The sequence below is a fragment of the Lycium barbarum genome, chromosome 2 (genome assembly GCF_019175385.1).
Source record: "Lycium barbarum isolate Lr01 chromosome 2, ASM1917538v2, whole genome shotgun sequence".
Lineage (NCBI taxonomy): Eukaryota > Viridiplantae > Streptophyta > Magnoliopsida > Solanales > Solanaceae > Lycium > Lycium barbarum.
The window spans coordinates 125,643,176-125,715,264 of record NC_083338.1 but is presented as its reverse complement, the minus strand read 5'-3'; the positions used below and the strand labels follow the sequence as shown (position 1 = coordinate 125,715,264).

At 34.8% G+C, this 72,089-nt stretch overlaps 1 protein-coding gene and 1 long non-coding RNA gene across 11 annotated transcripts; both read right to left on the bottom strand.

Annotated features, from left to right (window-relative positions):
- Nucleotides 1-14,316: 14,316 nt before the first annotated feature.
- On the bottom strand, nt 14,317-16,039 carry LOC132621966 (uncharacterized). Its single transcript, XR_009575779.1, has 2 exons — nt 15,812-16,039; nt 14,317-15,723 (listed from the first exon to the last, which is right to left on the bottom strand). It is a non-coding gene; the product is annotated as an uncharacterized LOC132621966 (long non-coding RNA).
- Nucleotides 16,040-36,277: 20,238 nt separating this feature from the next.
- Nucleotides 36,278-55,743, bottom strand: LOC132627106 (protein PSK SIMULATOR 1-like). Of its 10 annotated transcripts, none has more exons than XM_060342223.1 (13): nt 55,450-55,742; nt 54,040-54,542; nt 53,091-53,416; nt 52,901-52,993; nt 52,714-52,804; nt 49,958-50,051; nt 46,116-46,213; nt 45,644-45,713; nt 40,556-40,650; nt 39,144-39,260; nt 38,940-39,016; nt 37,540-37,584; nt 36,278-37,454 (listed from the first exon to the last, which is right to left on the bottom strand). In XM_060342223.1, exons 2-13 carry the CDS (start codon nt 54,364-54,366, stop codon nt 36,947-36,949), a joined length of 1,941 nt encoding a protein of 646 aa, XP_060198206.1. In that variant the 5' UTR covers nt 54,367-54,542; nt 55,450-55,742; the 3' UTR covers nt 36,278-36,946. The 10 variants fall into 10 exon arrangements, with proteins under 10 accessions (XP_060198206.1, XP_060198203.1, XP_060198202.1 ...); XM_060342220.1 differs by having other exon boundaries at nt 54,040-54,508; XM_060342219.1 differs by having other exon boundaries at nt 54,040-54,457.
- Between the last annotated feature and the right edge of the window lie 16,346 nt (nt 55,744-72,089).

Below are 72,089 nucleotides of genomic sequence, written 5' to 3'. Positions count from 1 at the left end.
GGATGAAACTATTCATAAGAAGTCTATCCGGTGAGGCTCTTATTTGGTATACGCAACAAGACGCCCGTAAGTGGCGTGGTTGTAGTTTTATGGCACAAGACTTCATGGACCGATTCAGTTTCAACACCGATATCACACCAGATAGAGTCTACCTGACTAAGTTAACTAAAAAGTCAACTGAGTCGTTCTATGAGTACACACTGCGTTGGAGGTCAGAAGCAGCCAGGGTTCAACCCCTGATGAATGATAGGGAAATAACTGCCACTTTCATTGAATGCCAAGCTGGCATATTTTATGAGAAAATGATAGGCTTGATGGGACAAAAATTCACAGAAGTTGTCAGAATGGGAGAAGCCTTGGAAGAAGGAATTAAATCGGGAAAAATTCAGGATCTTACGGCTTTGCAAGCGGTAAACAAGGCGATTCAATCTGGTTCTATCAGCGGGGTTAAAAAGAAGAAAGAAGACGTCGCTGCAGTCATGAACATCCAAGGGCATAAGCCGAACCAAGCCATTACATACCAAGCTCCACTATCTCCTTACCCTGTCTACAATACCCAAGCAAATTACTACCAACCCCGAGCACCTCACTATCGAAACCCACGACCATATCAATCCGTGTAGGCTCCCACTTACCAAAATCGACCACATACCACACATAAAGCTCGTCCAAACCCTTACATCAAAAATACCCAAAATTACACTCGGTTCGCTGAACCCTTGGCTCAATTATTTGAAAGACTGAAAGCGGCAGGCGTGGTACAACCTATTGAAGGGAAAATTCCCAATCCTATTCCATAATGGTTTGATGGTTCCAAGCGCTGTGCATACCATTCTGGAGTTGCTGGGCATGACACTAAGGATTGCTACGGGCTCAAAAACAAAATCGAAGCCTTGATTAAAGAAGGAGCGATCCAACTCACTGGAGCTCGGCCCAATGTGGACAACAACCCTCTACCTACTCACGACAATGCCAACATAAACATGATAACTGTTGAGGAAGATAGGGATTTGAAAAAAAACATTATGCCCATTGAAAAAATGGAAAAGGGCATGTCATCAACTTTTGCTGCTCCCATGGGAACAATCCAAAAACAAGCACCAATGAAGATTGCTGCTACAACTACTCACAACACCGAGACACCGACCATCTGGGGTGCCGAACCAGGAGAAACTTTGAAGGATTGGACTTGTACTACGTTCTTGGTTCGACAGGAGTCCTGGTAGTTTGAACATGCAGAAAACTTTTGAAATAGCACGATTTTAAAATTGAGGCTTGAATCATGCCCAAAACTTTTGTTGCTTTGCCTCATCTTTTGAAAGCTTAAATTGCAAAAACTATGAATACATTTCTTATTTTCCTCAATCATCTATTAGTGTTATTTTCTACTTTACTTATCAAATCTGCCAACTCTACGATTGTGACATAAAATGAACGAATGAATAACATACATCTCGAGAGAATAACAAAGAATTTAGAGGATAAGACAAGATTCCATTTGAAAGAAAACAAAATAGCCGATAGGTGATGACATAAACCTGAAAGCTAGCAATTCAAAAAGAAATCAAAGTATGACATTAGGTTGGACAACCTAGTTTGCAACCTTTCCTTTAATACACATACGAACTACGCTGACCTGATTCCCGTGGCGGGATACGTAGGCAGCCCACATAGGGTTCGGTTGCACTATAACAGAAAAAATCCAAAATCCTTATGTAAGGACAACTACACATAGCTTGATTCCCTCGGCGGGATTCGCAGACTATCAACATACGGACAGTCGTATTTAGTTAGAAATCCAACAAACCTTTAGCCATTTACATAATAGAACTACGCTGACCTGATTCCCTTGGTGGGATACGTAGGCAATCCACATCGGCTTCGGTTCCTTTATTAAATTCTCAAACCATTTTTATGAACCTCACGAACTACGTTCTGACCTGATTCCCTTGGACGGATACGAAGGCAACCTATATAAGGTTCGGTCACACCATAACATAGGTTTAGTACACCCTTCTGAATCAAAACTAGGGCATATTTTGAAAGATTAGAGTTAGATATCGACAATATTAAGGCTACTAGACAGGAAGTATTATAGACGAATAACGTTCCAATTGTTTTAGAAGTGTCACAATCTGAAGTTGGCAGAAATATTTTACAACTTACATACATATATTTACATATATATCTTTCCTTATATACATACACTTACATATATATTTTTCAAATGAAACACTTTCTTTCAATTATTTCACTACTATTCATCTACCGAGGCTTGGACGGAGATCACAAGATCCAAACAAACAAGACGAATGGAGCGTCAACAACGTCAAGCTTCGAGTCAACACGAATCAACTTCCCCCTCCCAAACTAAGAATTTTTCTTTGAGTGCAGGAACAAAAGACCGCGAGACTAACAGTCAAGTCCATCAATCATGGCCGAAAAGCATCGTTTGGCTCATTATGGCCTCGCCTCAAAAGCCAAACAGCTTTATTTCCAACTTTATCTTTAATTTTATTTTTATCACAATAACTTTATGACTTTATTAATAAATATACCTGTTTTGTAGGTTGTCGAGATTGAAGACGAATTAAATCAGGATTACATGTCATTAGTTTAGCCTATCACGATACCGTCAACATCATCAGCCAAACGGCTATGCTATCACTTTATTCCATACTTTATCAATTATTTTATCATTTACTTTACCTACTTTAATCACTTTACCCTGAATTTTACAGGAATCAACGTTAAGTCTCCGAAGACAACCGGAGGCATCATTTGGCTATTTAGCCTCTTCCACATTAGCCCAACGGCTACACCATCACCTTATTTTACCAATTACTTTATCATTTACTTTACCAACTTTAACGACTTTATCCTGAACTTTGCAGGGATTATCATTAAGTCTCCGAAGACAACCGGGGGCATCATTCGGCTATACAGCCTCAAATGCATAAGCCAGACGACTACACTATGACTTTACTCTCTACTTTATCATTCACTTTACCAACTTTAACGACTTTACCTTGAACTTTACAGGAATTATCATTAAGTCTCCGAAGACAACCGGAGACATCATCCACTTTACGACTTTACCCTGGACTTTACGAGAATCTTCATCAAGTCCCCGAAGACAACCAGAGATATCATATGGCTATACAGCCTCATTTTCATAAGCCAGACAGCTGCACTCTTACTTCACTTTCTACTTCATCAATTGCCTTATCATTCACTTTAATAACTATACCTTAATTTCACAGATATCATCAAGTCCCCGAAATAACCGAAGACACTGTTGTTGACACCCAATTTTGTCCCGCCTCTCCCCGAAATACCTATTTATACTTCTGATATTTTGAGAAATTAAAAAAAAAACATGTGCCTAAATTTTACTATAATTATTAGTCTTTTATTAACACCCACGTTTTATTATTCCGCTGCAGTTATTATTATCGTTATTATTATTATTATTATTATTATTATTATTATTATTATTATTGTTATTATTATTCTTAAATTATCATTTTTTATTTTTGTCATTAATTATTATTTCTTGTTATTTCCTTTATCATTATTATTGTTATTATTATTATTATTATTAACTACTAATCATTATTATCAGTGTTATTTTGTTATCAATTATTAATCATCATTCATCGTTATTTTATTATTAATTATTATCATTGTTTTATCAATAATTGTTATTTATTATTATTATTATCATCATTATTATTTCTTATTATTATTATCATTATTATCTTATTATTACCACTATTATTGTTACTATTATTAATTTATTAACATTTTGTCACTATCAATAGCGTTATTTATTATTTATTTTTATTAATTATTATCATCTTTATTATTATTTATTATTAATTATTATCAATTTTTAATTATCAATATTTGTTATTTACTATTATTATTATTATATCTATTATTATTTTTTATCACCATTATCATCAACATTATCATTTTTACCATTATCATTGTTATTAGCAGTATTACTACCGCTATTTATTTGCTACTATTATTTAGTATTATTGAAACTTGCATTTCTCGACGTTTCTACCAACTTCCGCACACACATCGCATTTATTTCGCACATTTAAATGGTAGCGTTTGTTATTAAATATTATAGCACGGTCATTTGCGACATCATATAATTTTTACCCGGATCTTTTTTTATAATTACATATTTCCGTATTAGGTGATATTCTGGCACCCTTAGTACATCGTCAATCAAAATGTATCTCTTATTCAAATTTAGAAGCCAAACTATTTCTTGCACTCAGTCCGTATTTTGACTTACCGGACCCCAAATCAAAGTCCGATTAATTCCTAATATTTTTGGACTAGACCATATTTTTTATCTCAATTTTTAGATCAGTCCATGTTTAATTTAATAGCTCATTCTTTCAAATACCCAGTCTAAAATTTGACCCGATCCACAAATGGACCGGGTCCAATTCATTTCAGCAAAATAAGGGAAACCCTAGGGTTTCCCTTCATTTCTTTTCCCTCATTCTTCCGCCGCTCTCACCTTTCCTCTCCCCTTCTCCTTCGTCTCCTCTCTTCTCCCTTTCCCGCCTCTCGCCGCCGCTCCCACTCTCCCTTGTTCCCTCCTTCTTCTCCGTTTCCCACTCACCCTTGTCCCCCACTTTCCTCTCTCTCCCGCTCCTCCTTCCCCTTTTTTTCAGTACAAAACGACGAAAACAAAAACCTATAAAGGACGGTAAACAACAACAAGGAGGGGGGAAAAAAGGAGAGAGAAGAAGTTTCAAACATCGAACCTCCAAAACTAAGAAGTTTTCAGCCATAGAATTTCTATCGAGTCCATCTTTTTTTTTTTTATCTTAATTTCTCTGTTTCCGTTTTCGTTCTGTTTAAGTGAGTCGAAACCTTAGAAACGAAGGTTCGACTTCATTATAGACGAAAATCGCACTTAAAAGGGATCCTGGTATCTTGAGAATTCGAGCGTAGATCGAAGATTCAAAATCCCAATTCGCTGCATCCGAAGCAGGTGATTCTTCTTCCCCTTTCTTGTCTTCATTTTATTTTTCGATTTAGTGGTTCGGTGCTAGTCCAAATATTGCTTTTTATTGGATTTGCGTACATAGTCTGAATATCCGCGCATGTGTTAGAATGTTTGGTTTCCTGTTTTTGTTAAGTTTATTAGGCACCATTTGTGTTAATTAGTCCCCTGTTTGGTTCAGTTTATTTTCTGGCAGTTACTTTCTTGTTTGGGTTTAGTTTCATACGCTTTATGATTGGTTGCATTTGTTGTTCAGTGGACTTAAGAGATTTAGTCTGTTTAGCATAACCTGGTCCATTTTAAGTAGGTCTTTGGGCATTATATGAATATGATTCGTCTAGTTTAAATGCGTGTCCTGTGTCAACATGCTATTATGGTAAGAGTAGTTAGTCGATTATTACGTAATAAGGCCTAGGCATGATCGAATTCAGTTGGTTAGGCATAATAGTGTAATCAACCTGTCTTTAGCTTGTTGCTTATTTGAGTAAAATGGACTAAAGGACATAAGACATAAACCTGTTATTGAGGAGTGCTGAAATTTGAAACTATAATGCTTTATAATCTTGAACCTGTTGAGATATAATTTGGGATGTTGGCCATAACACACTATCACATTTTTCTTCCTTAATCTAATCAGGCATAGTGACCTAATTTGTCTAACCAACTATGTTTATGGGATTAGCTTTTAACTTGCTTACCTTGGGAGGGTATTTATATGTAGTTTGACTGAGTTGCTATATTATGGGATGGCAACTTGTACTAAGCACTGTAAATCTGTTTGAAATTGTCTTTGTTAGTTGAATTTATACTTTACAAGGCTTTGTTCACCATTCAGTGTGTCTAACCAATGGAAAAAGGTCTTACAAACTTGGCTAAGTGTGAAATGACATCAAAATGGGCTTGAAGCTGCTAACACTAGTTGTCCAGATTGTCCTGATTCTCACTATTAATCTTGATAAGTCTAGAAGTAGGCTGAACTGCCCTGGATTTGTTCACTATCTTTAGAAAAAGCTTTGCCTTTTCTTTTCCCCTCTTCTATGTGGAGTCTGGCTTATATGTTGTCTAGATGTATTTGAACCTGGCATCCCATCCCTGTGTCTGTAAATCTGTCCATTCGCAAATATGAGTATTTTTGCCAAATACCACTGTTATGGGTGAATCAGTGTTGACGTCAGTTGGTATAATCAAGCATGTTTATATTTTTATTCAGTCTTTTGGTTAATTTAAAATTGCTTTGCATAAGGTTTGGGCAGTTGAGTTGAAATAATGACATGGTCAAGATATTGTTTGTTGTTTTAAGCCCAGTTTCTCTACTTCCTTTTTCATCTGGGCATGTCATTTAAGTTGTATTGCGTTAGATATAGTTCCTAGTTAGTTTGAGCAAAACAGTGACCTTAAATGGTTTGAATGTAGTGTTGTAAAAATCTGAATCTGTTGAAACTTTCTTTAACTCGAGTTAAATATGTCAAATCAATGTTATTCTCCTCTCCCTGTAATTCAGTTGAGAAGTCGAGTGTTAGATTCTATTATTCGCACTTATTCTTGGAGTATTTTTTTTAGGCGTGGTTCCTTTTTTTGTGCAGTTATCTGATTTTTTTTGTGGTTTATGATATATCAATGATAGTTTAAGGTCTGGCTTGTGCCTAAGTGTTGTTTGAACTGCTTTATACTTGTTTTGACTTTTTAGTAACTTACTTGAGACTAGACGTCTGAGTCTTATGAGTTAAGGGCTTGCCCTGTTTTAGGTCAGAAAAATGTAGTTTAGTTTGAGTATTGTTTAATTATATGCTTATAAATGCTGCCCATGTTGAAAGAATAGTAGCCTGATTTTGAGCATGTTTTTGGACTGCTGTATGCTTTTATGCTCTGTTTGTTCAATTCTGTTTATCATACCCATTTTTTAGATTGGTTCAGTTATATGCATAGTATCTAGGCTTTTCTTTCTTTTCTTTTGTTTAATCTAGTGATCATGTTTAGAATGATTGTGTCCTGCGTGCATCCTATATTTGCTCTTGTTTTAGAATGAAGCTAGCGAATCCTTTGCCACTGAATGACATTCATACTGGCAAAAGCATCTTTAAATCAGATGGCTACCTATATGTGAAATATGTATTTACTCTATTTTTATGGTTAGTAGCATATAGACATATATCCCGTATTCAATTAGAGCCTATATGAGCATATAGGGATTTGGCTTAAAAGGGACATCGAATCGTAAAACATTGTAAGTGTTTATTGCTGCCATGTCTAGGAGTTGTTTGCCTATATACTATAAGTAGGCTGTCGTAGAATCATGAATGTGCGAAGTATGTTTGAATATACACAAGATACACATCACCGACTGGGCTGTCTTGGGTTTATATTTTTTTTTATGTATTTAACCTTATTCATTGATTATATACTAATCCTTTCCTTTTGTTCTTATGCATGACTATTGCGTACGAGTCCGAGGACTCGTTCTCCTCCGCATTCGGTGTTGGGCTAAAAGCCCAACAAAATCCTCCTCTCGAGTCAGCCCCATCCGCAGCCAAGGAAAAAAATAAAAAAATAAAAAGAATTTTGGGCCGAGGCCCATAACAATGGCAGCAAACAGCAGCAATACGAAAATGGGCTGAGCCCATTTAAATCACTTTACTTCTTTATTTTTTATGTGCATTTAATTTGTAATTACCTGATTAACATCTTACTTGTTTATTTGTTTAGATTAGGCGAACCTTAGTAAATTAGTGGGTTAGATTAGTGTAATGGGTAGTTAATTTAAAGAAAACTAACAACTAATTCCATAAGTTTCATTTTCTTTCTTTTTATATTAAAGTTATTTATAGTATCTATAATATTTACTTTTAGAATAACTAATTTTTCAATAGCTTAAATTCATATTTTTGAGTTAAAGGAATCATGTTCTATTCTTATTATCTTGGAAAGTTTAAACGCCACTAACATGCAAATAGGAACTAAGGAATATTTTGTAAACATTTTTAAGGTTTATCCATAATATGAATGTTTTTAGCCGATGTAGTTAATGAAACATAATCTTGTTTATACTTCTAAAATGCAAAGTCAACTAATACCTCCGCGTTCAGTTGTTTCAAATATCTATTAAAGCGTTGGATAAACTTGCATTTTCGTCTACTCATATGTAAATTATCTTTTGCAAGTTTTTATTGTAAAATAGCACTAGTATTTAAAATTATATCAACATTCATAAGTTTATTTGTTTAAATGGCATTTGAAATTTCCTTTTATGCAAATTATCACATTTTTCTACAAATCTTTTTCTAAATAGCATTTTATTTAAAACCTTAGCAATATTTGTAAACTTTGTTTTAAATAGCCTTCTAAAATCTCTTTTATGCAAACCAGTAGTATCATTTTAAATAGCGTTATTATTTGGAGTCTTTTACGAGTCTTATTTTAAACAACATTATTACTCTCATCCAAAATTTTAACAACATTTATAAGTCTCAACGTTTCCTTTATGAAATTACTATTATATTTTTTTTCTTCAAATGGCATTATTATACCTTGTCTTTGAAGTCTTAGTAATATGCACAAGCTATTTCCTAAAATTTAAATACTATACCCAACATTGATTAATTAACCTAAGTTTGGTCGGATAACCGTAAGTTAACGGATTCTAAAGGATGCCTAACCCCTTCCCTTTAGGATAATATAGAACCCTTATCCAGAATCATACTGGTTGAGCAGACCATTAACAGAGGTTTAGTTTTAACTTTACCTTAGTTAATATCTAGGTGTCCTAATTCACCGTTAAACTAATTAGGTGGCGACTCCTTAAAACAAAACAATTTAGGAATCTCCAATATGTTGTACTCCGCTCTAACCCGGGTTAAAATGGGGTGTGACAACTGTTAGGCTGTACAGCTCATCGGCATATCATTTACCATCAAGTCCCCGAAGACAATCGGAGACATCACATGGCTACACGGCCTCATCTGCATAAGCCAAACGGCTGCACACTTACTTTACTCTCTACTTTATTACTTTACTTTATCATCCACTTTACCTACTTTAACGACTTTACCTTAAAATTCAAAGACATCATTTATCATCGAGTCCCAGAAGACAGCGGGAGGCTTTATTATTATTATTATACAACTAGACATATTATTACATCCTCAGCATAAACATCACGCATTCATTCAAGTCCCTGAAGACAATCAGAGACCACATTTGGCCACACTGCCTCATTATAACCCATACGGCTTCATCCTCACTTTCACACTCATATTTATTATCATTTTTTACATTCTTTATAAGTTTTACATTTTCAACTTTATCCCAGACTTTATTATTGATTTTGACATGAATTTCAGTTTTGACAGAGAATACAATTTGCATACAGAGACACAGCACGACGTGGAACTTTATCTTACGCAGTGAACTGGGGGAAAACATGCTGAAGAGGAATATCAATCTCACAAGCTAAGGTCACGGATCTACTCTCGAATTCGACTCCGCCTACGTCCACAAACGCGTGATACGTAGGTTAATTTCTCTTTCATATCCACCGCTAAAACTCTACTCAATCAACTCCTTTCACAACCTTGCAAACCTGTTCTATATCCGGTCTCACCATAATTCAACACTAGGGTAAAAAGCGTAGCGTCTATATCGACCTGCTTCTTTCGAACTACATACAACTTGATTCTCACGAAACCCAAAATATGTAGACAATTCGAAATGGGTTCGGCCATAATTCCTACCATACCATAATACTTTCCAACCATCCTTTCTGCCCTATGATATTTTCCACTAATTCTCCTAATCCCTATTTTCTCAAGTTTTTCCGAGTTCGTATTTTTTAGTCGAAGCAAAATTGGCTACTACGTCAACTTCTTCGCCCGAAAACTCTTACATCGTCTCCGGTCGAAAAGGAGCATCTGTTGACACCCAATTTTGTCCCTTCGTTACTCCTATTTTATTTCTTTGGGCTTATAAATTTATTAACGAGCTAAATATTTTATTTTCGCTACTATGTTTATTTTACTACTATTAATATTGTTAATTTTATTACTAGCAGTACGCTGTTTAGCCATCATTTCATTTTTGAATTCGGACTCGTTAAATTAAGTCTTTATTTTCTACATATTATACAAGTTATATCACTTAGGAGTTAATTAATTACCACAAAAACTCATTTTTTTAGACCAGCCAAATAAATGGCCCAACAAACCAGCCCATTGCCCACTTCCCTTTCACCCGTCCAGCCCACACCGCAACCCATTACCCGACCCGGTCCGCTCATCCTTAACAATTACCTAAACCTAATAAAAACACAGCCGCACACATGCGCCTCCTCTTCTCCTTCTCTCCCTCATCCCTTTCCTTTCTCAGCAAAATCCAAACTTTACTCAGCCATGGCAGAACCTTGCCATACTATTTTCGTACAAGCTTCCTCTCCTCTCCTTGTCGTCTTCTCCACTCACTCTCTTCATCCCTCTCCTCTCTCCACTTCCAGCAAAACCAAACCCTCCTTTAACCTTATACAAGCTTATCTAACCATTTTTATACAAAAATCGACTCTATCGCTCTGTCGTTCTGAACAAAAGAGAATTTCCCCTTTCTACCATTTTGCTTTGGTCTTTCGATGGCAACAGGTTTGTTGCGCCATTTGGGTGAAAAACGGCCACCCACAAATCTCTGCTATGTTATTACAATCCGTGACCCCTTTTTGGATTTTTTTTTGAATTTGAATTTTGAATACCCAAAACCCTAACCTTGGTCCCCTATATATACCATCTTATGCCTCAGCCGAAAAAGAGGAGGGAGAAATGAATCCCTACTCTCTGTTTTTTTCTCACTATCGGGTTCGATTCATCGAAAAAAAAAAATCCTTAGCATTTTTTTAACTGGCAGTTTAAACTTTAAGATTGCTAAAAAACATCTCGTTCTGTCTCGGTGAACTTTAGCCGCGACTAAGATATTCGGTTTACCCAACTTTAGTTTCGAAATCGTTCGTCGTGTTCGAGAATAGATTCGAGGCTTCGCGCCCCATTTCACTGTATGCAAAACAGGTCAGAAATCCCCCTTCTCACTCTGTTTTAAGTTCTGTTCCACGTAAATTGATGTAGTTAGATTCACTTAATTTAGTATGATTTGATTCGACGTGGTGATTAGCTATTTTGCGAAGTGGTTTCAATAGTCCTTTAAGTGTTTTGTACTGTTTATGTAAACGTTTGTTCTCGCATTTATGTTCAACAGTTCTTTGGTTCTTGTGTGTTGAGTGCGTTAGCTGTGTTTGTGATCCATGTTTGGTTCGGATGTTTAGTTTACTGTTGTAATTTAGCTCAGTCGTTATAATTGTTGTTTCAGATTAATGTTTAAATTAAGTATCTATTCAGTCACCAGTATGAGTATGGTCAGGTTGTGACTCCATTACAGCTTAGTTATGGTCGGTAAAATAATTAGGCTCACGGGTTTATTCACGACGTAGTCTTGGTCTAATATTATTTAGAGTTTGTTTGGATGGGCTTATGCCTATAAGCTGTTTGCAGCTTATAAGCTAAAAAAAATAAGTTAGGGTAGTCTAACTTATTTTTTTGGCTTATAAGTTGTTTTCAGCTTATAAGCTGCTTTAGATAAGTTATGTCAAATGGGCCCAATTATTTTTTTGAGCTTATTTTAAGCACAAAATGACTTTAAGTTGGCCAGCCAAACACTCAAAAAAACTGAAAACAGCTTATAAGCAACTTATAAGCCAATCCAAACAGGCTCTTAGCGATACATATGATTGGGTCGGATTCGGGTTTGCTTTCATGTATTTGTTTGTCTTGAAGTATGATTCATGTTGCGCAATCCTGAACCTGTTCATTTCATTTGTGATTTAGTATGTGTCCCTGTTCCATTCAATAGCTTTTCCGTTCATGCTCTACTATTAGGCCCTATCTGTTTTGAAATTAATAAATGAAGTCATACAGATTCCAACAGCCTGCTCTCTGTCCTATTTTTTTTTAGTTTGAATCATTATTGTTGAATAAATCAGTCCGATACTAGCTTGACATTTATGGTCTTATAAACTGCTGAAACCTTCTTTAAATTCATTTTTTCGAGATTTAAAAGACGCGTATCATCCATGTCTACTTTTCTTCGAACCATTTTTCTGATGTATGTTTTCTATACAGCTGCGTATGTTGATTGCGATAAATATCATTGGCTGAAAACACTGCCTTTAGTTTAACCTGACTGCGGCAAGTTTGCAACAAATGTTTACTATATATTTGGCTGGATTGATTCTTTATTTTGGTGCCTATTTTGAGGAGAGATCGCTATTGTTGCTTACTCTACTGTTCCACTGTTCCATTGGGCGTGTTGTCATCATTAAAGAAAGTAGTGTTTCTAGTTCTGTTAGCATGTTGCACTTGCTGGAAATGTCTCCCGGAGGCAATTGCAATTTGACGCAGTTCATTCATGAGCATCACTATTAGAAAATATTGTAATTTGATCTGTTGTTTGCTTCTGCAATTGCTAGTAGTGTCAACTGCATCGCGTACTGTGGTCATGTGTTATATAACATGCTTTATCCCCGTGCTATACAAATGTCGTGCCCTTTTATGTATTGAAGTTGAAAATTAAATACTGTGCGATGCTTTAATTTTCATCTTCATATATTATTCTAAATCAGATTTCTCCTCTAATTATTTTGTCTCTTTCCCGTTTTTTTTGCATGTACACACCGGAGTCGAAGAGTCTTACTTTAAGACTCGACGTCACCCCGCAAAGGCTTGAAATGTGCATCCACATCCTCCTTCGCGCCTCTCGGTTCCTCGAAATTCATCCGAACAGAACCAAAGATTCGGGAAAGAAATGATAACATTTGGCTACACTCTTCCTTTGGTTATCCATCCATAATTATATATTTGCTGGCCTTCTAGTTATTGCCGTGAATATTGTTTGTTAATTTTTCTTTGTCTTTGTGACTAACTGTTTACTTTCAACCATATGTTTACTGTTTGTTAGAAGAGGTTGATACAATTACTTTAATATCAATGTTGGATAGCGCTTAGTAGGTGAACTCGTCGTTTAAAATAAATCAAGAATTTGAGTTGTTCCTAAGTCTCATATTTTTCTACTTAAAAGAAAGGAGCGAAGCATGACCCGATTCAAAAGAGTTAAAACTAAATGAGTTCAGCTTTTGGCCACTCTTCTATTTTCAAAAAGGAAAACTACTTCATTCTTAATATTTTAAAACTAATCTACTAATTCCCACTCCTCTTAGTTTAAACCAATTACCTTATAGGTTAATACATAATTTTTACTACTTACACTTAGCCTAATTAACTTTAAGTCCGGTCGGTTAACCGTCTTTTAACGAATCTTAAAGGGTGCTTAATACCTTCCCTTTAGATTAATAGAACCCTTACCTAGAATTTTGGTTTCGTAGACTTTACAATAAAATCAACTTTAGATAAATACTTTAAATAACCTTAGGTGCCCTAATTCACCATAATTAATTAGGTGGCGACTCTTAACTTTAAATAACCCCGGAATTATCCGGATGTTATAAACTATTTTGACTTCGGTTAAAATAGGGTATAATAGCGCGTGCATAAAAACAGTGCAATCTTATGTATGTTTATTAGCAATATAATATATATATATTATTACTACCCAAACATAACTACATACACATAGCAACAACAAAATCCAAAGTGTTGGGCCCGTGTGCAGCACGGGCATACGTCGTCTAGTAGATATAAGATAGTTTTAAATTTTTAGCTTAACTATTAATATAGCAATCCTAACAATTTTAGGGGAGAGAACTGTTATGGAACATTGTTCACATAATTAAGTTGTAAAAGGATAAATTTGTAATATATAGATTTCTAATTATTTAAACAAGTTTGGTTACAAAAATTGAAATAAAGGATGTTAGTGTAAATATCTCAAACCACAAGGATATTAAGTGTTATCAAGACAAATTTGGAGGGATGTCTTTGAATTATTCCATAAATTTATTATTAAAAAAATATAATTTTAATGTGGACATGACATGTCAACTAGGAGAAAAGGAGAGTTTGTAATATTTAGTATTTCCTGAGGAAAATGGGAATAGTTGAGTGATATTCTAGTCCTAAAAGAAACAAAAGTGATATTTAGAGGCAATACTCCTGCAAAGAATACTCCATTTGATAATGTATAAAGGATAATACTCCCTTCGGAAAAAGAAAAAAAAAAGTCCACTTAAACATTTACACACCGCTTAAGAAAATACTAACTCCTAGATAAAAATAGGTAACTTGACTAAATTACCCCTAATTAAATAAGCATTGGGATTTGATCATATAACACTTAATAGGGGCAATTATGGAGAAGCAAGGTTAATTCTTTCTTTTCTTTTTTTTTCTTTTTTTCCCCTCCCATTTTAGGAGGATTTATAGTGTTTCCACACTTCCCCTCCAGTGTGACTCGAACCCAGGACCTACCGGTCGTGGGTGAAGGTGCTTAACCACTGAGCCATCCCTCACTTGTCGGTTAATTCTTTCTTGATTTTCTAAGTGGACTCTTTTTTTTATCCGGAGGGAGTAATTAAGGAGAAAAACATACTCCCTCCGTCCAAAAAAGATTGACACTTTTCGCTTTTCGAGAGTCAAACAAGTTATTTTTTTATCTTACTTTTTTCATACGTCCTTTAAATATTTTAAATTTTTAATTATGGTGGCTTATAGTACTTTTTATGTATTTTTCAACTATGAAAATTTTATTTCGAAAAAATAAAAGATTTAATGTTAAGTCACACGATCAAAATAAAAAAGCTTGACTCTTAAAAAGTGAAAAGTGTCCATTTTTTTGAAATAGAGGGAGTAACTTTTAATTATTTAAATCATTCTGCACTTAAGATAATAGATCCTCCAATACACATTTCTCTCCACCCAAAAAAAAAAAAAACATTCTGTACATAAGATGATAGATCCTCTAATACACATCTCTCCACCCAAAAAAAAAAAAAAAAAAATAAGAGGGATTCTACTCTTAACTCCTTGTCCCATCCACCTACGCACCATGGTCCGGTACCAAACCCCACTTTTTTGCGAGAAAACAAAAAAGAGAGAGAAAATCACCACGACTCATTGCTGAACCCTGAATTTACTGGAAATATTGCATAGCAACAGGTATCTGATCTGCTACGTGTTAGAGATAATTCAGCTCCCAAACACAACCAGGACATAATGAAGATATCTGTTGATGCATTAGGCCTCAACTAACTAAAAGAGCTCTATTCAGGTTTGAAAGAGTCCTTTCTGGTTTCATTTATAGGGAAAGGGTCCTTTCTGGTTTCATTTATAGGTGAATGGCTATTGCTCTTACTCAGCCTGTGGTACTTGCTCAACCCTGTTTTTGCAAATTCTTGAGACTTGCTAATCCCTGGAGTTAGTTTTCTCTTGCTTACATCACGAAGCATTTCTCGGTCTTCAACCGTTAACGGGGATGATGGAGAGCTTGGTTTGTGGCTAGACAACTGAATCGTCTTTTGATTAGGGGAATGGATTGGAGATTTTACCGGAGATCTTACTCCACCATTAGCAGCACTTCTTGACTGACTCACAAGATAATGGAGCCACACCACTAATTCAAGAATATATGCTTCTGTTTTCTCCTTATCTGCATGATACAGTGTCTCAATCCGAAGAAGATCAACCTGGCTAGCAGGTTTTATATCGGACCTACAGATGGAAAAAAAAAAATCAATTAGAGAAGCCAAAAGAAGAACCAAACGGTTTAAAAAATAAGTCCACAGTGATTTGAGCTCACCCTGTATTTGCCCATTCTCCAACCCATCCGAATCCATGATGGGCTCTGAAAAGATTTTTGGGAAAGAATAAACACTATTGAGTACGCAGCGAAATGATTGAACCAAAAAAATTAACATATGCATAATCAGTTTTTAGTTTAATGTGTTCTGAATTTAAGGGGGTACACTTAGGCCTCAACAATGTGATTCAGAAATTTCAGCTTTCGTCCCTATTTCACTTCCAGAGCAGCATAAACAAGAAAAGAAATGACACTTTTGTTAAAAAATTCAGTCGACTACTGTTTGGTGTCAGTCGACTAATAGCGGGACAGCTTGCACAAAATTATTAGTCCTTCGATTTGCAAAGTATAAATCACAATAAATAGTAAGGGTGCAGAATATAATAAAATAAATGACACCAGAAATTTTTATACTAGTTTAGAACCAATGTGGTATCCTAATTCAGCCCCCTTAGGTTGTAAGGAGGTTATCTCTTTAAGCTCTTTGTAGTTTGAGTTGAGTACAGCCTTTGTGGTTTTCCTCATTCACCACCAACGTTTACAAGGTTGGTTTTCACTCGCTCACGAATAACGAACAAGGGTTGGTTTTGACACGCTTACCAACAACGTACAAAGTTGATTTTTCACTCTCTCACTAACGACGACTCTTTGGTTTTCACTCGCTCACCAAAGAAACGAACAATGACACAACCTCTCAATACAAAGCCTCACCAACTATACTATATCTCTCCTCTCTTTTTTTGTTTACACAGTAAGTCACTCAGGATTACAATGCTTATAAAAAGTAGAGCAAAGAACTTGAGAAGGTTGAGACGAAAGTATAAGTGACTGCGTACTTTTCTTATTTTAAGAGCTCATATTTATAGCCTTTCAACTTGTTCTGGCTATTGCATAACCCAAGGGAATTCTGAAGATTCTTTCAATCTGCTTTGTAGATTGCTTAGCATGGCAAAGCATTCTGAAACATCCCATGTCAAATCTATGCATGACAATATAAAATTGTGGCAAGACACAAGTTCTTTTAAGAAAAGATATAAAGAGAATGAGTTCTAGCACAGAAACTCAGACATCGATCTTTCAAGGATGTCTTGGATTGGCCGAGTCTGGGTTTGGAAGAAGCTGTCGGAGAACCGAAGCTGGGATAAAATAAGTAAATACAAAATTGGCCGAGTTCTAGCATAATTTTCTCCTGTAATTTTATGTCGTAGCAAAAATAAGTAATTAACAAAGATCTCACTTAAGTTAAGATAAAATTTTAAATCAAAAGAATAAATTCAAATAGACTATCGTTGTTAAATACTCAAAAATATATCAAAATTGTAAATTATAGTCCGAAGTACGTTAGTTAATTAACAAAATTTTACGTGCATACGCTGTCAACATAAAACTTATCTAATATTACTATATTAAAAGAGGAACTATAAAAAAAGATATATATATATATATATATATATTCTGAAAATGTTTGAAAAAATACTGTAGTTAAAGAAAATACAATTTGATCTCCAAACAGTAATAATATTAAACAATTGAAAAAGGTGGAGCACATTTTTACCTTTTTAATATTAAATTATTTTGCAAAATCCCGTTTAATCAAAGATAAAATAGTTAAATTCAACATAAAAACGTTATTGCAATGTAGATTCCATAAAATAGTTTATTAAATTAAGAAAAAGGAAAAATGTTATTCTCTAACACGCACCTTTGGAAAGAAAATGAAAGCTTAACGTAAGAACAATTTAATTTTATTGACTTTTCAATATTTGTTAGCGCGCTTAATTTGAGAAAAACTCTACAAAAATATCTTGTAATATCAAGGTTTTTAATTATTTATATTTATTTATAAGTTAACTTTATTGATTTCATCATAAAACAATATTTTTGATAAAATATTTTTGACATTAATTAAATATTGCAATATTTTTTGGTAAAAAAAAAAAAAAAGTTAGCCCATATAAGCTCATTAAAAAAAAATGCAACCTATGAAAAGGTGAATTTGAATTATCGGAGATTTTAATATCTAAAAATTTAAGTAAAATAGAAATTAGAAAGCCATTATTTGAATTTTTTTTTAAAAACAACTAATATATAAACTAAAAAAATAAATTTTCCTTTAGCTTTCAGATACATTGTTATACTTTAATATTTTAAAAGTGTTAAATTGATGTTACAAAAACAAAGAAGCAATAGCAAAATTTTAAGTGAGGATTCAAGAGTTTTTTAGTCCTCACATTCTAGAACTTTAGTTTTTGCCCTTCATTTACATAATTACCGTATATGTGTTTTGGTAAATATTGAGAGGTTTGACGGCAATTATGCCCCCAAAAAACAAAAAGGTAGTGACAAATGTCCCTAAATCTTTTCCAAAAAATTGTTAAGGGTCCCATATATTACTCTGTTTCAAGTACATATTTTCACTTTCATCTTCATAAGTTCTACATTTTCACTGACCATTTGTTTTACGTTTAACGTTGCAGGCTTACGGCAATGCTCTAAATTTATTTATTTTTTATTTGGTTCTCCTAAAGAAAGATTTAGCCCTTTTCATTGTATAATATTTGCCAGATATAATTGACTTTTTGTGTACCTCTCCATAAGATAATATGTATTAAGATATATATTTTCATTTTCATTATATATAAGCGGCTTGGGGGATGAACAAGGCTCCCAAAGCTTGTACCAACAGTTTCACGAATTGTACCTGCATTAAATTCTTATATCATGAGTTATATAATTTGTTCACTTTATCCAATTATTTTTATATCTCATGTAGACATGTGTCATAGTACTTAATATTTATTCTCTTCTCATGTATAGACGTATGTACTTTAAATCTAATTCTCCGACACATTTATTTCCTCCGTGCACTTTTACTTGTTCAATTTTGACTTTTCATGTTCTAGCTGAATATTTATTCTTTTCTCATGTATAGACATATGCAGTTTAATTTTAATTCTCTTACACAAATTTATTTCCTCCATGCACTTTAATTTGTTCACTTTAGACTTTTCACTTTCTTCGAGAATTAATAAATCTCACGTGCATATATGTCATAGTACTAAATATTTATTCTCTTCTCATGTATACACGCGTGCACTTCTATTTTAATTCTCCGACACATATTTATTTCCTCTGTGCACTTTTCTTGTTAATTTTGACTTTTCACGTTATTTAAGAATTAATAATGAAGTACTCCTCCCGTTTCATATTACTTGGTCACATTACTATACTTGACTTTTCACGTTCTTTAGGAATTAATAAAAATGACGTAGACATGTGTCATAGTACTTAATATTTAATTCCCTTCTCATGTATAGACGTATGCACTTCAAATTTAATTCTCCGACACATTTATTTCCTCCATGCACTTTTACTTGTTCACTTTTAATTTTTCGTGTTCTAGATGAATATTTATTCTTTCATGTATAGACATATGCAGTTCAATTTTAATTCTCCTATGCAAATTTATTTCCTCCGTTCACTTTAATTTGTTCATTTTTGACTTTTCACATTCTTTGAGAATTAATAAATCCCACGTGGATATATGCCATACTGAATATCTATTCTCTTCTCATGTATACATGTGTGCACTTCTATTTTAATTTTCCGACACATATTTATTTCCTCCGCTCTTTTACTTATTCACTTTTGACTTTTCACGTTATTTAAGAATTAATAAATGAAGTACTCCTTCCGTCTCATATTTCTTGGCCGCATTACTATACTTGACTTTTCACGTTCTTTAAGAATTAATAAAAATGAAGTACTCCCTTCGTCCATAATACTTGGCCACATTACTAAGAATATATGTCTATTTTTCTATTCTATATTTATCTTCTTTTCTATTTCTATTATCCCCATTTTCCTTCTTTGTCAATACTTTAAACGTGAAGAGAGGACGAACAATAGCAATGCAAATTTGTACCAAAAGTTATCTTAATGCTCCTACACATAACTTGTTCACTTTTGACTTAGCACGTTCTTTGAAAATTAATAAATAAAATATATATTTTATCATAATATCCATATTTATTGGTATATAGTCTCAATAGCCTCAGAAAATGATTTGAAAATGAATAATTAATGTGAAGGTAAAATAAAAAGAATAATTTTTCTTTCCTTGATATGTTGACGTCGACAAGTAAAAGTAAAGGGAGGGAGTGACATTTATCCCCGTTTTTCTTCATTGTCAATACTTTACTTATTTACTCTCCTTTGCAGTCTTTGATTATTGTTTCTTTACATTTATAAAATGTATTACTTTATATTTTCATTTCAGAATTAAAATTTGGTGATTCATGATATAACATATATCTTTCTAATTTTGATTTCTTTGTAACAATTAATATAAAAATTATAATATATTTTATAATTAATTTAATAAAAATATTTTAATCCAATATATACACCAAAATGGTTCTTATGTTTAGATCTGAACAGTTACTTAATTGAAATGGATATCAACATGTCGGTATACATATAAAATATTAAAGAATTTAAAAGAAAAAATTTAGAATCAAAATATTAATTTTCCCTCATATTCTTACCATTTTTCTGTTACATCAATGAACAACTTTCATTGTCATGATAATGATAAAAAAGTCTGACTCTTTCCATCTCAAAAACTTTTAATTACAACTAAAGTTATGGTACATAAAATACATTTTGTATATATAATAACAATTAGAATGTTTTTAAAAGTTATTTTCAAAATACAAACCTTAAAAACTGGCTAATTAAAGTGAATAGACATGTTCGGCCCTTGCATTGCAAAGGTAGTATTTTTTGCTAGTGTATATATATATATATATATATATATGATAAAGTTAATTATAAAAAGAAAAAGCCTAGAAAGCATAGAACTCAATATCATAGAAACTATCCTCAATATAATAAAAAGAAATATTATCTTAGAAAATCGGCAGCTAGAAAACCTTATTTAGATAGAAATAGACATGTAAGAAAATATAGAACCGAAAGAAATTATAAAAATAAACTAGAATGCTTTACTTGTGGAAGTATAGAACATTTAGCAAATACATGTCCAAAAAGAATAAATAATAAGACCAGCCCTTATGTACACTAGTTCTAGTTCATTTGCGCTGCTCCCATGGATACTAGGTATTGAAATTCCATTGAAAAATATTCTTTATATGCTTCCCATAGAGCTTTAGCTGATTCTCCTAAAAATGTCTCTAAATATTTATACATTATTTCTGCATCTGTGTCATTATAAGTTTATATATATGTGTGTGTGTATCCACATATATGTACGTATATATATTATAAACGTATATATATATAGATATATTCATGTATATTTGCACCACAATGAAAGACTAAATCTATCTCTGTAAACCAAACTACATTAAGAAATATCCTAAAATATATTTAATTTGCATTTCTTTAGGCTATTATTTATTGGTCAATGTTAGTAGGCGTTTGGCCATAGAAACCAAAAAAAATTTCACTTTTTTTGAAATTTTGGAGTTGGAGTTGGAGTTGTGTTTGGCCATAGTTTTTGAAATTGTATTTTTTTGTTGAAATGTACTTGTTTTAGTTGTGAAAAACTTAATATATAAGTTTTTCTTGTTTTTTAAATTCCAAATACAGCTTCAAGTTGTACTTGGAATTTTCATGACCAAACACTAATTTTTGGGGAAAGTGAAAAAAATTCCAAAAAAAATGAATAATTCTTATGGCCAAACGGGTCCCGTGTCATAATCTAATCATTTTTTTTCAAAGGTTAACAATTTGATGAAGTTATCATGTTTTTTACCGGTATTCTCTAAAGCATCATTTTATACAATTTTCTTAATCCAAATTCTAAACTATATACGTAAATTAATTTTCTTCATATGGGTTTCAAAAGTTACTAAAGTGCAAATGCATGTAAAAGTGTAGCAATTCTCAAATATGATTAACCTGCAATTACATTAAGTTAATTATGTACTAAAAACGGGGCAATTTGCACGATTGCTCTTATTCGGAGGTGGTCTTTAATTTTTGTCCCTCAAATTGTTGATCTTCAATTTTTGCCCTTCACCTAAAAATTCATGGGTCTCGGGTTCGACCCTATGAAACGTTAACTTCAGCAGTCAACGTGAAAGGTATAAGAAGAACAAAAAATGTAGGAAGTGTCTATAATGCCCCAATGCCCATGTGAAATGTCTTAATTCAACTCCTGACTCCAAGCCTAGTCTACCCGAAATTTGCAACTATTGATGTAGTCTCCTGTCTATACTACTAGTCTTCTCGCTATCTACTGGAAAAATCCCTTCCTTGTTCTGCTAATTTTGCTCACAATCACCATGCACAAAAAGATTTATCCTAAGATTATCTTGATTCCTATATTATGTAGACTTAACCTGTTAGCTGACTCAGTTTGACTGCAGTTGAATGCGGCGATGCGTCCAAATGCTAATGTTGGTCCAAAACAAGATGACACGTTTTGCATTGTAACTCTAAAACGACGACATCCCATTTACTTCCTCGTGTACTATTCCCATCGTTCACTTTTACTTGTTCATAATACTTAAAATAAATACTATTCACTTTACTTGTCTACTTAAGCATATATTAAGAGAAAGATAACTTTATGTTCTTGTTTTACTCTTAACATTAGTTATTTATTTTCAAATAATTTTTTAAATATATTAAAATTATACATCAATTAATATGAGTATTATTATAAAATATATATTTCATTTATTAATTTTTAAGGCGTACGAAGTTACAAGAAGTGAACCTATGGAGTAAATATTTACTCCTATCCTTATGACTCACCGTTGGCGCCTCGCCTCTTATTCCTCGCGCGGGCAGCCTCTGAATTGAATCCGCTGTGAGTTCTTAAATGCCTTTTTAATGCACAAATAATTTTTTTATTATTATCATTAAAACAACAAGAAATAAATACTATGGGCAGCCTTCAACTGCCCACTGTGGTCTTCTTTTTTTTTAGATAACATTATTTACTTAAAATAATAGGAGTACTAATATTTATTTTCTTAAAAAAAATAACATTTTAGGTGCACTTTTTCATTCTCTTTTATTGGCTAAGAAAATCACCTTTCTTAGTTGAATCCACATTGACAAGAAAAAATGTTTTTATTGACGTTTGTATCAAATTAGGTTTGACTTTCTCATACGAAAACAATACCAATGGATAGATGAGTGATGTAGGGGTGGGCGGTCGGTTCTTCGGTTCGATTTTATCAAACTTCGGTTTAGCTATTTCGGTTTCGATTTTTTGAAAGTGGACACCGAACACCAAACCCAACTAGTTCGGTTCGGTTCTTTCGGTTTTGATTTTTTGAAGTTTGGTTCGGTTTCGGTTTCAGTTTTTTCAATTCGGTTTCGGTTTCGATTTTTTCAATTCGATTTTTTTGATATGATATTAGAAGCGATTCCATTTACACTAATTCATATTCTCAAAAGCAACAAAACATAAAACTAACAAATTAAAATCAAATCAAACAAACAGGATACATAAGAACAGAAAATCATAACCATAATATAGGATTACTAGGTGTTATATACATACAGTAAGAATAATTAAGAAAACACATAAAGGACATACATTAATCCTAAAGATACATCCTAGTCACCTTTCTTTGTTAAGGATATTTGATTTTTTCAACTGAAGTGAAAAATTAGGGATACAAAATCAAAAGAGAGCTTATTACAATTGGGTTTTTTTGGGGTTTAAACTTAATGGGTCTGGATTATTTTAATTTTTCTGGGTAATGTATAAATTTCGGTTCGGTTTCATCAAAGTTCGGTTTCGATTTTTTGAAGGTGAACACCAAACACCGAACCAAACTAGTTCGATTAAGTTCTTTCGGTTTCGATTTCTTGAAGTTCAGTTTGATTCGGTCTGATTTTTTAATACATGGGCAAAAGGGATTTCTTTGTCATCTGCTATCTTTCTTGTTGGCGTTTGACCCCCCATAAAGAAAAAAAGCACATAATTAAAGAACATTTTCTATTCTCTTTTCTGTTGTGGTTTTTCCTGTGTCTCTTGAAGTACAAAACAGCATCATCTTGTCGGCAGTTAGCCTTCCCCTTAATGACATCAGTTTAACAGTACACCTCAGCTAAACACTAAAGCATTTTAAAATCAAATTATGAACAAGTTAATTTTAGTTAAGACAATAACTATCATTTTGAATAAACTTAAACGAAGTTGATCGTGCTTTATAATTCTTGTGAGTTGGCAAAAAAGTCACATCAGTGTGTAAAGTTTCTTACCATCATGTCAATCGAATGTGAAAAAAAAGATGATTGTTGTTGGGAAATAACCTTAAAAAATGAAAAAAAGGAATTCCACGTTGAATTGACGTCATATGCTTGACTTGAAGAGCGTAAATTACATATTCACGCTGTTTTAATTTATGTCAACTCATTTAATTGAGCATCAAATTTAAAAAAATAGAGAATACTTTTAAACTTGCGGAATAAAATGAGTCACGTGTATTTTATATGGTTATAAATCATTTCATTAAAGTAAATTATTTTCAATTATAGAAAGAGGTCAAATTATTTTCAGTTATAAAAAGAGGTCATTCTTTTTTGCACAAATGAGAGACGAAGCATTAAATTGGGGTTTATCGGGACCAATGCTACGAGCTTCCGGAATAGAATGGGATCTTCATTTTATAGATTCACATAAATTGAAACAGAAGGGTATTTGTTTCACCCGGGCACTTGGGTCAAACATGAACAAACTGGTATGATGACGACATATTTCGGTAATCTTTTCTTTAACTAATAACGTGTGGTCCATATATTTGAAAATGGTTTTTATTTATATTTACATGATTTATAATAAAATGTGGTCACACTTTAAGAAAGTTCCCTAATTGAGTGATTTAAGGATTATATATTCTTAATTTTTTCATGAGAATGACTGAGAGCCTGTTTGGATGGGCTTATGCCTATAAGCTGAAAACAGCTTATAAGCTAAAAAAAAAATAAAAAAATTGGGGTAGTCTAACTTATTTTTTTTTTGTTTATAAGTTGTTTTCAGCTTATAAGTTGCTTTAGAGAAGCTAAGTCAAATAGACCCAATTATTTTTTTGAGCTTATTTTAAGCATAAAATGACTTTAAGCTGACCAGTCAAACACTTAAAAAAGCTGAAAACAGCTTATAAGCAACTTATAAGTCAATCCAAACGGGCTCTGAAACTAACCTGATTAACCGTGCCAGTTCAAAAACTGGTCGAATAGTAACTTAATTTGTTTTTCTACACACATTCATGATTCACCAAACAATATAAAAGACTATAACATATTACTTTTTGTTTCTCCTTTTTTTTTTTTAATCTTTAAAAAGGTATTAAATCTTTTTGTTTATTGCACATAAGTATTACGTCGGATTAAAGTAACGCGTGTTATGGTTTGGTGATATCCTTATTGCACATAAGATTTAAGATTGCGGAAATTTTTCTTGGGGGAAATAGACATTGAATTAATTTTTATAGTTTAAACTATAGTAAGCATATTCTGACAATGCTTCGGTCCTATTATAAGGGTAAACCTCTGTTTTTATAAAATAAATATAATTTCCCACGTTAATGTCTTCTAAATATATGTTGAAGGAAATTTCACCTTCTTATACCCCGTTCTTCTTAAAGTCAGTAATAACATTCTTCATACCCTAAATATGTTCTTTTCAATTCCCTGCAGTTTTACATTCTTTATATATTTTTTTCCTTCTCATTCAATTTTATTTTATTTTATTTTAGTTCATGACATGTTCATAACATTTTGTTTTCTTATTAAAATTACATGAATAGAGCATTTTTGTGATAAATTGATTCTTATAATTTTGGTGACTCTACAGTTTGTTTAAAGTAAGGAACTCCTAATATGTCGGAATGCAATGTATTGATTGTTGAAGCGAACTCTTCTCAAGAGATTGCAATATTATACAAATAAAAAATAAAAAAAGTCAATCAATCTTACAAAAGAAAATAACAAAAATGGAAAAAACCCCAAATAGCGGACAAACATCGACTTAATGAAAAATCAACTTAATAGTTTGGTTCGGTTCATGTATTTTAAAAATCGATTTAAGTGGTTTGATTTTCTTTTAAGTAAAAATGGGTCCAAACTTAACCATGAACATCCAGGCAAAGAACGTTTGGAGAAGAGGCACAAAGCGTTGCGGGCGATTTAGGAAGAGCTCATTGTTCATGAAGCACTCCTAGGAGACAAGAAGAAATAAACAAAAAATAGTAAGTCACCTTCAGACTTTCTTATTCCAAAAAAAAACGTAGTTGCTCAAATAAAAATAGTAATTCTAAAACGTTGACCCAGTATTTAGTAGTTGTTCTGATACCTTTATGGTAGAAAAGTTCGAAAGGTATGATAAAGTTCTATATATCTATTAATAACACCTTAGTTCATGGCTATTATCATGGCCAGAAAAAGTGCTTTTGATGAAAGAAATTAGTTTAAGGTTTGGTGGTTAGTTTAGGGTTTGGTGGCGCCTCTTCGACCATATCCATTTACACCGACCAAATGACTAATATATCTCCAAAGGTGACTAGATATTGAGTATGCTTTAAAAAAAAGGCTTTTTTAATCCTTTGAAATAATTGCATTTTCTTTTGGAGTGAAAGTTAAGAGATTCAATTTGAGCTCATCTTGATAACTAAATATATGTACTTCTCAAACCTAATATTATAGGACAAGTCAAATATAATGTAGATTGGAGTAGGCAATAATTTTCTTTCCCGGACCCTGTTAATGCGGGATGTTTTGTGCACAAAGCTACCTTTATTTTTAGTAAGATGAGCTCAAATAGAATCCTAGTCTACACTTTATTAAGGATGCTTCATTAGGATAGAAGGGACAATGATGGAATATCATAGAAAATTATCTTGCGAAAACAGTTTAATAATAAAATAAGGAATGTATATGTAAGTCACAAGGGGGATAATCTTTGTAAGGACAAATTTGGTGGAAATCTCTAAAATTATGAAAATGCAAAAACCAATTATCTGCAGTTCCATAAAATTAGAGTTGCATTTCCATTAAAGCTGGATCAGTCAGTTTATTGTTGTTAGGAATCTTTTCGGTCTTTCTTTTGTAATTGTTGAATGTTGATGTAACTAATTGGTTTTGTCTTCCCCCAATTTCAGGCGACTCGAAGTCAAAGTCAAGCTTTTTATCGTCATTGTATTATTGTTCAATATTCAATACGGTCTCTTTCGGTCTCACAGGGGTGGAATATTAGTATACTAGCAATATATGCCCGTGCGATGCATGGGTCGAACGTGTTTATTCCCTTTAATTAACCAGTTTTTAAAGTTTTTATTTTGTAAATAATTTTTAAAAATTTGTCATTATCATGACAAAGAAAGTTGTTCATCGATGTGAAAGAAAATTAGTAAGAAGGCGAGAGAAAATTAATATTTTGATCCTAGATTTTTTTCTTTTAAATTTTTTAATATCTCATATGTATACCGATAAGTTAATATCCATGTCAATTAATTAATTGTTCAGATCTAAACATAAGAACCATTGTGTTGTATAGATTGGATTTTTTAAAAGCAAAACTAATAAAATATTTTTATTACATTAATATGTTAATAAGGGGTAAATTAGTTACATTATAATTTTTTATATTAACAATTATAGATAAAAAGAATTGTTACAGAGAAATCAAAATTAGAAAGACATATGTTATATCTTATATCACCAAATTAATTCTTAAATAACGTGAAAAGTCAAAAGTAATTGTCCAGGTTAACATATCAAGAGAAATAAATTATTCTTCTCCTTATTTTACCCTTCACATTAATTACTGATTTTCAAATCATTTTCTAAGGCTGCTGAGAGTATAATACACTAATAAATATGGATATTATGATAAAATATATACTTCATTTATTAATTCTTAAAGAACGTGAAAAGTTAAAAGTGAACAAGTAAACGTGGACGGAGGAAATAAATATGCCGGAGAATTGTCCGTCCTCTCTTCACGTTTAAAGTACTGAGAAAGAAAGAAAACGGGGATAAAAATCGCTCCCTTTATTAGAGAGAGATAGGAGTATGATAGTAAAATACATCTTTTATTTATGATTTCTTAACGGACATGTAAAATAGAAAGTGGGCAAGTAATATGGGACGAAGGGAGTATATATTTTACCATAATATTCATATTTATTAGTGTATAATATCAATAGCCTTGCAAAATGATTTGAAAATGAGTAATTAATGTGAAGGGAAAAATTAATAATAAGAAGAAAAATCAACGTGGACAGCAAAAGTGCACGGATGGTGCATACATGTATATATGAGAAGACAATAAATATTCAGTACTATGGCATATACTCACATGGAATTAAAAAGTAGTTGGTTAAAGTGTCCAATTTATTGTCCACGTGGAATTAAAAGTAGTTGGTTGAAGTGTACAATTTATATAGCTCTTGGTACAAGTATTCATTGCATGTACAATTTATAAAGCTTGTGGTACAAGCATTTTATGCTATGTTCGTCCACTCACCACACTTATATATAATAAATAGAATAGAAATAAAGAAAAATATATAATAGAAAAATAGACATATATTTTTAGTAATGTAGCCAAGTAATATGGGACGAAGGGAGTACTCCATTTATTAATTCTTAAAGAATGTGAAAAGTCGAGTATAGTAATGTGACCAAGGAACATGGAACGAAGGGAGTACTTCATTTATTAATTAATTCTTAAAGAATGTAAAAAGTTAAGTATTGTAATGTGGCCAAGTAATATGGGACAAAGGAAGTACTTCATTTATTAATTCTTAAAGAACGTGAAAAGTCAAGTAATTTGCCCAAGTAAAGAAGAGAATAACTATTCAGTACTATAATATATGTCTACGCGAGATTTATTAATTCTTAAAGAACATGAAAAGTCAAAAGTGAACAAGTAAAATTGCACGGAGGAAATAAATAAGTGCATACGTGTATACGTGAGAAGAGAATAAATATTAAGTACTATGACATATGTCCACATGAGATAAAAAAATAGTTGGTTAAAGAGTACAAGGCCAAGTAATATGGGACGGGGGTAGTACGTCATTTATTAATTTTTAAAGAACATAAAAAGTCAAGTATGGTAATGTGGCCAAGTAATATGGGACGAAAGGAGTACTCCATTTATTAATTCTTAAAGAACGTGAAAAGTCAGGTAATATGGGACGGAAGGAATACTTCATTTATTAATTCTTAAAGAACGTGAAAAGTCAGGTAATATGGGACGGAAGGAATACTTCATTTATTAATTCTTAAAGAACGTGAAAAGTCAAAAGTGAATAAGTAAAAGTTCACGGAGGAAATAAATATGTGTCGGAGAACTAAAAATAAAGTGCATACATGTATACATGAGAAGAAAATAAATATTCAGCAAGAACGTGAAAAGTCAAAAGTAAACAAAGAAAAGTGCACTGAGGAAATAAATATGTGTCGGAGAATTAAAATTGAAGTGCATACGTGTATATATGAGAAGAGAATAAATATTCAGTACTATGACATATGTCCCCGTGAGATTTATTAATTCTTAAAGAACGTGAAAAGTCAAAAGTGAACAAGTAAAAGTGTCTGGAGAAAATAAATTTGTGTAGGAGAATTAAAATTGAACTGCATACGTCTATACATGAGAAGAGAATAAATATTCAGTAAGAACTTGAAAAGTCAAAAGTGAACAAACAAAAGTATACGGAGAAAATAATTGTGTCGGAGAATTAAAATTGAAGTGCATATAGAATAGAAAAATAGACATGTATTTTTAGTAATGTAGACAAGTAATATGGGACGAAGGGAGTACTCCATTTATTAATTCTTAAAGAATGTGAAGAGTCGAGTATAGTAATGTGGCCAAGTAATAATGGACGAATGAAGTACTTCATTTATTAATTAATTCTTAAAGAACAAGTATAGTAATGTGACCAAATAATATGGGACGAAGGGAGTACTTCATTTATTAATTCTTAAAAAACGTGAAAAGTCATGTAATTTGCCCAAATAAAGAAGAGAATAAATATTCAGTACTATAACATATGTCTACGTGGGATTATTAATTCTTAAAGAACGTGAAAAGTCAAAAGTGAACAAGTAAAAGTGCACGGAGGAAATAAATAAGTGCATACGTGTATACATGAGAAGAGAATAAATATTAAGCACTATGACATATGTCTATGTGAGATAAAAAAGTAGTTGATTAAAGAGTACAAGTTATATAGCTTTTAGTATAAGCAATCAGCGATTGTACAATTTCTAAAGCTCTTGGTACAAGCATGGGAAGTTGTGTTAGTCCTCCTTCCATGCTTATGTATAATAAAAATATTAAAGTTATGGAATTCCTTTCACCCGATAAATTAAATAAAATAAAAATGACTGAAAAAGATTTGATGATAAATCTAGAAAGATTACACCTACAGAAAAGTGACACCTAAAAAGGACGTTATTCATTTGTCAGAATTACAGTTAAAATCCCAATAAAATAAGAGCATTACTCCTTTTTCCCTTTCATTTTCTTTATTTTGATATGAACTTTATTTTTTTCTTTTTTAAGATGATTTTGTTGGAATGAACCATGTGGTTTCGGCCAGGTCAATTGTCATGATTGCAGTCCACAATTGTCAACTCCACTCAAGGTAAAGGTTTAGGCTAAGAGATCAGTATCTTTTGTCATCCCTCGTGGTGAAGAAATTCTGGTATGATGATCAAATCAATATGTCGATAACAAACAAAACCAAAACCCATCTTGGGAATAGTCAAAATATGTGGATGGAAACCTCTCCAATTTGGACCTTTCAATCGTCTTGTCATTGTCACATTTTGTGGTGATGATATTACAGCGAGATGAGTTTACACGAAGTAATATGGTCAGCGAGAATTTTTATATTTGCTTCTAACTTGTGACCTGTGAGTGCATAGTTATTCTTATTGATATATTGATCATTTTGGAATCAAAATGAGTTGTTTTTTTCGAGTAATATGGGTCATTTTGGATGGTTATATATAATTTTATGTCCATAGGAATAGCGCGGACTGGCTACTTCGGTCATGTGTTTAAGAAATAGTTACGGTTATAAAAATTTATATTGCATATATCCATGACAATGTAGTGAAATTTGAAACTCGATGATAACGATTACAATATTTCTCAAACACGAAAGTTGAAAAGTAGTCATTTACTACTTATATATATATATATATATATATATATATATATATATCCTTGTTAATCATAAATCTAAGTTCGGTTAGACACGCAATTGAGCTTTAGCTCGACAGAGGCATGTTATTTCGTTGGAACGACCATTCGTATTAAGAGCTAAATGGGTCAACTATAGATGATTCGGCTTGTAGTCCAAGGTCCAAAACACAGGCAAAAGGTTCTCGATCGTGACCAATGAGATTTTTATAGCAAATAGAACATTCAACCAAATAACGATTGTATTGCAAATTGAAAAGCAAGAAACGTCGAGGGGCTGGTATGAAAAGCATTATAAATTGAGACATCAATAAAGCTAACCAAAGGGGTAGCACAACATACCACTTTCATAGATTCAGAGCCTAGAGCTGACCAAGACGAACTTGGTTGAAGACTATGAATAACAATAGTTATACTTAAACCAACACAACTTGTTCACATTAGGGAAAATAGGTGACCTCGTTTGCCTCAAGGCAAAATTCAAGTTTAACAAATTTGCTTCATGGACAAAGTTTTGGACTTTTGACCATGAAGGTTGGCCAATAGGGCAAGTGGATTCAAAAGCTTCCCTTGCCCCGGTCCAATCGTCCCTTTTCCATATCAAGATGATGAGATCATAGGGGGTGATAGTGTAGAAAGCATCCAACAACGGCTTTGAAATTTGAGAGGAAAAATCCCTCCCTCTGTCAAAGTCATTCATCATACAACAAGCCCGAATTGAAGCCGAAAACCTATTCAAGGGTTTTATTATTATTATTATTATTATTATTATTATTTAAGTCATCACATAAACTATATATTCCCTTAAAGTGTGTGAGGTTTGGCTTGACCCGTAGCTTTCATAACGGAAACTTAAAATATGAGAGGGGGGCATATACCTAACCTCCTGAAATTTGAGGGTTCAAGACCACCCATTTTCAAGGTGATTGAGTGTAATTTCCTCATGACAAATTCAAACCAAGACTCGAGAAAATGACAGCCACAAAACTATATCTCCTTTTTTTCCAGCTTTTAATTTAAGAAATTATTACTAACACACTTACTACAATAACTTTTAAATTAATTTTTATTCAGAAATAGAGCATATATTATTACTATCATAGCAGAAGAAGAAAATGGGGTTCACAAGTTAACTTTCCAGCATCAAATGAGTCAGTTATCCACTTTGGTTCAACTCATCAGTCTTCCTACTGGCTCGTGTTCTGTGAGGGCCTTGAGCATCACTTATATTTAATTATATAAACGCACTTGTGGAAGTTTTTGATGGAGTGCAGACCTAATAAATAACTGTAAAAAACTATAGTTACAGTCATCAAGCATTCACGAATAATTGGTATGGATACTTGGCTTGGTGACCGAGCCAAATGGATAATTTACAATCATTAGAAAACTACTCCACCTGAAATGTACTACTGACTAGAGAGAATCAATTGACATGTTTTGATTTTAAACAAGAATATAATTAATGATTACTAATTGAACTTGAGGTTCACTAACCCTTTTGGGTCAAAAAGGTCATCATTAATCAAAAGTTCGTGGGAAGTCAGTAGTTTGTTCATTTAGATGATGTAAGAATTTTTACACTATATAGCAGTTCATAAAATTTTAACAAAAAATAACTCTAATCGTTACGCTTTACAACTTTTATATTACTGTATTACATTATACACTTAATATAGATTTATTATATATAGAGTATATACCGGCAGCGGCTACGAATGGCCAGAGTGAATCTTTTTAATCGCCTGTACAAAAATGTTAACAACCCCTAGATATAGAGAAAGTTGTATACAAATCAAATATGAAAATTTTAATGGAGAGAATACTTTTTATTTTTCATAATTAATTATCTTGCATTATGGCTTAGTTATGGGTTATCCACTAAAGAAAGTTTGGCTTCACTATACTGATAAAGGCTCAATTAATTAGGTGATGCTTGGACTGTGATATACATTTCAACAAAAAATTAAGTTATTTAAAGTTGAGAAGTCGGGCGAATAATTATTAATGAAAATTTAAAGAGTAATATAGTGGATGAACTGTTAATATGCATTTTAAAGGTGCAAGATTCGATATTATTAAACCCTTCTCTTTTCTTCTATTCCGGATAACTCGACCCTCAAAAAGAAATTAAAAAGATTGACTACAATATAATATAATTTTATAAAGGACGGATAAATTAAAATTCTAATTCTTTTTTACTTTTATGAAACTTCTCTAAAAATGCACCAGACTCCATCATTCTTCTTTGGAGCTAGAATCATTTGAGCTACATATAGTAATGTTGTTATTGCATGGGAAATTTTGTTTTGAGAGCCATGTGGGTTGAAAGAGTTCTTTAAAAATAAGAGAAGTTAAAATTTCAGTGAAGAACGACTTCTTCTAACAAGTGTATAATGGCTCGATTTCAAAGATGCACAACCCTTCAATATCTGTTCAAATTACACAGATGACTAAATAAACATGTGTAAATGATGCCCAAAAAAACATATCAAATGCATTACAGGATTCTCTTCTATCACATAATCCACAAATTGTAAAGAAAGATAACTAGTTCCATGAACTTGGAATCGGATACTCTTTTTGGCTGTGAAATTAGATTTAGATAGCAAATGCGCCCGCAAATTGTCACTTCTTGAGAAGTTCTTTTACTCCCTGAGTCAACTTTGTACTTCTATCATCTCTTCTTTACAAAAATGATACTCTACTTTTTAAAAAAAATTGTAAATATTATTCTTAAACATCTTGCAATCTGTATCATCTTTTTCCTTTATCTTTTGTTCATTTATTTATATAATTTAAAACCAAAGAGGTAATTAAAGATATCATCATCATCATCATTACAGACTCAAACTTCCTCTTCTTTGTGAAACATTATATTCTTAATTTATTTGATAGCCACACACATGGGCGACAAGGAAACATGATTAACCCTTCTATCTTTTCATTAGAAGAACCCAAGCTTACACTTTTGACGTGCTTACACTAATATGATAACTTAAAATATTTAGCCTTTTATACACCTTTACAAAATTCTTTAAGAGAAATATTCATTGATACTACTTGTGCATGATTGCAGGAGCTTCTTTTGTGTAGTGACGTAAGAAGCCACGTGTAACAAAGCATCCAATACGCCACTTGATATCAGCAAAGCTGTTTTAATGAAGAAAATAAAGGAACTTTTACACAATTAACCATCGCGAGTCACTATTTAATTTTGCTGGCGGATATATAGATGATATACTGATTATACATGGTTATACTTATACGCATGTTACACATATATTATACGCTCGCATAGTATTTTAGTTTAAGCGATTAGGTGAGAGGTTATTTAGGTTAATTCATCAATAAATTAATCAATTTTCTCATTATATGTTTTATAATACCATGTCAATCCAGAGATCTGCTTCAACAATTATTTGTAGTAATAGCACGGTTAGCCAGTTTTCAATTATTTAATTGAAAATTAGTCATTGTCACGGAGTTTTAGATTTCACAGTTGAAATCTCAAGACAATGTCATGAAGTTTTCCCTGTAGAATTACAAACTCCATGACAAAACTATTTTTCAATTACGTGAAAAATTGGCTATTCGTTAATTTTGTCCCAATTAATTTACCATTGATAGGGTGGGGCAAGTATTTAAAATTTAGACAATTAAAAAAGCGGAAAAGGGCCAAAATTACCCCTGAACTTTGGAAAATAGTTCATCTATACCCTTCGTTATACTTTAGGGTCAATTATGCCCTTACCGTTATATTATAGGGTCAATTATACCCTTATGTCTAACAGCTGCCACGTGGCATCATCCCAGCCCTTCAAAATTATTTTCCCCTCAAATAATTTTTTACCCACTAAAATAACCCAACCCGACCCGAATTTTTTTTTCCAGCCAAACTGATACGGACCCAACCCAATACCCCTTGGCTGGAAAGAAAAAAAAATTCGGGTCGCGTTGGGTTATTTTAGTGGGTAAAAAATTATTTGAGGGGAAAATAATTTTGAAGGGCTGGGATGATGCCACGTGGCAACTGTTAGACATAAGGGTATAATTGACCCCATAGTATAACGGTACGGGTATAATTGGCCCTAAAGTATAACGAAGGGTATGAATGAACTATTTCCCAAAATTCAGGGGTAATTTTGGCCCTTTTCCGTTAAAAAAATATTTACAAATTTAATCACTAGCGGCACCACAACTTGCATCATCTTCTTCTTCTTTCTCCCTTCCCCTTTTTTGCTTTAAGTCTTAAAGTTTGATACATATACTAGACTGAAGTTCATGTGCAGCAGTTCGAACGGGCTTGAAGTTCGATTGTTATAGTCGAACTTCAGACCACTGTTACGGAGTTTGACTATGACTACAAATTTTAATTTGTGACCACATTTTAAAGAGCAGCCTTAAGAGTGACTATCTGCACAAATGGCCCAATGACTCCTAATGAGTGATCAAACCTACATTAAAGGCTGTTTCAACACCCATTTCTTTTGTGCGGATTTCCCTTTAAAAGCACTGGTCTTTAATTTTTACCCCTTAAATTGGTGGTCTTTAAATTTTGCCTTTCGCTAACAGTCTCTTGGTTTCGGGTTCAAGCCCTTGCTCAGTCAAAAAATTAAAAAGATATCGCAAGACATAAGTTGGGATTCGCAAGGCAGAGTTTTACATGCTTAAGGCAGAATTTTGAATGCAAACTCTACGTGCAGGCATATAAAACTCTACCTACATGCATACAAAACTCTACCTGCAGGTAGAGTTTGAAACTCTGCCTAAGGGAGAGTTTTCCATTCAAAACTCTGCTTGAGGCCTAACTTCGCTATGCCTTAGGCAGATTTTTGAATGCAAACTTTACTTGCAGGCAGGTAGAGTTTTGCTACAAACTCTACCTTGTGATTTTTTATTTTATTTTATTGACTGAGCCGGGATTCAAATCGCAAACCTCATGGTATTAAGCGAAAGACAAATATTAAAGACCACCAATTTAATGGGCAAAATTAAAGCCCACCCCAAAAGAAGGGAATTCCTGCGCATTGCCCGTTTCAGTATATAAGTAAATTATCTAGAAAAATATATATGTGAAATTATCTCTAAATGAACGTACCCACAAAATGAAAAGTATGGACATTACAAGAAACCATGCCTATATAAATCTATATTTCCTTATACAAACCAACCGCAATTAGAGAATAAAGTAATAACAAGACATAATTTCATGTCTGCAAAGAATGCTCCATTTGACGATGTATAAAGGATAATAATTAAGGATAAAAACATACGCCCTCCATCCAAAAAAATTGACACTTTTCGCTTTTCGAGGGTCAAACGAGTTGTTCTTTGACCGTAATTTTTTCATACGTCTTTTAAATATTTTAAATTATTAATTATGGTGACTTATAGTACTTTTTACGTAGTTTTCAAATATGTTAAATCACACGATCAAAATTAAAAAGTTTGACATGTGAAAAACGAAAAGTGTCAATCTTTTTGGGACAAAGGGAGTAACTTTTCATTATTTAAATCATTCTGTACATAAGATAATAGATCCTCTAATACACATTTCTCCAACAAAAAAAAAGAAAAAGGGATTCTACTCTATCTCCTTGTCCCATCCACCTACCCACCATGGTTGTTCCGGTCCCAAACTCCTTTTTTCCAAGAAAACAAAAAAGAGAGAAAATCACTACGACTCATCGCTGAACCCTGAATTTACTGGAAATATTGCATGGCAACAGATATCTGATCTGGCTACGTGTTAGAGATAATTCAGCTCCCAAACACAACCAGGACATATGAAGATGATCTGTTGATGAATTAGGCCTCAGCTAACAACTAAAAGAGCTCTATTCAGGCTTGAAAATGCAGTAAATAACCATTACCACTATGCACATGATATACTGACTTGGCAATGCAGCTGAATATCGTAACCATTATGCACCTCTAATTGTGTCCACTCTGTCGATAACATCCAAAGCTTTCATCCGGTCAATGTCAAAGTCAAACACTGGAACAGAAGACGGCCTCCTTATAGGGAAAGGGTTCTTTCTGGTTTCACTTATAGGTGAATGGCTACTGCTCTTACTCGGCCTGTGGTACTTGCTCAACCCTGTTTTTGCAAATTCTTGAGACTTGCTAATCCCTGGAGTTAGTTTTCTCTTACTTACATCACGAAGCATTTCTTGGTCTTCAACCGTTAACGGGGATGATGGAGAGCTTGGTTTGTGGTTAGACAACTGAATCGCCTTTTGATTAGGGGAATGGATTGGAGATTTTACCGGAGATCTTACTCCACCATTAGCACCACTTCTTGACTGACTCACAAGATAATGGAGCCACACCACTAATTCAAGAATATATGCTTCTGTTCTCTCCTTATCTGCATGATACAGTGTCTCAATCCGAAGAAGATCAACCTGGCTAGCAGGTTTTATATCGGACCTACAGATGGAAAAAAAATCAATTAGACAAGCCAAAAGAAGAATCAAACGGTTTAAAAAATAAGTCCACAGTGAATTGAGCTCACCCTGTATTTGCCCATTCGCCAACCCATCCGAAGCCATGATGGGCTCTGAAAAGGTTTTTGGGAAAGAGAAAACACTATTGAGTACGCAGCGAAATGATTGAACCAAAAAAATTAACATATGCATAATCAGTTTTTAGTTTAATGTGTTCTGAATTTAAGGGGATACACTTAAGCCTCAACAATGTGAAAATTCAGAAATTTCAGCTTCCGTTCCTATTTCACCAGAGCAACATAAACAAGAAAAGAAATGACACTTTTATTTTTTTTCCCTGAATTAATCCTCTAAGCTGCGTTGTATTTTCTTTCTTTAAAGTAGATGGATATGATAAATATGAACTGTTTTACGGATTAGGATTGACTTTGGTGGGAAGAGATCAAAGGAGAGGAGGATAATAACTAAACCACCACTTCTCTTTACCATACCAGAGTGGGTGGAAAAGGGCGGTAAGACCTTATCCGACCACTCTTTAGAAAGCCAAACTAACCCTGGTACTGATAAAATATAGCACATATTAGGATACAGATGTCAAAGGGTACATCTTTATTTGGCTTCAAATACAAAGTAAACTAAATTTTATCCGTTCCTCTCTTTTCCTTTAAATAGGCCTGATTGGTATGACATGATATGTCTCCTTGGAAATCGTTTTCCAACGCTGAGTTCCCAGAAGATGTTGAGAATGTTTTTGCCTAGGAAGCCATCTTCAGATGAAATAAAGGAAAACAACTGATGTTCATTTTTCAGTTCACTCCTCCACAACACTTATTCCTATTTGTTAACATGACTTGTATCCTTTATCACAAAACACCAAAACCATGCCTACCTTCCACATCCAACCACCACTATTACTCCCTCCGTCCCAATTTCTGTGGCACCGTTTGACTAGGCACAAAAATTTAAGAAAGAAAGGAAGACTTTCGAAATTTGAGTTCTAAAACAAACCTTAGACATTTGTGTGGCTACAAATCATTTCATAAAGGCTAAAACGGAAATTTTAAAGCCAAGTTGTTTTTAATTATAAAAAGGTGACATTCTTTTTGGGACAGCACTAAAAAAGAATGTGTGCTACATAAATCGGGACGGAGGGAGTAAATAATTTCAGCAAATATATTTCTTGTCTAAAATATTTACGTCATCTGAAATAGCACCACAGTTTGCTTTTGTTTTGTTTGTTCCCAACTTCACCCAAGGATGGCTTATATCAGTTTCATGCAGTTTTATTTTGAGTGATCACTTCAGGGAAAATCTGTTAAAAAAAGGAACGACTATCGCCTAACAACATCCCACGTAATTAGAATCCCAAAAGGAATTAGCAACGCAAAGTCCTATTTGGAACTAGAACATAGTAAATATCATGTAACCGTAGCCAATGAAGAAATTTTTCCATGGAAAGTAGTTTTACTTGGTAGTATTGGCTGCCATGGGTACAAGCCACTGCAATTTTTTCTCCATTTCACCTTTGATTTGTGGCACTGTCAACTACACAAGGAAATTACTATAATTTAATAACCTAGAAGGAAGGAACTTGTAAACACGTCACAAGCAAAACATAAAATAGTTGATCCTTGACATTCGACCTAACATGATCATATATAAATATAAGTACCTCTTCCTTGAGTGAGAATGACAGTAATTTGAAACGTAAAGCTGACTTTATGCTTGGTGGCAACCCATGGTATAGAGCATCTCTTGTATTTGGGGGCACTGAACCTGATCGAGCAACCTGATCATATCAAAGATACCTTAGCTAGCAATACCAAGAAAATGTGATCGACAGTTACATTACAAAAGATAATTACGTAACAATAATCTCTACATGTTTGATGATCTAGTAGGCTAATATGGCTATGATTTGAAAATGCAAATCAGCTAAGATTTCTTTGTGTAAATAAGTCTCTTTTTATTAATAAAACATCACCAGCTCTTGCTGTGTGATTCTTTTGCCTAAAAAAAAAAAAAAAAAAAATCAGTTAAGATTTCTGCTAAGATCACAAATACATAATTCTAGTAGTGGACGGACACCTAACACAAATAAAAACAACAAAAGTTGAGAAACACTTCAAACCAAAGGGATGAAGAGGCATTTTACATTCGATACACAAACGACATGTTTGCTTTCTGTAAGCTCAGAGAATTTTGGCATAAACAATATCATGATGAGTGTTACAATATTGACCAGATTTATTGTACATATCGTGTAATATTCCACATTTATATTTTTTTTTTAAATAGAACATTACTTATCATGTTAGGAGTAGAAAATGACAATTTACCATTATACATGGCATAAAACTCAAAGATATGAAACCCCTTTTGTACAGTTGAAGATATGGCCATTGGGCCAAACTCAACCCCAAAAGCTACCCAGGCAAGATCAATTACCAAAAGGCACAATCTCTCTAGTGAAGTCTACAAGAACAGAAAAAAGACATGACGAACAAGGAAGTAGCCTTATCATCAACGGAATAAAAATGAGGCTCAAGCAAGTGAAATACATGCAGTTCTAAATGTTCCCAAAGTGTTACAACAGAATAAAGTTGAAAAGAAACTGGATGACAAACTAAAGGAGTTCGCGTAAAAGTTGAGAGGTAATTTTAAAATGAATCAGTAATGAAAAGGCTCAATTGCACATTAGTATGTCAGCAAAGATTAGAGCTTAACTGATATCAATTTCAGCCTCAAGCAAAGATTTGAAATTCACAAATCCAATGATGTGTTCCAGTCCATATTTCCTCGGAGTCTTTGAGGTTCAATTTAGAGCATATAATTTGGGATCAAAGATGATGATTAAATGATAGCACACAAACATAAAGGATGAGGATTGTTGATATAATTACCAAAAAGATGTTTTAGCTTACTGAAGAAAGAAAAGAATTCTGTCCCATATTCCATAACATTACTACTAATTGAGATCAAAACTGGATTATATGGAAGAATGGAAGTAACGGCAAAATACTTGGAGCAACAGTATTGAAGATAATAGTGTGATTTTTCAAACAACGAGCATGAGATGCTTACAAGTGTATCAATCTGAGTGATGATATTCGCATAATGCAATGCAAGACCAGCAGATCCCAACCTCTGGTGGGTGTTTTTCGTAGGTCTCTCTTCATCTGCAAGGATCAGCAAGACTGGTAATCATGATGCCACAAAACTTTCCAATCTAGTCACTACATCATGTGCAGTCTAGTCAAGATTAAAATTGACTTGATACGTTGTACAAAATCAAAACAAAAGCTTAAACTGAATATGATTCAACGAAAAAAGTTCACAAGTGACTCCCATGAGTTTCTGTCCCCCAAAATGAATCCAAATATACCATTTCAAAAGGGACCAATGAAACAGCTCATGAGTTGTACAATCAGAGTAACTGTAACATCATAGACAATTATTGAGCAAAAAGTATAATCGAGGAACTCTAGTTCTGTTATTTGAATAATTAGTAGCAGATTATTCAAAAATTCATCGAAGATCAAGGAATCTCCCCTGACCACTAGACACGCTTCAACAGCAGGAAACCATTTGTTTTCAACAGACAACTTGATAAGTAACCACTGGTTACAGATACCTTTCCACCAAGCATGCCATATCAAATCTACAACAACAACACACCAAGTGTAATCCCACAAGTGGGATCTGGGGAGGGGAGGGTAGTGTGTACGCAGACCTTATCCCTACCATGGGAGGTAGAAAGGCTGTTTCCGATAGACCCTCTGCTCAAGAAAAAGCATTTTAAAGCAGTTCGGAAAAAAAATAATGGAAGTGAAGAAGCCACGGCAAAATACTAAGGATAGTATGGCAAAGCATCCTGAAACATGCCATGTCAAATCTATGCACAGCATGACAATATAAAATTGTGGCAAGACACAAGTTCTTTTAAGAAAAGATATAAAGAGAATGAGTTCTAGCACAGAAACTCAGAAATCAATCTTTCAAGGATGTCTTGCATTGGCCGAGTCTGTATTTGGAAGGAAGCATCAGAGAACCGAAGCTGGGAAAGAACCTAGGTTCAGAATGTTTCAAACACACACAGAGAAGGAAAAGACTTTCTGAAGACGGTAGGGAAAGTTTGCAAGATGAGTGGGCTCTACGGAAGTGGTTGCTACCTAGGCAACTAAGGCCTGGAGCATGGATGATGGGCTGAAGGTATCACAGCTAAGGGATGCGACGCTTCTGATTTGCATCTGAAATGGAAGCTTTGAGGGTTCTTAAGGAGGGGCAATGGTGGATGAAAGAACAGTTTCTGAGACTGGACAGGTGGTCGGAAGGCGTGGGCTGTGTCGAATGAAGGGTCAGGGATGGGATAGTGGCAATTACTATTCCCGGAGTTCCAATACACTTATGGTATGTGCATCTGTTTGGAAAGGGAGGAGACCTATGTTGAGTGATATGTCAAGAGTCAAGATCTTGGTGAGAAAAGGAGGGAAAATACCAGTTTCTATGGTCCTTGAGGATGGGGATATGTGTTTTCGGATCTGGGTTTTCCTCAAATTCTGCCCAAAACTGGTTGATGGCAGTGGGGAGGGGGTGGAGGAGGGAGAGAGGAGGGGATATGGGGTGGGTGGGAGAAAGCTACCCTGTAGCAAGGGAGATGAAAGGGAGGAATCTCGAGCTACGATGGTGTCTGTAATGAAGTTTTCAGAGGTGTCCAAGGCCACTGGACTAATCTGGCAAGCTTGCCGGCGCTGGGAATGTATGATTTCAAACCTGTGCACACTGTTATTGCTCTAAAAGCTCATGGCGGCACTATGTTGCTCCAAAATCTGCAGGAAATTCCAGCAAGGCGAAAGAAGGGTGGCAGCAGCTCCAAAACCCTTCTCTTTATGAAAAGGATAGCTCTAAATTCATATTCAGACAGCTAAAGTGCCCTTTTTTAACCCCTATTCAGATTATGTGCATGACTATTGGCTTTCGGATAGATAAGAAAATATGGAAGTGGAGGAAAATGCTTTTCCTTTAGCAATCTGTGAAGGGGAAAGAAGACTATCCAAACGGGTAGGGGAGTTCTTGGGAGTGTCCTTTGAAGGAAAAGAGGATAGAGTCCTGCAACTATTAAATGACCTTGACGGGGATGCTAATGAGGCAAGGGAGGTAGAGGGAGGGAGGTGAGGAGTAGGAGAGGGGGAAGCCCACGAAGAAAGCGGTAAAATTTTGGCGTACAAAAGAAGATTTAGAAGTAGAAGAAGGGGTGAGTTTAAGAAGGTTGGTGGGAGGGTGGGTGTGGTGTGAGAGTGTGTGTTGGGGGGAGGGGGGGGGGGGGGGGGGAGGAGCTCCATGGATGTTGACATCCTATCTTGGAACGTGCTGGACGAATGATCCGAATAAAAGGGCTATGAGGGTCATAAAAGTGGCAATGGTGAGAAGTGAGTGGGGCAGGAGATGGGATAAATACGAGGTGCTTCCAGCAATAGGGAGTGCCTGGGGTAATTTACGCGATGAGAGAAAATTGGAGGTGATGGAGCTAAGGAAAGTCGAGTTCACGATAGCAATTTGAATTAGAAACCAGGGGAACGGAGAATAGGGATTTGGGAGGGGAGGGGGGGAGGGGTGCGCGGGATCTAAGACAAGGTTTTGGGAGGAGATGGCCACCTTAATGGCCGAGTGAGAGATCCCGTGGGTGTTACCATGTTAGGGGAGATTCCAATATTATTAGATTCCCAAGTGAGAGGGTGGGATATAGGGTGGTTTTTAGGGCAACGGAGTTGTTCTCGAAATTCATCTATACCTTTTCACTTGTTGATCTTCCAATACTGGGGGGCAAGATTCAAAAAACGAGGCCGGAGGATGTGACATCAAATTCAAGATTGGACAAATATTTGGTTAGTTCATGACTAATGACCTAGGGAGATTACTATATTTTCTGGGTATTGAGGTCACTCATTCTATATCAGGTATTACCATTTCACAACAGAAGTATGATCTTGAGACAGGAATTTCACATTGTAGACCTATCGACACTCCTATGGACCCAAATGTTAAGCTTCTACCAAGACAGGGAGAGCTCCTAATGTTCTGCAAGGTATAGGTGGTCGGTTGGTAAGTTGAACTACCTCACTGTGACTCGACCTGACGTTGCTTTTCCTGTGAGTGTTGTAAGTCAGTTTGGACTCTCCATGCAATCGTCACTGGAAATCCTTAAACATATAAAATCAGCTCCAGAAGAACAACTACTTTTTGAAGATCGAGGCGATGAGCAGATTGTTGGATACACCAACGCTGATTGGGAAGGATCACCTCTTAATAGACCGTCTACGTCTGGTCGGAGGTAATTTGGTGTCTTGGAAGAGCAAAAAAAAAACAGAATCTGGTTGCTAGATTTAGTGCAAAAGCAAAATATCGAGCAATGGTTGTGGCAACTTGCGAATTAATTTGGATCAAACAATTGCTTAGAGAGCTAAAGCTTAGAGAAATCAATCAGATGGAACTTCTGTGTGATAATCAAGATGCGCTTCATATTACATCAAATCCAGTATTCTAAACACATCGAGATCGACTGTCATTTCATCAAAGAAAAGATACTCTCCGAAGACATTGTTAGAAAAATCGTGAAGTCAAATGATCAACTTGCAGATATTTTCACCAAGTCCCTCTCTGGCCCTCATATTAATACATTTGTAACAAGCTTGATACATACGACTAGAGGGAGTAAAAGGGCAGCCCGGTGCACTAAGCTCCCGATATGCGCGGGGTCCGGGGAAGGGCCGGACCACAAAGGTCTATTGTACACAGCCTTACCTACCTTGCATTTCTGCAAGAGACTGTTTCTACGGCTCGAACCCGTGACCTCCTGGTCACATGGCAGCAACTTTACCAGTTACGCCAAGGCTCCCCTTCATACGACTAGAGGGAGTGTTGGGAGAATATTGTAAATAATATTGTGTATCAATTAGGATTATTCAGAATATCTGTTTCCTACTTTAACACTTGTACATTAACTATTTAAACCCAGTAGCTTGAGGGAATAATCAAGCAGTGTTCTCTCTCAATTTCTCTTCTTTCTCACATAGTAAAATTACTATACAAACATAATACATCACATCTCATGGTTGAGAAGTGGAGATGGGAGACGAGGAGGGATGATAGTTCATAGTCAAATCATTAGAATATCGAACCATGAACGAAGAAAGGCATGAAAGAAAAGCATAATGGCTAGTGATTGTGAGGCCCCAATTCTTGACTGGAGGGGACACCAAAGGCCTCTGCCCTTCCATCCCTTGGATAGATAGAGAGGGTACAAACTATTGGTAAGGAATGAAGTGGATTTTCCACATCTTTCTATTTGGATACCGAGGGCATATAGAAAAGTGTACTTCTTTGCGTGGTTGGCTTCTAGAGAAGCAATATTGGCTGCTAAGAATCTAAGGAAGAGGATAATTATACAATCTCAGCAGATGCTCTATGTGTAGATGTTCGAGAAACCGCCTATTATTACATTGTCAAGTAGCTGCATGCTTGTGGTCGGAGATTCAAAATTGGGTCAAAAAACAATGGATCTTGCTGAGAACAGTTAAAAAAGGCTATGTACAACAGGACTTTCATCAGGAGTAGAAGAACCAAAATATGGGATGTAGCTCAACTAGCTCATATATGAGTAGCGTGGCAGGAGAGGAATATGAGAGCTTTTTGAGGGGGTAGAGAATGATCGTGTACTTGTGAGGAGTAGCCTCATGCGTCAAGTTTAATTTTTTGGGACCCATGAGGCCCTTGGTTGTAAAGCTGAATGGGTGATACTTGTAGTATCTTTAATCTTATGTAAAGTGAAGTCAAATCAATGAAGTGAACAGCCCAACCTCTTTGGTTGAAGCTTTGCCAGGAGAACCCTATCTTGACCTAGGTTTCTCTACTTTTCGGTATACCACTTGTATATGGGGATTCCCCAACATTAATAAAATTATTTACTTTATAACAATTTAACATAAAAGACTAATCCAAAAATAGAATCTTTGAAGATATAGAACAAATTGAATACAACCATTAGTAAATAAGATAGTAACAGAAACATCAAAATAAGAGCACCCACACCTCCCTCCAACCAGCTCCCACATGACAGGGAAAAAAAAAAAAAGCACCATAAGAGAAGTTGAATTGAAGGCTAAAATGCATTACCAGCACAGCCAAATGCAGCATGGATCTCCAAATGAAGGAAATGCATAATGTCCACAAGCTTCTCCGTCACCTTCAGTAACGAGTAAAACAGTTCGTATAATATTCAAAGAAATCTGATTAATATATCTAGAACAGTCTAACCATCTCATGCTAAGAATATGTATCATTAACGATCCCACTAAGAAATACTCCCTCCGGATCAAAAAGAGTGTCCACTTAACCATTTGCACAGCTCTTAAGAAAATACTAACTCCTAAACAAAAATAGGTAATTTGACTAAACTGCCCCTAATTAAATAGGTATTGGGATTTGATCACATAGCACTTAATAGGGGCAAATCTAGAAAAATAAGGTTAGTTCTTTCTTGGTTTAATAAGTGGACACTCTTTTTGATCCGGAGGGAGTTGTAATCAAATTACTATTTTTTAAATTCAAGAATTAAAGAGATCTTTAAGCAGCACTGACTTGCTACCTCTTCCAATATCTTGGACCAGAGGGATTTCTTTTTCAAACTTTTGACATGTTTCCTTTGACTTTTCAACTCTGCTCTTAAAATTGCAAGGCTATCTCCTACACAAAGGAAAAGAAAAGGAAGAAGATCAACAAAAACACAAGAACAGAGAGGATAAAAACTCACAGATGCTAGTCTCTATAAAACCTAACATCCTTTTTGGTATGACACTTAGAATTAACCAACCATAATCAAAATATGTTTTTTAATCATTTTCTTAGGTAGTAGAAAAATTGAATCTTGTGAACCACAAACCAAACACTGATTAAGGATTATCCCCTGGTCTTCATAACCAGAAATTATTTATATCACCCAGACAAAACAGTACCTAACTATTAAATGGGTGGTGAGAAAAGGAAAAGATTCTGAAAGGGGGTGAGCTGTAAAAACTACTCACAACTCATGAAGTCTATATAAACCCTAAAACCATGTCAGTTTATTTTTTTATTGTAAAAAGAACTAAAACAAAAGGATCGAAAACTATGGTTCACCAAACCTGGAAGTATACAGAGTGTACAAAACAGGGAGTATGCTAAGCATCTACAACCAAAGACTTAAAAAGAATGAATTGATCAGCTATGTTGCTCGAACATTTTCGAAATGCCGCCGGATGCGTGTCAGATCCTCCAAAGGTAGTGCATTTTTGGAGGTTTCGATACGGGTGCGACGGCATTTTTGGAGAGTCCAAGCAACATATAAATTTCTGCTCCACCGTTGACAGAAAACAGCAAAATAAACCAATTATTGCAACTACTGCAAAGTGCAAATTCATTGCCTAACTACTAGTCCATCCTACACCATTCCCTCAGTGGCCAAGAGAAAAACTTGAAAATGTTTTACAAAGCCTTCTTTTGTGTAGCAACCCGAATAATTTCGTAATATTCAAGTCTGCTTGGAGGTCTAACGAATATAAATTATTTTGATTTGCGTGCCAACGAGACCCGTAGATGAGAATAATGCTTCACTTCAAGGTGAGATTGTTACCATATTGTTTTAACTAAAGTAAATTAACACTAATAATCTACTAGTAACAAGATTCAATCATTCAAGAACTCAAAAAGGGAAATAAGTTGAGTATAAATAAGTGTTTATCAGTGTAGACAGTGATTGCATAACAGTACTAAACAAAACCCTAGGTTGACATTAATGTTGGTTTTTGGGGAAGACAATGAGTAGTGACCTTGTGTATTTAAATACTTGTTGTCGGGTTATAAATGACTCCAATGGACTATTGGATGTCAAGGATAGACTAAACAAGGTGATTAAGCATCTTGAGTAGTATTTTGGGCTTGATAATCAAAGTTTAAGTCCTAAATGGGTTATGGTCAGTTTAAATGAACTAATTTGAAGCAAACTGGACATGGAGCAGATATTGAATCCTTTGCAGAGTTGGGACATTGAAATTGAATTTGGGAAGCGTATTGAGGTATGTAGAGATTTATTACCTCTTTTAGCTTTTTCTTCAAAAAGTGTTCGAAATGGTTTAAATATTTGATTCTAAAAGTGAATCCTAGCTTGTTGGGACGAGGGGATTGGGATTGCAGCACTATTTTTAATTACTAAAAGTTTCAATGCCATTTTGGTTTATGTTTTCTGATACCTGATATATTTATACTTTTAAAAGCTAAATGATTTGAAATAGCACTTGTTTGAATTCTTTGAGTTTATTTCTACTTTGATAAATGATTTGCCATGTTGTGAGAAATGCTTTACGTTTATATATCGCTAAATATGTCGCATAGGCCATTAGTGTCATGATTTGACACGGTAGACCTTTTGAGGCTATTAAGGCCATATGATCTATTTTGAGATAAAAATGTCTCGAGTTACTTGTGACAACCGAGAGTGCTATTCGGAAGGTTCTATTTATTGCCAGGAGACTGCACGCCCCGCTATAGGGACATAGACCAAACCTAATGCCGAAGCGTAAGGGTTAAAGTCCTCCCAAGTGTGGGCAAATTTTCTATCATTAGCACGGCACAACAATAAGATGCCTGAGGAACTAGGGTTATAATACTTGCTGCTAGGGTGTATACCTAGTGTTGTGGAATATATGTCGATGTCGATGTAGTACTCTTTTTTTTTTTTTATAAGGAACTTCGGAGTTCTGATGGGATCCGGTGAGTTAGTATGTCGATGAAGTACCCTTGGTAGATGTATATACTTGATTTTTTATGATTTGAAGCTTATAAACTAATGTTGACTTCTAGTGCTTTATTTTCCTTTTCATTTCAAATGTCGGATTTATGAATTAAAATAAATGTTTTACTGTTTATACCAATATTCATTGCATTACACATATTTTGTTTTAATACTTGTCCTACTTCCTGGGGAAATGATCTATGATACTTACTAGGCATGTGGAGCTTAGGCCTGTCGGCCACCATCCCCTTATTTATTTCAGAAACTGATGTGGCTTAGAACGAGCAGCTTGTTTAGGACAACTTCACTTCCATAGTGACTTTTGGTGAGGATCCACTTTGCTTTCATGGAGATTAGTTAGGATTATTCTTTTGAGTCACCGAGGCCTGTCTCGGTTAACTAACTAATTCCTTGTCATAGAGGTTACATAAATAGTAATTCTTTTGGTTGTATTTATGGTTACAATATGGCATGCACTATATCTATTTTTCATTTCTATATAAATGAAGGGGGTTAAACTCAAAGTTGATGGTTTCATGCATAAATTTCACAATCGTTGTGTTTATCGATTCAACTGCATATAATGGGTCACATCATATAGGATTGGTTCGCTCAGTGCGGGTAGAGTGTCGGGTGCCGGTCACGTGAATTTTGAGGCGTGACATTTTAACTTCTTAACTAAGTGAATTTGAAGTCATTTTCTAAGTAGGGTGTCCCAATTTTCCCCGTACAACACCAAGGCAAGACAAGAATACATATAAAAGTAAGAAAATTTTCCATTATGCCAGTCCTAAAGAATTTGACTAGTCCACAAGAAAATTCGACTAGTTCCCCTGGCCTAATGCAAATATGCAAAAAAAAAATAAAAAAAAAATATATATATATATAAGTAAGAAAATTTTCCATTTATGCCAGTCCTAAAGAATTTTGACTAGTCCACAAGAAAATTCGACTAGTTCCCCTGGCCTAATGCAAATATGCAATATCAGGAAAAAAAAAAGAAAAAAAAAAGCTAAAAAGAACTCTGGCAATAATCAACATTCAAAATTAAAGTATCTCAGTAGCCAAGGCTCGGAGAGTTAGAGATAAGACTTTTTTGCAGGAGTCCTCGGTCATTGGACCTTAAGTCAATAAACCATAATTAAAATTATTCCAACAATATTAAGGCTCCAAATTTGCAAATTGACCAACATACAATTATTTAACTTTTATCTTGGCTGGCAGCTTGTCTTATTTCGAAATTGTATTTTCTCTCTAAAGTGTGAGATTTGCTTTTGATTCTCCTTCAGAGATGCCTATACAGCTATACTTTAAGGAAATTATGGGAGAGATTATCGAAAGGACTTATAAAATGCAAGTCCGGAGTTGCTTCCTGTTTCCTCCTAAGTTTCCCCTTTCTTCCCATGATCTTCAAGATTTCCCCAACTGAACATTCACTAAGCATTTTTGCAATAATAACCTGTCTACTGAAACCCATAAATACAAACGCATTGAGTGCTCTCTCGAGGCAACAGAACATGAAAAGTTTGACATGCTCGTAAAGCATAATAATAATGAACACACTGAGGCAACTTAAGTTCAAACTTCATCTATGGAAAATTTGAGCTTCAAGCTGCTCTAAAGAATCACAAATAACGGGGAATGACTGTTAAATGAAGTACCTCTGTGAGTAGCATTTGAAGTATCCTCTTCTTGAGCTTTACGCCGATAATCTTGTTCAAATCTGTCCAATGCATGGAATTCATGGTACAGTTCCTGCAAAAAGCAGACTACTTCGCCTTACTAGAACCTGAGCCAGATAATTTTTTTGGAAAAAGTGGAATGCAAGTTGATGTCCTCAATTACAGAAAGTGATAATAAGCAAATTTCGTCTTTTTCTTTGTGATAACCACAAAGCTCTTTAGTGTGGTTAGTACTGATATTGGCTCGCCTGCGATTCCAATAATTCCATATTAACCTGCCACAAGTATGGCTCTAAAAAAGGTTCTTTAAATGTTAGACTTGAACTCTAACCAAACATGCAAATGCAAAAACAAGATATTTCAAAGGGATTTTTTCTTCCTCGGCACCCAAAAGTGTGATTCTTATTATAAAGATTTCACTTTAAACAAACAACTTTTTTTTGGAAAACACTTTATGTAAACAACTAAATGGAAAGTTCATTGCTCCAAGGAACCAATTCATCATAAATCTCATTCCAGATTTCTAGTAAAACAAATACGAGATGAGAATATGGTGATGATTTGCTTAGTTATCTAGTTGTTTACAAGGGCCTACATGTTACTCTCTCTGTTTCAATTTATGTGGCATAGTTTGACTAGATGTAGAGTTTAAGCAAGAAAAGATGATCTTGGAACTTGCAGTTTTAAGCATGCCATGTGATTTCTGAGGCTTTAAAAGCATGCCAGTAAGGAAAAAATAGGAAGTTTAAAGTTAAATTTTATCCAGATATAAAAAGGTGTCATTTTTTTTTAACGGACTAATAAGGAAATAGGGCCACATAAAATGGAACAAAGGGAGTAATTAATTGACTATTTTTTTGAGAAGGATAACTAATTGACTATTGTATAAAAGCGAAACTGAAAAGGCTATTTTTTTTAAAAAATCGGTAAACTGAGAGGCCAAATTGTGTGGTAGCATCCATTATTGACCTAACCCTGAAACAAAATCCAGGAGAAACTTCAACATACTTCCATCAAGCTATTCTGTGATGCATTCTTTTTCTTTTCTTCTCTTTTTAACCATCCATTATTGAACCCAAAAAATCCACAAGAATCTATTAACATAATTCCATCAAGCACATGGAGTATGCTGATGCGACCTTGAAGGTAAGAGAACTTTAATGCTGTTGCCGGAGTATTATGATCGCTATCAGTAGTCGGGGAAAGATTTTAAACCCTACAACGCTGTAATATGCTTTCCATCATTATCCCCAGAGAATGCCATAGCAGGAGAGAATACAGGGATAATCTTTTGGATGAGGGTGAAGAAACAGAAAAGCTAAAAAGTTCTTGAGTCTTGCCTAGTAGGTGACTTAGGTCGTTTTGATCATCAAGCAGGATCAGTATTTGCATCAATTTAGTGAACTGCGAGGGTACGTAACACTCTGAACGACCAGAAGTTTTTTAACCAGAGAGATCCTTTACGACTTTTCCAATTCCTATCTAAGACAATAGCCTTCAGGAGTAGTAGGGAACATCGCTGCTGGGAAGAAAGGAAAAGAACTCATTCCAAAAACTGTGTACAAAAAACCCCATGCAGGGGAAAGGACGAGAATGATTATCTCACTAAATGTATCATGCTGGAGCTCAGAAATGGAAGCAACAGCTCCAAATTGGGAAAAAAAGAAGTTTATATGGAGTCCATATTATGGACCAACCTCCTGTCCAGGAGTTGGGATGCAATGGGCAAGTCAGATCATTATGTCTTCTATCCTCATTCTATTTCTATACATGATATTCCCATCTATCTGCTTGTATAAGTTGACGATATAGTCATTTTTTATGAAGTTGTTCTATTAAAAATGCATCAAGAAGATATTGATATTTTCAATTTGTTTTCGAGCTGAAGCACCACTTCATGACCAACTTTTCAAGCAATACAAAGTCACAGATAAAATCACCTCCCTGGCGGCAAATATTTCTCCTTAGCTTTGCGCGAGACTACATTTCCCACTATGATCACTATGAATGTTAGAAATTGATACTAAGAATCCATGTTGCAGGCCACCAAAATAATAACCTTCTATAATTTCAAACGGTCTACTTAAGATTTTCTGAGAACAGCGGATGACACAGTGCTGGTTACATTTAGTTCCATTTGTAGTCACAGTAGCTTACTTTACTTGAGCATCAATGACTAGTGTCCTTTTCTAACAGTCTTAGATTTGCATCAGTGTTATCAAAGGCGCGCTTAAGCCCTGAAGCGAGGCTCAAAACATGTTGAGCGCTTCGCCTCGCTTTATGTGCGCTTCAGTGTCATCATCAAGGCTCTAAGACATACTTTTCCTTGCCAATGAGCCTCTCTTGGAGAGGTGACACTGGATGATTGATATTTCACTTTATCGTAATATTTTTACAATTTCTTTGTCCATATATTTGTTATTCATGCTTATGATTTTCAATCTTGGACTAAACATATATATATTTGTATTTTTGCACCATTGCGCTTTTTTTCATTAAAGCCCACGCTTTATTTGCGCTTTGCGCTTAAAGCCCCAGCTGACCTTAGAGCTTTTTTGCGCTTTTCGCTTTTGATAACACTGATTTGCATGACCTCTTCAATGATGGACAAAACAAGATCCTAATTTGTTCTCCACTCTTCTTTAAAACCAAACTAAAGGATCAAAAAATGGGGAAGATAGGAATAAAAACGGCAATAGGAGATCAAAAGATGTAATGAATGAGATAAAACTCACAGCTGTATACTGAACCAAGATCATCAACTGCATCATTATAGCCTCTGCTTCTTCTTTTAAGTTCTTATGAGGTGTCAGTTCAGATTCCAGCCTAAATATAATGAAATGCACTATAAATAATGTGATCACTCATTGAGGTGTACTGATGACAAGCAAGCAATAACAGATAAAAGCTTATAGCAAGTACTTTTCAAAGTAACGTTCCAAGTTGTGCCATTGAGGATCTTTACAGCGATTTCCAAAACGAACCACTTCACCGGAGAATATTTTCAGTTCATCCCTGCCATATTACAGAATATTAGAAATCCACTCTGGCAGACAGAACTTGAAAGTAGCAACTGTTATACGAGAATGAGATATCTTAGAATCTTTAGCACCTCTTGTCTGCTGCAGCGATTCTCAAGAGTTCATCCGTATCCTTTGTTACCAAGAGCTGCACACCTTCTGAAGGAAGCACCACCTTCTTCAAATGTTGCACATTCTCTTTTGAAAGAGAATGCATAAGATTGGCACCCTTGACAATGGTGTTTGCAACTTCAAATGCCAAAATTGAAATTTTATTTCCCTTGGTTGCCATGCTTGATGCAAAACCACTACTTAGGTTTAAATTTGTCATGCTGCTACCCAGTGTGTCCAACACATCGACAGCCTTGCCGAACCCCGCTGTACCAGCTCTTCCCAACAGTGAACTCACCTCCGAAACCTGTCTAGCAAAAAATTAGATACATTCTAGTCTGTCAGATAAACAAACCAAACCAAATACAGTTTGTATCTTTGTTTCGATTTTGTCGGTTTATTCAGACTTTTCCTTTTCCTCACATGACATACAAATTCAATTCATTCAATCTACTAGAGTTAAAGGCACAAACTTTCATACGTTGATATACGATTAGCAAGAATCAAACAAATGGATGAATATATTATTATTCAAAAATCTATGAGAAACGTCACCTTGAGACATGACAATTCGAGTATATGAGAGGATGACAAATGATGAGACCACCATGGCCAAGTAGCTTGTCACAACAAAAAGGGTTTCCCTATAATATAAGTTGCAAATAACATACTTAAAAAGTCAAACACTACAACAAACGAAAGCATTCTTTTGTTCCTCCAATCGTTATCTTCTTTTATAGTTTCATAGTTGTTTTATTCCCTTTCTGAAAACTCTTACATTTGTATAAGCGGATACACCCACATTTGCTCATTGCAATGGGGTCTATTTTATCCTTATAACTCCTATATTGAAAATTGTCAAATAATTACTAGTAACAATTAAGGAAAAAGACAAATGACATGACATAGCACATGTGAGTGACTACTGACCTTTGCAATTGCAACTTGCTTTGACCTTGTTGATCTGGATTTGTTAGATAAAGCCCTGGACAATCTTGGAATTCCATCATCAACATCATCCATAGGAACCCCACGAGAAATCACATTCACCTCCGGAAAAGATAACACTGGTTCACTTAGTTGCTTATCGGCGCTTTCCCCAGCAGGGGATTGCGTAGGATCACAATTTGGTTGTTTGGGCAATCCATGCAACTGATAAAATATTCCAGCACCATAATTAAGATGACCATTCAAATATAAAATTCCACCATCTGTTGTGCTATCAACGGTAGCTCTTCTAGAACAAAGGCCACCCATCTTCTGAATAATGACCTTCCGCCTATTTCAATCTCAAGCTTCCCATCAAAAGCTGAGCAAAACAATGTGAAGCTGCTTTAGCAACCTGCCACTGCAGAATACTGAGACCGTCAAAGCCTCTCTTGGAAATTGCTCACATGTACTGCTCAAATAGATTTGGAGCAAACTATATCAAGCTGAAAGTTCGGCAACAATTGCAACAATTATAACGACTACGTCTTAATCCCAGACAGAGTTTAGCAACATTCTTAACAAAAAGAAAAAGGCACGTCTTTTTTATCACAGACCATAGCATAAGAACACTTATCACCAAATACTTAAAAAGAAAAAGGCACATCTTTTTATCATCTCAAAACTTGAAATTAAAGAAGCCATGTAAGAAGGGACTCATAAAAGCAATTATCAAACTGAAGTCCAAAGTAAAACACATAGAAAAGAAATAGCATCCAAATAGGAGAATATGTAAGCTAACGATAACAAAGTAAAAGCAAAAGACTTGAATTAGTGTGTCAATTATTACCAAAGGCCCCACTATAAACACCACCCATATAGCACCCAAGGTGTGGCCTAGTGGTAACGAAGTTGGCTAAGCACCATGAGGTCTCAGGGTGACCTCATGGTCAACTCCCAGCAGAGACAAAACACAAGGTGATTTCTTCCCATATGGTCTAGCCGTGGTAGACAGAGTCAGGGGCGGAACCAGGTGGTGGCTAGGGTTCATCCCCTTCGGCAAAAAACTACCATATGGTTAAAATTATTTTTCTATGTATACATAATAGATGTTGAACCCCTAGCTTCTTTGTTCATTTACATTTTTGCACCCCTAATTCTGGCTCCACCGCTGGATTGAGTTACCTGATACCTGTAGAGTTACCTTATACCTGGTGCTATTGTTGGTGGGAGGTGGGAGGTGGTAGCTATCCTGTGAAATTTGTCGAGGTGCCCGCAAGGTGGCGCGACACCACGGTTATCAAAAGATTAAAAAAAGGGTGCAAATCCCAATTGAAATACAGACAATCACAGAGGAAAATACAGACATATACACATTATACAGTTAGTTGTATGCAGGAAAAGGCCACTTACCAAGCAAGAGAAAATTAATGGAAAAAGGATGAAAGCTGCTTGATTAGAATGATGATTGAGGAAAGTGATGAAAATAGTTACTTACTTATTAACTGCTTTTGGGTTTAATGGGTCATTTAGCATATTGGAGCGTATAAGGTGGGGGGGGAATAAGGAAGTAAACGGAAAGACCAAAGTCAGAGACGCAAAGAGTAATAATAGTTCCTTTCTCTCGCTCTCTTCTTCTTTCTCTCTCTCAGACACACACACACTTGGACTTCATGCAAAAATGACAGAGACTTTCTTTCTGGCACGTCAAAACCAACAACTACCAAACAAGCAACCATTTGCACGTCCTACAAGATACCTTGCTTTTCTTTCATTTTTTTTTTTTTTGCACGGATTGCCCTTCTTTTGGGGTGGTCTTTAAATTTTGCTCCTCAAATATTTGTGGTCTTTAAATTTTGCCCTTCGCTTGGATATCTGAGGTTCTGGGTTCGAATCCCCGTTCAGGCATAAAATTAAAAAATAATTTTGCAAGGCAGGGCTGGGGGAGTGTATGCCGGATCCGGCATAAAGTCCTTAAGGAAAAACTAAAGTTATGCCGGAGGGGCATAACTTTTCCTTAAGGCATAGTTTAGTTATGCCTTATGGGGCAAAACTTTTCCTTAAGGAACTATGCCTTATAGGGCAGACTTTTAATTAAGGCATAACCAAAAGTATGCCCCATAAGGCAGAACTTTTTCTTAAGGTATAGACTTTGCCTTATAGGGGACATGACGGGTACCCGGGGCTAACCACCGAGCACCACTCGTTCTATTACTCATCGTACTCATTAAGCGTACTTTCGTTAATATAATACTCAAATCATAGGAAAATCATTTTTCATTTGGAAACATAATTACTGTTATATACATAAGCCCTTTTGGCTATCAAAATAATATATATATATATATATACAATAGTAACATCGTGAGACCATACTACCCACACATGCATATCTATGAGCCTCTACTAGAGTACTAGACATATGGACGGGACAGGACCCCGTCGTGCCCAAAATACGTATATGTACACAAAAGAAAAAACCAAATAGCACCTTCGGAATAATGGAGTGCTCCTGTAATTCTGCTGATAACTTCTACGGATCTGCACCGTCCCCCTGTCTATCTGTGGGCATGAACACAGCGTCCAAAGAAAACAGACGTCAGTACGAATATTGTACTGAGTATGTAAGGCATCAACAATAACAATACATCAATGAAATAAGGAGCAACCTGTGACTGACCATCAACTATAGAAGAAATTATGCATGCTGGCTTACTCCGTAATCATCATCATATCATGTATGCATATATGTATAAGCTGTCCGACCATATAGGTACGGTGTGATAATCATTAGCCCGCATCCAGGCCTCCCGCGTCCGGGGTACCATATCATGCTGCCCACTAGTGGTGTCTGCCCATGTCATCTAGACATAGTGTATACGCTGCCCGCCTTAGCGGTGTCTGCCCAGCCATATAGGCGCGGTGTAATAACATCATCATATACTTATCATGAATCATGCATAAAACCCAAGACAAACTATACATCTATCGGGGTGACGTAAGATCGTGAACCCCCGATTCCATTATGGAGTATTTATAAGCATTCTGCCTCACCTTGAAGGAATTAGCATATAAGGTGAGTGTATTCAATGAACAACATCAATGGATCATTAGCCTTGTAGAAACAAAATATTATAGGCCTTAGAATCTTTAGACTTAGACTCATCATCATCATTATCGCACTCGTAACATATCTTTTATCTTATCCCAAATGGCTATTCATGAACATAGGCTCTTAGTTTTCCGGAAGGTAGGAAAGTCATGAAGATATAGGGAATATCGTGCCATAAGAATAATGCCTTAGAAAGAAGGGGCTAGACTTACATACCTCTTTCGTTTAACAGTTTTATCGCTTGATCGTTCTCCTTCGACGCTTGCGTTTCTACCTTCAAGAGGATTCGCATCAACATTAGTTAATCGATTATATGAACGTGTTACTATTGCTAGAGAAAATTGGGTAGCATTTCCTTTGTTTATACAACTTTCCTCATTTTACATATCTACTATCAACATCCATCACAACATTCACAATATTATACACAAAAATCGTCATTCATCTACATTATTCACATTTCACAATTTCACTTCGATTCCTCTATAATCGTGGTCATAGTTCGCTATCATGTTTTCTTATTACTTGTCCCATGTTCTAAGTGTCACTTATAGCATACTTATAATCACAACATATCAATATTCATAATTCACTCCAAACTACTACTCAACAATGACAGTATTCCCATATTCATGACCCAATTTCTACATCCTTCTACAATCCAAGTGTCTTAAATTTTCAATACCTTAAACAACATGGAATGATCATAAAACTCACCTTAGATAATGGAAGAATAAGCCTTGAGTGGAAATTCTCTTCTTGCACCAAAACCCTAGTCCACTCTTATTGAAATTTCTTGGTTTGGATGAACTTTGATATGTTTCATACACTTTATTTTGTGGGTTTGATGAAGTTGATCATAGATTTCTCTTGGGTTCTTGTGGGTGGAGAGTGAAGAAGATTCTAGAGTGTTATTGAGGTGTGGAGAGGGGAAATGAAATGAATTAAATGAGAGAGAGGGTCCTTATATCATTTTAAAATCTGACCCGACACGAACATACGGTCCGTACATTTTATACTGACCGTATGTCTGGACCGTATGTTTGGTCCAATGAAGACCCTCATTTTGGGCAGAACATATGGCGGGACATACGGTCCGTATGTTTTATACGGCCAGTATGTTTGGCCGTATAATGCCCAGCTTTCCGAAGTTCGTTCTCGTTGAATCGTTTGATCTCCAATACTTATGGAACCCTCTTGACACTTGTTTAATACTTCATTAATAATCTAAACATCCCTATAAATCGTCCTCAAGGCCTTTCCAAACAATCCTTAACGCAATAATTTACGAAACCTTTCCAAAACCCCACTTATACTCCACTTGTCTTTATCAATCCTTATTTCATCAATTCATAGAACTTCAAAACCTTAATGTATGCATTCTGAGACCACTAAATATCCGTCTTATAGTCTTAAGAACTTTCTGTTACCCTTAAACTCGCATTGACTCATTCACTACACGATGACATGAAATTTCCAAGGTGTAACACTAGCGCTCTGAATCGTCAACTTGTAAACTGTTTTCTGCATCGTGAGATGCAGGCCCCGGGCGATAGGGACGTCAGTACAGTTGAATTACACTGGTATGTAAAGCAACTGAATGAAAGAACTGTAAATACTAAAACTGAAAACTGAATTGGAAACTGATAACTAATAACTGAACTGAATAAGAAGTAAAGATATGAATACTCCTTGTTCCGAATGAGAACCCGTCTGTTTATCTGAGTAAATAAGCTACGGCCTCAGGCCTAATATATAAGTGCACAAGCTACGGCCTCGGGCCCAAGTATACGTATACATAACTGTGGCCTCAAGCCCAAGATGCATAAAGCATAAACTACAGCCTTAGGCCTAAATACAGATGTTCAACATTCAACAATTTATATGAAGGAACTGAAAATCATACGGTAAAACATGATGCTGAATTACTGAATGAGTTTCATAATACTGGAATACTGAATAGAACTAGGTTGAGACATGTATTCATGATTGATTATGAGAACTAAAACTTTAACTATTTATAACATACTGAGTATTCCATACTGAGACTCGTGGGCGTCAAACGCAAGTCTATATTGATTACATGCTGACCTCATAACGTACGGAATGAAAGTCATGAACGAACTACAAACAAGGGAATATAAGTTCTACAACTATTCAAGAAACTAAGCTTAATTATATTTCAGAGGCAATTAGTAACGTTGTAAAAGAACGCTCCGTAGGGGGAATCATTAACATTCCCACACGTAAAGAGTTAGCCTCACATACCTTAACTTCTTACTTTCCGAGCGTAATACGATATTTGTCAACCCTTTCAACATTAATATATAGTAATACAAGTCAAGGGATTCCATAGTAGCAATAATATTCATGCTTTGATCATCTAAGCATTTTATCAAATACTTGGTGGGCATAAAGCTCCACAACCTTCGTTAATGGTGTTTTCTTCATCCAATTCTCATCCTATTACTTCTAGGTGATTCTACAATCTCAAATAGATATAGTAGCACCATTTTTCATCATCCAAATGATTACAACAACTTCAAGTCAACAATCCAAACCCTACTATAGTTCGTGTAATTCTCTTTATCGAACTCATTTAATATTATCCCAATAACTTCATAAATTCATAACTATAAATTATTAGAGCATATAAGCATTACTTTTTTTAAATTCAATCCCTTATAATTCAAATGCTAGGGTTTCCACGTCCAACAATAACGTCTCAATTCAAGGTTTTATGGATTAGTAGGGTTTAATCATGTTAATAAGATATTGGAGAGTTGGAATTATCTATCAATCATCATAGAACATAACTTGTAGGGTTCTTGAGGCTTGGGACTTGTTCTCTCTTGCCTTAGGATGATTTTTCCTAAATATGGGGTGTTAGAGAATGAACCCCAAGCTTAAATACATTTAAAAACATGAAACTCGAAATCTGACCCGAATCACCGACCCCCCCCCCCCCCCCCCGCATTAGGCCCGCGATGCGTGGCCAATGCCTATCAGGCCGAGATTCAGAGCCTGATTTTTTTGCTCTGGCCAGCGACACGTGGCCAACACGGATGCAGGCCTGCCCCTCTCAGTGTTTTTGCGACGTTCATAACTTCTTGCTCCGCTCTCCGTTTCGCCTGATCTTTATATGGATGGAAAGGTATTTCTACGTACTACAAATTTTATTAAAGGCACTTTTCCAAATTCTCAACTAATCAAGGGATTATGGGTGCCTGAAGTAGACTTGTCAACCATTTTTGCAAAACGATCAAACCTTCAAAATTTTCGCTAAAACTCTAACAATACGAGTCCAACCTTGGTTCTAAGATACGGGGTGTAACAAAAAAAAACATTGCATAGCTTATCTTCGAACCATACCACTCCTAAAGTTCAATCCAACAAGTTACACCTTATTGGTCTAATGTGGAATACAGTCAAATCTCTCTCTAATGACAGCATTTGTCCGAAAATTTCATATTTGCTATAGTGAGGTGTAGCCATATATGTTATTGGCATTCATGTTTAGATCTCATTTAGTTATTATAAAAAAAATGTACGCAAAAAATTATTTCGCTGTACTTTTTTTGTTATAAACGAAAACAAATACTCATTAATTTAAAATCTCAAATTGATTTTTATATCATTAATTAAAAATTGAAAAAACGAATGAATTTGTCACGACCCAACCGAAGGGCCATGACGGGGACCCAGAGCTAACCTACCGAGCACCTCTTAACATATTCTCACAATAACATCTAGGTGAGCCACATAGCTAACTCATAATTACCATGCGCCAAGTAACACGAATTTCATCGGAAGTAGGCGCCTTTATAGAAACATCACTAACTATGCTCATATATATACACAAGCTAGTGAGGCTATCAAAATGATATACAAAATATGAGCCGACAAGACTAAGTAATATCTAGTTATGCACAACTGTCTACGAGCCTCTACGCAGAGTATGTAATATCATAAAGACGGGACAGAACCCCCGAATGCCCATATGTACACAAAAGAATAGTACCAGCTACTACAACTTCGAAACGAATGGAGCTCTTCCAGGCAATCTCTGATGAAGCAGCCTAAGGGTCGAGTCTGTCTCCCTGTCTACCTGCGGGCATGAACGCAGCGTCCACAAAAAAAGGACATCAGTACAAATAATGTATTGAGTATGTAAGGCATAAGTAGTAACATGATAAAAACATGAAGGATAACATAAGGTAGAAAGGCCAATAATACCTCTAGAGATATTCATCATACTTACTTAACCTTTCTCTAAGGAAAACCTTCCATACATATACATATACATATACATATACATATACATATACATATACATATAATAATACCATACCCGACTATGTAGGTTCGGTGTCATCCATACCCAGCCATAACAAGGCTTGGTGTTATCCGTACCCGACTGCAGTGGTATGCACGCAATAGATATCGTACCCGGCTATCCAAGCTCGGTGTCACAAAATAGCTTTATATATATACATTAGTAAAAGCAACAACATCATCATCATCACTATATATTTCCTTAAAGATCAACTATCGTAGGACGGAATCAATGGTATCATAAGAGTATCAAGAACTATGAGCTTTAGCATTTCTAGGAATGGAGTCATTATGGAAGACATGTTGACACCCAATTTCGTCCTTCATTTATTTCAATTTATTTCTTTGGGCTTCAAAATTTATTAACGAGCTAAATACTCTATTTTCACTACTATTTTATTTGCTACTTCTATTAACATCGTCACTTTCATTTTCACTATTTTACTATCCACATTATTAGCATTACTTTATCACAAATTTCAAAATGGTTCTTCATCATTTCACTCTCGAATTTTGTACTCGTTAAATTAATTATACTTTACTAAGTCCTTTATTTTCTACATATTACTCACTAATTATCATCATTATATATGTACAAGTTAGTCACTTAGGTTGAAGAAACTAATTACTAAGAAGCCCAAAGGAAATTAATTAAAGGAAGAAATTGGTCCAAAGTCAGGCCCCAAACTCATGTTCAACTAGCCCAACTCGTAACCAGTTTTTTAAAACAGATCAGCCCACCAGGCGAGACCAGTCCATTACCCTATATCCGATCCAGCCCATTATTTTTTTACCCGACCCGGCCCACTTATCATTCATCTAAGACCTAAATGACAAAGAACACACAGCAGTCGCACATCGTTCCTCTTTCCTTTCTCTCTCCCCCTCTCTCTCTCTTCTTCAGCAAATTTAGCAAGAATCACAGAAATTTTCGTGAATAATAGGCTTTGCATGGTTAAATCGGGAAGGCTAATTAATGGTCCGTCACGGGTTCAATGTGGAAGAGGCATTTCATCCTTTTCTCGTTTTCTTTTTGTATTTGTTTCAATCCGAAACTTTAATGAGTTCTTGTCCGTTTTTGAATTCGAATCTTGCTTTATCAACCCTTCTGATTTTCTAGTACAAGTTTTAATGGAGTTTTGTCTCCTTCTTCTGTTGTTTCTGATCGGGGTCAGAACAAGCCCTAACGTTCTGATTTGAAACAAATTCAACTTAAAATCCCGCCCAAATCGAAACCCTAGACTTTAGGTTTTACACCTATAAATACATCGCTAAGCCTTCAGCCGAAAGGGGGATTTTTTTTTTTTATCAGTAGCTTTCTCCTAAAATCTTCATACGACTTGATAAGTTATTTTGGTTTGCTCTTGAACACTTCTGATAGAGAATAACTTCTGGGTTGTTTCGATCCGAGTAGCGAAATCATTCGCGCGTTTAAGAGGGTAGATTCGAGTCCCCGACGACCTCACTTCACTGCACCACGAACAGGTAAAATCTGATGCTATTTGGGTTTACTTTCCTGTTGAAATTCTGTTAGTTGAAATTCTGTTAGCATATAGAAATCATGTCTTAATGCCTCGTTGTTACCATTTGTGATTCGAGAAATATGTTTGTGTTTTCCTATTTCGTGTGGCTGCTATAGTTGAAGAATGGTAAATAGACATTAAGGTCCATGTCTTAGCTTCCAGCATTTGTTGATATCCGAATAGGCTTTACGAAAGTTCTATAAACTGAGTCATGCTAATTCTGTTTCTAAAGTTTCTAAATATAAAGTTCTTTGCTCCTGTTAAAAGATCAGTATATTTTTGTGCGTTTATATATATATATATTAGTTCAGATTTTATTTAGTCGATGCTATACGCTAAGTATGCCAAATCTCCTAAATGTACTTGAGCTGGTTGATGCATTGATGAACCTGCTGCACTTAACTATCTAATTCGGATAAAAGTTGTCACTGCTTGAAATACTATACTTGATGAGGCATATAAATAGTGATTTCTAAACCAATTTGTTGTTGCACATGAGTGAAAATTACTACCCTGCTATTCTAACATACGCTGGAGTGCATCGAGTACCATGTCTTTTAGGATCCTTAAACGATATGTTATTTGAACCATGAAATTTTCCCTATTCTCTCATTCCTTTTGTTTCTGTTTCAATGTAGTACTTAGTACTTTAACTTGCCTCAGTTCTGTTTGCTGCTTAAGATCTCCAACAATTTCTCGGCTCTATGTTTCTGTTTTGTTAGAGTTCAACATGGCTTAGTTGATTTTGTAAGCGTCTTAACTCTACTTTGTTTTGGTGTGTGAATTGTGAAGTATGAATCGCCCACGATTTTTAGTATTCTTTGCCTGCTCAAAATGATTTAGTATGGGCTGTTAGATTGTGTGATTTATCCTTCAAATGCATATGTGTTAATAAGTCTGCATACTAGTCTAATTGCGGTTATGCAATAGAATTGTTACGAAATAGGCAAGTTGTTTCAATTAGGATCATTGCAAAATTTGAAGAGTTAGAAAAACATTGCCCTTCTAGGACAATTTAGGTAAGGCATATTATTCTTACTTTGCGAGAAAAAGCATGTTGCTGCATTAAGTTTTATTAATCATGGCTAATAATTTCCTCTTTGTTTCAATAATGAATAAGGTAGATGTTTTCTCAGTGGGTTTAGTCCAATAACAATAGGTGATTAAGCAAAAAAAAAAACTTAGCAGTTAACAAAAGTGGTTTGTTGGAACTAATGGAGAATTTGTCTGTTTCATTATTTGGTCACTAAAGAATCAGAATATTGTTTTAGCCTTATTGTGGATTTCACTTCAGCTGTTGCTGCTCTAGCAAGTAGCATCAATAGAAATAATACATTTCCATTCTTAAAAAGACTGCCGAAAACGTGCCCAATCAAATCTCAATTACCTTAAATAAAAGCCCACAGTGGATTGAATGCCTGAAAAGGCTTTTTCTCCTCTTACCTCACAATAGAATCTCGATTGTCTCCTCTGTTTTTTTTTCATTTTAACTTCGACTATGCTTGTTGTTTGATTAATGGATTCAGTTCTTGTGCTATCTTAATCATCGTCGATTAGTTCTTTGCAGTATGAATCATCCTTGAACTTGGTATTTTCTTCCTTTCCTTCGGCATGTTGCATCACAAATGGTTGATACTAAATATGTCTCTAGCATTTCCTATTTTGTTTTTGCACCGAAACATTCTAGACATGATGAACTTGGTGGACATTTAATTTGGCATTAATTATCTGTTGGCATTTATCGTGCTTTGTTGAGAAATTAAATTTCCCGTTGCTAATCCTTTTTCTTTTCTTTTCTTTTGCATGATCGCCGGAGTCGAAGAGTCGTACTTTAAGACTCGACGTCGTCTCGCAAAGGCTTGAAATACGCATCCACAACCCCTTTATATATCTCGCTCTTCCTCGAAACTCGTCCGAACAGAACTGAAGATCTGAAAAGAGAAATGATAAACATTTTGGCTGTGTTTTTTCCTTTAGTTATCTGTCCATAATATTATGCATGCTAACCTTTAATTGCTGCCATAGATATTCATTTGTTTAATTTCTTTTTGTTTGTGATCAGCTTGGAGTTTGAAACACTTTTGAAGTCAAGTTTTGACTCAGGCAACTAGGAAAATATTTAGTTACTAGTTAAGTCATTTGTCACATAGGATTATCACTCCTAATTCACAGGTTATTCACTTGCTCCACCGTGTGGAATATAATATCGGATAAAGAATTTTAATGTTATGATTAATCCGAGTAAGAATGGGCAATTCTAAAATAACCTTAGTTAGAATTTCTGTTAACTCCCTAGACAGTAGCTATAATATTTTGTACATCACATAGAATATGATTTACGTTTAAAGACTAAAATCAATAACCCAATATCCTTTTTCTCTTTTCAAGTTCAAATGGTCTTTTCCTTTAAAAGAAGTAATTTTCAAAGGTGCTAAAATTTGAAAACAATGCATAAGCCAATACTTGCTTATCTTAATCAGATTTGCTTCTAACCTTGCCTCATAACGTGTTAAAAACAGTTTTTTCTACTTCGGTCATTTTTCTAACACAACTTTAGTCAATGCTTTATAATTCAAAATATCTAATTATAAGTTATTCTTTTACCGTAAGATTTCATACTTATACTTAACATTAGCCTTTTTAACTAATTTTAAGTCCGGTCGGTTAATCATTATTAATGGATCTTAGAGGATGCCTAATACCTTCCCTCTAGATTAATTGAACTCTTACCTAGAATCTTAAGTTTCGTAGACATTAAAAAAACGGAATTAACTTTAAAAATAACTTTAATGAACTTTAGGTGTCCTAATTCACCGTAAATAATTAGGTGGCGACTCCTGTACTATAATTAACCCCGGAATTACCGGGATGTTGTAATCTATTTTGGCTTCGGTTAAAATAGGGTATAACAAGACATTATGAACTTCGTGTATAGGTTCACAACAATGGAATCATGCCTTAAGAAAGAAAGGTTAGCCTTACATATCTTTATGTCTTCTTAACTACTTAACGTTCTCCTCCAAAGCCCGAAAAATCTACATTCAAGAGGGTTCATACCAAGGTTAGGTCTCAAAGACACTCTTAAGTTAAAACTAGTAAAATATGCGAACTAGCGAAAATTGGGCAGCATTTCCCCTATTTCATATACTTCTACCAAATTCCAAAATAACTCCCAATCAACAATGACATTATCAACAATACCATATATAATTAAGAGACTTCATTCAAGTTATGCTCCATTCAATCCCCAAAACTCCCTTTCATTATCACCCATAACGATACTTTCAACACAACTCCATATACACTTGTATACAACACTTCCTCATCATCATTATTACCACCTGCAACAAGATTATACTCATAACATGCCAATAATTATAACTCAAGTTAATATATAGCTCAAAATATCCTCAAATTCATATTTGAACTCTCTTATCATTTTCTTCCTTCAACCAAGTTGTATAACAATCAAACGACCTTAATTACATGCAATAGATGTAAAAACTTACCTTAATCACACAAGAACAAGCCTTGGATCAAATTACTCCACTAGAGTGAAACCTCCAACTTCAACACCAAAGGAATTCTTGAGCTTCACAAACCCTAGTAAGCTTTCTAGCACTTGAATGTCTTGATCCTCTTGGGTTTGGCATGGATTAGTACATAAAATTGGGGAGAGGGTTTTGGAGAGATCTAGGGTCTGAAATGGGGAAATAATGAATCCAAATAGGGAAAAACGAAATATATAAAGCTTCACTTAAAATCCCGCCGGCAACTTTGACGGCCATTTTGACGGACCGTCAAACATCCTGCGGTCCTTCAAATATGCCCAACCAAACAAACCTCTTTGTGACCATTTCACGGTGGAGGCACCACCATTTGACGGGCCGTCAAACATCCTACGGTCCGTCAAATGGGTCGTCAAAGTGCCCTTCTGATAACTTGCTCTCTTTGATTCGTTTTAACCTTTAATCCTTCCAATACTTACTAAGCATAAACTTAACCGTTCACATACATAACACTAGTTCATGAAAGTCCGTGCTTAGCCCGGGCTCAAGGTCAAGGTAAAGAGTACTCATAAAAAATTTAATTAGAAAAACTAATTTGTGTTGCGTTCTTTTCTGGAACAACTCCTTTAATATGGTTGCTTTTTTAATTATGTATTGTTAATTTTTTAAGTTGGTCACATAATTAGTAGACGTTTGGACATGCAAATCATCCAAAAAGGCATGATTTGGGATTTCAAATTATGATTTCAAAATTTTTAAATGTAAAACTTGACTCAGAAGTTTATATTTTGTAAAAAGAGACCCATAAATTTTTTAAAGGTAACAATGTGGGTTCGTCTTCTCGATCATCTGATCGGGAAATGCATGTTCGGCGTAAAGAGATTGTTCGTACAATGTGGGAGGATTATATTAAAGAGTAGTTACATTACTATTCATGTTAAATTTTCCTTTTTATTGAACTAAAATTTGATCAATTGATGTTGTATTGTTTTAGAAAGGCCTTCTAGTAGCGTATTGATTTTGTTATGAATTATGACTTGCTCATTTGGTAAGATTGTATAAGAATTAGGAAAGTTTTGATGATTTTCACAACTTGTGGGGTTTTTATGTCTGTAAGCATGTCCAAACATGATTTCATCTCATGATTTCAAATCATGTCCAAATGGCTCCTAGATAACTTACAAAAAGAATTGTTTATAAGGAATCAAGTATTTCAAGAAATAAGTATTAAAGAGGCACAAATAACTTATTTTTTTTAAACTAACATAATTTGAAGTATGTAAAACAATTTCAAACTAACTATAAGTGTAAACTGAAAAGACATTTTAGCATTTTATGAATTTGTTAACATATAATATTTATTTTAAGATAAAAATAGATGTTTTGGTGTATATTGATTAGCCGCTCGTAATTTCATCGGCTTATGCTGGTAAAATATGTTGATTAAAGCCTAGGTCTAAATACATCTATACACATGTCACGACCCAACCCCGTAGGCCGTGACTAGTGCCCGATCTGGGCACCCGAACCCATCTATCAAATATTATCTCAAATTCTATCAACTCATTCTAGTATATGGCGGAAGCCGACAAGACTTTATTTCAAATTTAGGTAATTTCCAGAAAATTTCGGCAGAGTTTCCTTTGTTTTACGGACTATCCAATATACCCTGCACGCAGAAAATACCAACAAGAGCCACACAGGGCTAACCAAGCAATATATAAACATATGCGGACCGGCCGCCTCGGCGTATAGGATCGCCCAAACAACATATGCGGACCGGCCGCCTCGGTGTATGGGATCGCCCAAACGACATGTACATACATACATACAGAAAGACCCTAACCCACAAACATGTCCACAGACCTCTAAACAGACCGACAGAATCATATGACGGGACAGGGCCCCGCCGTACCCATGAACGAATATATACAAATGCACTAATAAATATATATACCAAAAGTATAAGCTCCGGAAAGAGAGGAGCACTCCGAATAGCAGAAAGGGTGTCCTAAACAGGTGGATCACCAGGCTGTGCGTCTGTACCTGCGGGCATGAAACGCAGCCCCCGGAGAAGGGGGTCAGTACGAAATATGTACTGAGTATGCAAAGCAGAAGGTACAGAAATAAATCTGAATAATAATCGAATCAGATATATAGAAAATAATACATATCAAAATGTTTATTTCCAAAGTATAAATTATGCATAGGGCACTGGAAAATGTGGTCGCCCGCCTGTCGATGGCGCCACAACACAGCATAACACCAGAAAGTTTCAAATCTCCGAATCCCCGTCACACATCACAACACAGCATAACGCCAAACACAGCATAACGCCAAACATAAGTGGAACCCGGCCCTCGAGTGACGAGCACGGTGAACCGTAAACACAGCATAACACCGGAATGTATCAAAAAGCGCACGACAACAGAACCGGCCCGGGAACCGGCGAACGATATCATAGTAGGCACGAGCGGAGTAGTGAGGAATCATATGCATAAAATCATTATTATAAATCCGAAGGATAAGTAAAATAGTCATATTCGAAATCGGAATGATAATTATCACTTTTTTATTCAAAGTTGTCGAATTTACATAAAGGGCGTCGCGGGACCCACGGACGAGTATAGACCCGAACTGAGCCCGCCTATGAAAAACATACCCATTATACATCAAGCAAACTCCTATAAAAATTATTGGAGCGATCCGAGCCTCTATGCGAAAAATATGGCATTCAGAGATTACAAAATTCCTTAAAGTGAACATTTTCTATGCGAATTTCGGAAAGCGATTACTTCAAATACATCATGGTTCATATTTCATAAAAACATACATAAGAGTGCCAAAGAATATATATATGGATCATAACATGCTCGGATCTCGAATTTGGAATTCCCTTAAAGCTCTAATCTAGCCTATGTGAAACTAAGGCATGCCAAAAGAAGGAAGGTTGCTTTACATACCTCAAACGCTCTCCAATATGATCCAACTCAAGCTAAGTCCAAACTATGATTCGGGCTGCCCACGATCTAAAAATAAGCCATAAAATGCCAAACATTAGCTAAAAGACTCTTTGGGCATTAAATTCCAATTTCGCCCTTAATTCTACAGAAATTTGGGCAGCATTTCCCCTGTAAATAGGCTACCCCGAGAATTTAACTCGCTCAAAATCAGCAACAACAACCACAATAACCAACCTAGTAACATTGACAACCAATCCGAAAGACAAAATACAATACCCGCTTTCTTTTCCATTTTTCGACAACTTACATAAATTCAATTCGACGACTTACCTTCAAGCCAAAATCGACGCTTATACATTCAATCATCAACCCGAATCCTTACCAAAAATATTCAAGGGCATTCTAAGCAATTCATACCACATTTCCAACAACCCGAATTTTTTTTCCAAACTGGCCGAAAACAGCCCCAACCGAGACAGCCCTTTTTAATTTTTTTTTTCTTCATTTCCAAATCATGGTTTGTATCCTCAAATTACATTCTAACAATGCTATCTCATCAATATACCAATTACAATAAATATACAATAACCTCCAAAAACAGTCCGCACATTAACAACATCATTTCGAGTCAACAAACATTCATTTCCAACATAAGATTCATAGCGACGGCGATTAAAACATTAAGCGACGTTCATTCGTTCATCGTCATATAATGTGACCCATTTCAATCAACACTATATATACACATATATGGATGATTCTCAATTGTTCTTCACCTTACAATGATCCCAATCAACTAACTAAACATTAATTCATAATTTCAATCACAACACAACAACACCCATCACACGACCCACTTCCAATCATACTATATTTCATGATTTCCAACCACTATAAGATACTACAACATGAATATAACCTTCATAACACAAAAACATAATGAATGCTTACCTTCCTTCTTCAACTTTCCAATAGCCTAGGGTTTCCAAAAGATGAAAATAATGGGTTGATCGCTCCAACGATGCTTCCACGCTACTTAGGGACCTCAATATAGTGGGTTTACATCAATGGAATAATTTTAGAGGAGCTAAAAAGATGATCTTGTTTTCTCTCCTCTTAGCCGTGAGGTTGGAGTTGTTGTTCTCCTCCTTCTTAATTTTTATTCTAAGTGTAGAAATGAAGAGAAATGACTTAGAGGTCATATTTTTAAGTTCCCACTAAAATATCTCCATGTCCCTATGGTCCACACATGTGTTGGACCAATTAAATTTGGCCACACAATGTGGGGACCCCTTTAAATTTACACGGCCACATGGCCCTTTTTGCACAAGATTTTTAATCCCAATTTTATGAATTGTGGTCCCAATTTTACCTAAGTGTTCAATGCCATCAATTTCATATATAATTTGTGTCTCAAAATAAAATCAAATGGTCAAAAGTCCCGACTTCAAATCCCGGAATAATCTTGGCCTTAAATTATCATAGTTAATCCGGATTGTTCCAATGTATAAAAATACGGGACGTAACAACACACTATATTTATTCTTTCATTGAGAAATTTAGCGAACTTAACTATAAATAAAGATAAAATTAAAATTAAAAAAATTAACTCTTAACTTATTTTAATAGATACTAATTCTAATTAAATAAAAATATACATTAAAAATATCAAATAATAAATGTTTTTCTTAATTTAAATTGTCTTTCCCTTTCAAAAAAATGCAGGTGAGGAAAAGGTATTTCTTCTCGTTTTTCTTCATCTTAGTGTAATATTATTTTGTAAAATTTACGTCATCATAACCTTATGCTATTTATCTCAAATAATTTAGGATCGACTAAATTTAAATAATTTAATCATGTCTTCAATGCGACGACATAGCTAATAATTTTGTAAAATTGTGTTAAGATATAATTCATAAATTTATATTTTCAAAATACAATTTAAATATCATTAATGAATAAGAGCATGGGAAATTTAATAGTAATTTTAAAATTTGCCAAGTGAAAATACCATCTACAAAGTACTTTTTCAATAGTAAATGAGTTCTTTAAAATTATTGTACTTTCTTATCTTTGTCACAATTGTTTCTATTAGATATGACATCATCAATTTAGACAACTTTTGAAGCTTTTTAAAGGATTTCAATCTTGTTATATTTACCCACTTGAATGTGACAATCTAGGTAATAAAGAAATAAAGTAGGGGTAAAAGTATGTGATACAAGAACGGATACGCGGAAACGAGAAATTAAGAGGATACGCGGAAACGAGAAATTAAGAAGATAAAAAAAGGAAAAGAAAAGATAGATAATTTGACACAACTTAAGATTCAATTTAGCAACCAAAGTTATAGAAAACTAAGACCTCTAAATTATCATCAAAAGAAACACCAAATTCTTAAGGTGACCTCAAGGGAAACAAAGTCCCAAGCAACCAACCTTCTCAACAAAGAATTCAACCAAAAGCTTCAACAAACTCTCATCTCTCATGCTCCCAAAGAAGTTTTACAATTTCACAATTTCAATATTTCATATCATAAAAGTCTACCAAATGAAATAAACTAAGATAGTATTTATACTAGATAGAAAAGGAAGACTACTATGGCTATTAC

Coding starts and splice junctions, on each gene's coding strand:
- LOC132627106 (XM_060342223.1), bottom strand. CDS start 54,366: ATGGGTGGCCTTTGTTCTAGAAGAGCTACCGTTGATAGCACAACAGAT. Junction 39,017..39,143: donor CATTCTCACTCAAGGAAGAG/GTACTTATATTT, acceptor TTCCTTGTGTAG/TTGACAGTGCCACAAATCAA. Junction 37,455..37,539: donor GGCGAATGGGCAAATACAGG/GTGAGCTCAATT, acceptor TTCCATCTGTAG/GTCCGATATAAAACCTGCTA.